This window comes from Juglans regia, chromosome 1 (genome assembly GCF_001411555.2).
Source record: "Juglans regia cultivar Chandler chromosome 1, Walnut 2.0, whole genome shotgun sequence".
Classification (NCBI taxonomy): Eukaryota; Viridiplantae; Streptophyta; class Magnoliopsida; order Fagales; family Juglandaceae; genus Juglans; species Juglans regia.
Window position 1 is genome coordinate 31515117 of NC_049901.1, and position 72089 is coordinate 31587205.

Consider the following 72089-nt stretch of genomic DNA (forward strand, 5'->3'; position numbering starts at 1 on the left):
ACTTGATCCTTTTCGGAGTTCCTTGGTTTCGAGAACTGTTGAAGCACTTATTTGTACTCAGAATTGGTTGCGATATCCGTCAACTCCAAATGATATTCGAGACTCCATAGATAATGTTGAGAGCTTTGTAGTAGAATCTGCTAATATGTTTTTCTCATTCAATTTTCATATTCATTTACTTTTATAATTTAATTTAATTTTTTTTCATTATCCTAATTTATTAATATTGATTATTTAATATTTTTCTTAATGTTTTGAATACCGTACTGGATGTCGTACCGGTCAAGGCACTGGAACGAAATATTTCGGTACTGGTACCGTTTCAGGATAGTCGATATATGAATAAATTATATATAAGTACATATATATATATAAATTATAAATAGACTAGTCTGAATTGGGGGTAAAAAAATAAGCTTGTAGTTTGAAAAAATGAAAAAAAAAAAAAATTGAAGGCCGAAATACAGGCCAGTACAGGCCGAAATATAGGTCGGTACGGCCGGTATTTGAGCTGGTACGAAATGTATATGATATCTCTACCGGGCTAGTGGCCCTGGACGGTATAGTATGAGATTAAAAACACTAGTTTTTCTATATAGAGTTAGGAGTATCATACATCACAACTATTGATGATTGAAGAGTCGAAGACTGCATTGGCCATTGGGAATCTATTTGGAATGTTGAAGAATGAAGATTTTTTGGGTTTTATTTAAGAACATTTGTTATTTATTGCTTACTTGCTTAAGACAATTTGGTTTTGTTTGTAATGTGTATTAAACATCTATTGGAGTTTTTATTTATTTATCTAGTAATTATTAATTTAGTATATAAGATAATAAGACTATAAAATATAAGTATGATATATATAGTAGTTATTAGTTACTAATAGTATATACATGGCATGATTAAAATTAAAAAGAAGTTGAATAAATAAAATTAATTTTAAAAATTCTGCGAAAAGAATCTAAATGTAGATGATCTTGAATAACAAATTGAGCTCAAAAAGAGGTTGAATTGGGTCTTAAAATGGCCCAAACGTAATGGCCCAAACAGGCCCAAAAACTGTGGCCCAAACCGATAAACCGACCGTGAACCAGCCAGTAACTGAACCGACCGGTTCCGCCCCCCCCCCCCTCCATACACGGTCGGTTTCGGTTTGGGCCCAAAACTGAACCGATAGGTCGGTTTTTCAGCCCTACCATCTGCCTTTAGAAACCCAATTCCAGCAGGCCACCCATTAAGTCGCAACAAGCTTTTCCCAACACGTGGCGAATTTTTCCGTCGCAATATGAGTTAAAATCGTTGCAAAAGGACAGTCTGGAAAGTTGATGTTAGAACTCCATGGCAACATATAAATCATTGGAATTAAAGACTTGTTGCAGCAATTTTATGTCCAGCAACAAAAGAATCACCACAATAGGCCTTATTTCTTATAGTGACTATGATCTATTGATGCCATATAAACTGCCTAACCACTTAACCCTATTTTACGAACGCTAAAAGATCCCATGCATCGTCATATATATATATATATATATATATATTTGTTTCTTCTACTGTTGTCTTGACTGCTAGCATGCAGCTAGCTTGTGGCTTCTCATCAAACAGGTACTACCGCATGCTGATACATGAATAAGAGTTTTGCTATGTACAAGCAAGTTTGCGTACCAATCTGCGTACTAATGCTATTGTCTTGATATTCTAAATTCAAATTAGCATTGTTTTCGATAAAATCTATTTTCTAACCAATCATATTGAATGCGTGCGCGTATTAGTACGCAGAATCGCTTACAATTAGATTTTTCCCATGAATAAATCATCATGTGGATGATGAGTTCGACAGAAAGATGGTGATTTGTCTATATATATATAAATATATATATATATATATATCTTAGAACTAAACCAAAACATACCTAACAGATAGATGAATGATTTATCATGATGAGTTTAAGATACATGTATGCATGATAAGGTTTTCCAAATTCTATAAGATCGAGCTGGGTATTTTTCAATTCAAATATATTTCTACCAAATTTGTTTCTTCTACTGTTGTATTCATGATTGCTTTCTAGTCTCAAAAGTAGTAATACAGATGATACAAAACAACCATAGTCTCAAAAGTAGATGATGCCTAGTCATGTAGCCATGATTCATATCAATCCCAAATCCTGCAGTATTGAATGTTATGATTTGAAACTACTTGCTTGATTTTTAACAGCTATTAATGCCCCTGATTGCCATGTTTCTAGTCCCATAAATTTGAGGACTAGAGAAATTTTTTCCCAGGTCACCACAATAAAGTGCATTATTTTCCAATTATTCTATATATGTATATGTTCTAATCTTTATAATTTTATATACATCATCAGTTTTGTATATATCTATATATATAAAGACAAACCTGAAATAAGACAATCAATCAACATGCCAATTTATACGTTCTATAATAATCTCAGGGTTCCTCACATCTGTTGCTAAACAAAATTACTTTCTTTTGTTCTCATGGACAGCCTAGAGATCTCAGGCTTTCCGTATATCTGATCATCTGAATCCCTAATAGGAACATGAAAATTTCTGAATCTTTAAGAGCTAGGCAGCAGTCCGAAAGCACTAAGTGGGAAGTAAATCTGCTTATTCTATTGATGAAACTTAATATTTGGAATTCAAAGGGAACCATATTTCCTCTAGTGTCCATGACATCATTGGTTAAAAACTTAGGTTAGTAACTTGAGTAAAATGTTAAAAATACATACACATTTCCACTTGACCTAAACAGTTTCATTAAGAAGGAAAAAAAAAAAAAAAAAACAGAGTACAAAACCAATCTTAATCGGTGACCTACGAGGGGAGGAGAGGATGGGGAGGTGACTCTTAGAAAACCCTTTGCCACCAAGAAAAGGGTCTTGGTTGATGTTGAAATAGTGGCCCATTTCATAAAAAAGTCCAAATTTTTTAACCAAAAATCGCAGAAGTTGGAGGCACAGATCACCGATGTTTACTACATTTGGAGGAGATCTAGGACACTAGCTTCCACAGAAGGAAAATCGATGGAGGCATCTAGAAGGGGTGGTTTTCGATGGTAGAGGACAACTGTGAGACAACGTAATGGCATGGGTTAATTTGCAGGTACAATGAAGATGGATTGGGGAAGAAAGATGGATTGAATAGGCCTTTTGGTGCATTTTGGCGCCCGAGTGACCTGCCGTTAAAACGTCAATTCCATTGGGCCACTTACCTCGCAACAAATTTTTAAATATTGCGACGGATTTTTCGGTTGAAATGAGGGAAAAAATTTCAGCTATAAAAGGTCAATTTCAAAACTTTATGTTAAAAATCCAAATCGCTGGAATTAACAGCTTTTGCGGCGATTCCATCTCCACACTTTTCTTATAGTGCAGAGAAGAAGCAATAAAGATGCTTGCAAGGGAAAATCCGAAGGTTGGAAAGGTTAATAGAGTGAAGGAAGGTGGTATTACTATATAGAAAAATTCTTTTTATCAGTCATTATTTATTTTCATACACTTCACACCTTATAAAAAATATCATCATATTCTATTAAAAAAAAACTATATATATATATATATAAATATATGTAAAAAGAGAAAATGAATAGCGCCTATACGGAACATTTCTCTATTATATATGATAGTGACCATGGATTTCGGCGCTAATAGGCTCAGAGTTTGGGTTGATATACAATAGCGGCCTCAAATTGGTCAGCACGTACGTACAAGGACTATACTTGATGAAGCAGCCGTAATTATGGGCGTGAGACCTTAAATATTACTGTGCAATACTGGTGTTCATGTACTGACTGTATATATAATAATATCATATCGCAAAGTACGGCTTCATGATGAATTTGTACCTTAATGTTAAATCATTTCTCTGAGTTTTTATGAAATGAAATTGACCCTCTCTTCCTCTCTCTCTAATATTAATGTTTCTAACCACGCATATCACAATATGCTACGATTTTTCTTTCGTACTCTTTCGACGTTAATTTACATAATTTCAAAGTTACATATGATCTATATAAAGATATTTGTATAATCGCAAAATTGGTCCATCAAAATTCATAGATAAAATGTAAAAATATTATAAATAATCTCTTTTGTGGTAGAGCTATATATAAATGGTTTATTGCAAGTACAAGAGCTTTTGCTTTAGCCTACATAAGCTCATTATACATATATACACACATGTGACAAATATGTATAAGATTTTAGATATGATATTTATTGCATTTTAGAAAATAATAAATTAATCAAGCAATTAATAAACAAGTTGGAACTCGATTATGAAATTAATAAACCGATTAGCATTGCCAAAAAAATATAGTTTGGAAATAAGTTCAAATTAATTAGGTCTCGTTTGTTTTCAGAAAATAACTCATTTCATCTCATTTTATCTCATCTAATTATTACAATTTTCTTAACTTCCAATACAAAATAAAATAAACAATTCAATTTATTTAAATTTCTAAACAAAATAACATTAAAAAATATATTCTAACAATACTTTATTCAACTTTTTAATTTTAATCTCAACTCATCTCATCTCATCTGCGAAAACAAACGAGCCCTAACTCTCGTTTGAGTGGATGAAAAGTAATCAACGTCTCAATTGTAATCCTATTTATATCTTTTATTTAAAAATATGTTTACAAAAATTATTAAGTTCAAAAGATATTATACACATATTTTTCATCTCTTTATTCAATTTTTATTTTTCGTTTCATATAATTCTCTTTCTTTCTCTAGAAACTAATTAAAGAAGCTTTTTCAAATATACAAATTGCTTTATATTTAAAAAAAAGTGATTTCTTTTTTTAAATTTTCAGTTTGCATAAAATAGTTTTTATGATCTCGCATAAAAATAGCTAATTTCTACTTTGAAATTGTTTACCGAACGGAGAGTCGACACCTCAAGATCCAGAGTTGAGGGTGAGAGAGACCATTCACGGTAAATATATCCGAAGTGGTCGGTGAAGTATTGCATTGCACTTTTGATTTTGTAAAACTCCAATGCAAAAAGATCGTCGTCCTCGATCCCCTTTGAAAAGGTGAAGAACCCAATGCATGAATCAAATCCCTTCTCTCCTTCTCGCGTATGGTTTGCGATTTGACTTATCTTGAAGATTTTCTTGATTGTCTAACTCCAATTTCATCCGTTTTCCCTTGCATCTTAAATGACGATCTAATACAATGTCGATATGATACAATCGAATTCAATTTGAATGACTCCGGTGAAACGATGTCATCGGCGATATGATACAAATTTTCAACATGTCGATTCTCTTGATCCTCTGCCAGCTAGCTTCAGCTTCTCAAATGGAATCAGTTGAACGTCGTCGTCTTTGCATCGTTTAAGTACCAAAGCAATACAGAACACTCTTCGGGAAGATTTTAAGGTATGGTGTTTAAGGATTTTGGATGAGGCCCAATTGGTTGTTGAGAAAATTAATATGGAAAAAGATGAATCAGAATTGTGATTCATGTGATTCTTAAATTCATTTTAACTAGGATTTAAGAAAACAATAATGGCTAAACTTCTATTGTCAATAAAATGCAGCCTACTATAGCTAGATATTGATTTCCTATTCGTTTCCTCAATTTTCTAGGGAACCAAACAAAGGGTCGTTTTTTTTTTTTTTCAAAATACATTGATAATAGAATAGTTCGGTAGGTAATCATTGTTTGTGAAGCTATAGTACTCCCCTTCGATGTCTCTTCAACCTTACAATTGCCCGTGTAGTCGAGGTAGCTAGGTGACGAACTCGATCAGGGTGGCCCATTGGGTGGATTTCATGTGGATCTGGAGGTGGCCGTTGTTGATGTAGGCGACGATGGCGGTAGCTCATATACTTTTTTTTTTTTTTTTGAGATCGCTTATATGCTTGTTATACTGACTGTTGTGGTGTTTTTATTAAATTCAAAGTGCCTCCGATAATTTTTCAATGTGCATGCATTTTACATGTGAGACTCAAAGTCTCGGTAATTGTTATATAGCAGCATTTTTATATTCCAAGTTTAGCAATGAAGCGGTGCTATAACTGTTATTTAACCGGTTTTTGAACAAATTTTGACACTTGTTAGAAAAATATTCTGACCACAAATCGATTACACAAAAGTAATATCACAAATTCATATAGTTTGATGTGATTCGTCAAATTATAAAGTTATTTTTATTGTAAAGTAAATATGACGGATCACATAAAACCACATCAATTTGTTGCATTACTTTTACGTAATCCATTTATGGTTGTGGCACTTCTCCAATTTTTAAGGTGGCATTCAACGATGCTTGCTCCTTTAAATGTTGCTAGTTTTAAACATGTTCTTTTAATCATTGTTATACTTTGGTTTGAGATCAGTAAGATCTTGTTTGAATGTTGAGATGAAATAAGAAATTTGTGAATAATAGTGAAATAGTTTATGAATATGAGTGAAATAGTTTGAGTTAAGATATTTTATAGAATTTTGAAAAAAGAGAAAAAAAATTGAATAAAAATATTATAAAGTTATAATATTATTAGAATATTATTTTTTAATATTATTTTTGTTTTGGTATTTGAAAAATTAGTTGAATTGTTTTTTGTGTTTTGTTTAAAATTTAAAAAATTTGTAATGATTAGATAATGATTAGATGAAAAAGTTCAAGATTTGAAATTGAAAAGTATTTATATTAATGCTATTTGGATATTGAGATGAGATTGGATGAGATGAGACCATTTTACAATACAAATGGGGGCTTAAAAGAAAGGGGATGAAATTGTAAAGGATGTCATACATGTTGTTTTGTGTTCTCTAATTAGATATGCATTGTTCAAGTTTTATATGTATTTGTAACGGTAGTTTAAGGCCTGATTTGTTTTCACAAACTATCTAATATTATCTAATCATTATAATTTTTCCAAACTTCCAAACGAAATACAAAAAATAATTTAACTTTTTCAAATCCTAAAAAAAATTATATTCTAATAATAATTTATTCAATTTTTAACTTTTATTTCATCTCATCTGTGTAACCAAATGAGACTTAAGTGTTGTTGGTGTATATTATCGGGCAGCTACAACTTTAAAAATAGAGAAAATAATGGGAAGGAGCAAAATATTGCAATGCTTTGAGTTTGTGATTTGTATATTTTGGAGAAATAGGGACTTTTTGCTAAAAGTTGCGGAATGTGTGGTTTGGTCTTTAGCATTTCTTTCTTAAACGGTGTTTTCACAGCTTGAAATTCCATATTTGATTTGGCAAACTCCACTTTTATATATTATATATGATACAATATAAGATTATGATTACTTATATATCCTAAACCAGTTTATCTATAGATGACACTTTAATTGAAACATCCCATCTGTAAGTTAGAAATGTTACAAACTTATATATATAACTTTTATGCTCAATAAAGAGATTCGAGATCATAAAAATTTGATATTTTATTGAATTATAAAATCAATTAAGATGAAAATCTCTCATAAAATTGAACATAATGACATAATAACATAAAAAATAATTAACTAGTCCAACGTTGCAATAACATTTATTTGTAATCTAAGAGTTTAGTAAAGTAAATTTACTTGCGACCGTTCTACTCAGTGTCTACATCATCATCACTTGAGACATTAATGGGGGTGTTTGGGAATGAGATGAGATAACACATTTTTAAATTTAGTAAAGTAAATTTACTTGCGGCCCTTCTACTATGTGTCTACATCATCATCACTTGAGACATTAAGGGAGTGTTTGGGAATGAGACGAAATAACAATTTTGTGAATAGTAATAAGATGGTTTGTGAATAGTAATGAGATAGTTTGATATAAGTATTATTTATTTGGTTTTGAGAAAGAAGAGAAAAAAAATTGAATAAAAAATATTATAAAATTAAAATATTGTTAAAATATAATTTTTTTTAATTTAAAAAAGTTGAATTATTTTTTGTTTTTTATTTGAAAAGCTGGGAAAGTTGTTATGATTAGTTTGAAAAAGTTGTAATGATTAATTTAAAAGTGTTTGTGTTTGAATGATATTTGTGAAGGAAATGAGATGTGACGAGATGAGATGAAAAATATTTCCAAACATCCCCTACATTAAAAAAAAAAAAAAAGTGAATCGAAGACTTAGCAAACAACATATCATACAATAAACTTAACCATAGGCTTTACCTTGGAAACCTTCATGCATATATAATTGTACTCATATATAGCATGTGGATCATTCAATAGTAACATATACAGTATTTAAGAAGTAATAATGTAAATTCATGTAGCAAGGATGAGTGAATGATTGACATCTAATATCTTCCATAGTTTTGTCTTTCACTTGCACAATGACCATCATAATATGTGTGTATCGGTCCAATTGTTGTTGACCCCATAAATCATAACATGAAAAATGGTGGATTAAAGATTAGGCCAAGCATTAAAGATTTTTTATTGTTTGTATGGCTACTTTCTTATATTCTTTTGTCATTGTGCTTGGGACCATAATGACTTCATGATGTTTATGGCATGGCATATTTATTGGTATATCATATTCATATGCATTGCATAGCACTAAACGTGGGCATATTAATATACCTAAGCATGGTTATCATGACATAGCATCCATTTATGACAATCAATAAGCATAAAATACATGAGTATATTCATGATATGACATTCCTTTAAATAACGAATTCATCATACCATATGTAATGTTGCATCCACAAGCACATTGTCATATTTCATCAAAGCTTCATGAAAAGGGCCTAACAATGAATATGGTTTTACATGCCAAAGGGAAAAAAGTATTTTTTGCACTCAAATCAATATAATGATAACACTCATTAAAAGTATGATCATGACACTTACCTTATCTCCTTAGCTTTGACAAACAACTAAGCATGTCAAATATGAACATATAATTCATAGAGTGCTTGTTGTCTTCCTAGTGGCAGTGAGCAAAACTGGCCTTGGATCATGCATATCTACTCTTATATTTCACTACTAATGTGTATGCACATGTAGACATGCTCTCATGATTTTTCACGAGTTAGAATACATGTAAATCACAAGCCATTTGGTTGTTTGGCCCACTTGGGGTTACCAACAACAACCCTTTTTGATGTATTATAAAGGATTCTTCAGCTTTTGGTATAACAAATAATAACATGCTCGAATTTGACTTCTAGAGCCATTTGGGATTGTTAACAAGAATCACATTTAAAAACTTGAGAGATTTTTGATAAATCTTTCAAATAACTATACATGCCATATTTTGGATATGCACACGATATATAGACATTTTCCTTTCTAGATACTAACTCATGCACTATGTATTTGTTACAAAATAGTGAACTAATCAATCCTTACAAATCAAATATGCAAGAAGTGATGGCTTGAGGAATGTTCGTTCATTCTTATACTCAATATATTGAAATTTCTACCTTCTAGGATATTTAGCTTGTCTGGATTGCGAAACTACACTTAAAAACATGGTACATGCTATTTGTAGGTCGTATGCATGTGATTTGGGAGTGTCCCTTATATCTAGATATGTCAAACATAAGAAATCGTGGCTTTTCTATGTTTGAAATTGTCATGTTGCATGACAGGCTCTTGATAGCATATGTTTTGTGTGTGTCATGCCTATGATGTCAAATTAGCATGTAAAGAAATCTGTTATGCCTGTTTCTAAGCCCTTTTTCATGCAATACTAGGTAATGGTAAGATTCTAAGGGTTGTCTGAGTTGTTGGCAGCAACCTTGATTCTTTGTGATTTTAGAAGTTGGGTATAACCTCACATTGTCCAACCCAAGGTGGTGTTGGAGGACATTTCTATGTGTTTAAACATCATCTATACCCTACAAAGTTGCTAATATACGAGTTTTATGTCGAAACATTCATAATATAACATAGGAGTTTTCGTAATGCTTAGGACATGCAAGTTTTATTGTATGAAAGTGAAGTCTTTACTTGAGCAGTTGTGATATGTGTTTTTCAGTTGATGAGGAATACAATTTTTAAGGTTTAAACTATTGAGTCTTTTATTGCGTATATTCAGACACACCACACATAAAATAGGTGTTTTTCCCTGAGTTATTCTTACCAGAGTTCTAGCAATGTCTATGGCTCAATTTCTGATTTGTGGTGAGGGACTTGAGAGTGTGAGGGCTATTGGAAGACAAATACTATGAGAGGCGGCATATGATTCGAATTACATAAAGAAAATAAGGAATACTCACTTTGGATTTGTTGTCAATATGACTATTTGATAGAACTTAGTGACGTATTTCTTGCTTCTGGCAGTCTGCAGTTTGATGCTTTAGAGGGATCAAACAAATACTCAAAGAAAGGCAAGACAATGCTTATGGAGGCTGAAACTTACCTAAGGTGCAGGGATTGTTTGGTGTCAAGAAATCTTTGCTAGGCAGAAGAGAGAGTGGTGGCACAAAGCACATATGGAGGCTATTGTGGCTTTTCTTTGAATTTCGAAACAATTAAAGCTACGTTTGAATGTTGGGATGAGTTGAGTTGTGAATAGTAGTATTTTGTAGGTCCCATTGAAATGAGTTTAACTTTTTAGGTTAAATGTGTGAAGTAGGTTGAGATGAGTTTAACTTTCTAATGAGAAGTTGAAAAAGTAGTGAGCCTCATCAATGATTGGCTTGAGATGAATTGAAATGAGTTGAATTTGGTTGAACAACCAAACACAACCTAAAATTAAGTTGGAGGTTGTGAGGTTTCTCAAACTCTTTTTATTTTATTTTATTAGAAACATAATAGCACAACTGATGGCCTTGATTTTTGGAAGTTTCCTAAAACATATATGGGAAGTCAGCAGTCTCATGGTCAATAACTTCTAGGATTTTTCTCGCAGACTAACAAAGCCGAACAACTTCTAAATTTTGTCATCAAAGAAAAATCTTTCTTGATTTAGCCCTAAGATCTCGGTAGCCTTTAAGAAATGGCTTGAAGGAGAAGGCTTGCGAAGGGATTTGAAGACATGAAGAAACCCTATTGCATGTGGGTGTTAAGTGTTAAGTGTGTTGAAGTGTCTGAAGTGTAGGTTGAGTCAGTATACTTGAGTGTTGGACTGGGCCGGGTCTAGGACCTTGCTTTGGTTACTCCGTTGGTCTGTACTGTGGGTCAGTTGTGGGCCATGTCCTTGGCCTGAGTCAGTTGGTTCAGTTCATGTTAATTGCAGTCCATCTTTATTTTAGTTGAGTCTAGTATTGGATCGGCCCATGGCCCGTTATGGTTTTAGGGCAAAATACTTTTTATTGTAAAACAAGTAATGAGAAAGGCATCGATCAAGTAATAGAACCTTATTTTTCTCTTCATCTCTCTACATTTCTCTCTCTAACTTTTTCCCTTTTCTGGAGGTGCTCCCCTCGAAGAGAACAATTTTCTGTGTGTTATCCTATTGATTTCGGGTGTGTTACAACTGGTATCAAGAGACACATTCTTGTGCATCAGATTTGAATCTATGGCAGAAGGTACTAGATTGAATCAGCTCAAGATGGGCTCACTACCTTAAAAAAGTCTACAGATTCTCAATACCAAGACCTCAAAAAATCTATTGAGAATCAACGTTTATAGACATAAATGACAGCTATCAAAACCCAAATGGGAGCTATAGTACAGTAGTTAGCCATCATTATAGGAGATTTGCATAAAAGAAATACTAATGAAAGCCCTACCGAGAATCAACGTTTACACTTTGAGACATAAATGACAACTATCAAAACCCAAATGGAAGCTATAGTACAGCAGTTAGCCATCATTATAGGAGAGTTGCAAAAAAGAAATACTAATGAAAGCCCCAGAGAGTCTTTCTCGGGTGCCCATGCATATGAGAACATGGGTCACCAATAGCTGCTGCCTGACCAGCAGTAGCAATAGCCGCCTCACCAACCCCATCACAACTTTCAACAGCACCCTATGGGTAAGCTTCAGACTAGTACAGTGCGCCTAGACTTCCTTGTTTTCATGGAAGAAGATCCTGCAAGGTGGATTTACAAGGTAAATAAGTTCTTTTCATTTCATAACACATTACCACAACACAAGATAAAATTGACATCATTCCATATTGAAGGAAAGGAATTAATCTGGTTCCAAAATATGGAAGAGACTCATCATATCACCATTAGGACTCTTTTGTTAACTCTTTGTTGGTGAGATTTGGGCCTAACGCCTATGACGATCCCATGGAAGCTATCACTAGGTGGAGGGCAGACCCACTCAGTGGACTAAGAGGATTGTCTAATACATACAAGCTTAGTTGCTTTTTAAGTGGACTAAGAGATGACATAAGACTCCCTTTAAGAATGTTCAATCCCACCAATTTAACCTCTGCATACAGCCTAGCTAAATTGCAAGAAGAAAATATAAACCTAACCAAGAAAGGAACCAGACCTGCCCAGGCTTACTCCCTTGACCTTGGCATCCTGAAAACACCAACCATCATTCCAACCACTCCACAGAAACTAGCAAAACCAAGCAACAACAAACTAATTTACCAATCCAGAAAATTAACCAAACACAAATGAAAGATGGGAGAGACAAGGGGTTATGCTATTATTGCAATGCTAAATGGAGTTCAAGACACAAATGCCAAAATCCAAAATTGTACCTTTTTGAGGATGTGCTGCTGGAACAGGAAGGTGTTGGACCTGAAGAGGAAACCTCAAGTGAGAAAACAAGAGAAACAACAACCCTCGACTTGTGTGCCACTCAAGTGGACCCTAAAATCTCTCTTCATGCCCTAACATGGTCTCATAATCTACGAACTATGAGGGTGAAAGGGAGGATTGGTAGCCAGTGGGTCACCATTTTTTTCACATGGGTTCAACTCACAATTTTCTAGACCCTGCCATTCTTCAACAAGCCAAGTTAGCTATGAATGAAAAGGAGACAGTTAAGGTTAGAGTAGCAAATGGGGAAATTATCCCAAGTGAAGGGAAGTGCAATGGAGTGAGGCAATGGGGTGAGGGTTCTCATTCAGGGAACCACTTTTATTGTGGAAGTGCAAGTGCTTGTGTTGGCTAGATGAGACATGGTCCTTGGTATTAAGTGGCTAAGGGAGCTGGGATTAGTGTTGTGGAACTTTGATAAACTCTCAATGCAATTATATTGTGAAGGAAAAGAGGTAAAAATGCAAGGCTTAGCTGCTGCCCTGATGATAGAAGATGGCTCTTTAAATAAGAATAATAAACTGGAGTCAAAAGGAGTTCTCTTACAGCTGACGGAGAGTCATGGCTGCCACAAACAAACCACACACAGTGAGGTGTCAGTGCACATAAAGGCCCTTTCAGAGTAGTTTACAGAAGCTTTTTCTGAACCCCAAAGGTTATCCCACCAAGAACCCATGTAACAACACCAAACCCATTTCTATATGACCCTATCGGTACTATCAAAAGGATGAGATTGAGAAAATCATGAAGGAACTGCTGGCTTCAGGGGTTATCCAACCCAGCCAAAGCCCTTACTCCTCTCAGGTGTTGTTGATTCATAAAGCAAATGGTACATGGAGCCTATGTGTGGACTATAGGGGCCTAAACAACGTTACCATCAAGGATAAATTCCCTATACTAGTGGTGAAGGAGCTGATGGATGAACTACTGGGGTCGGTCATTTTTTCTAAGCTGGACCTAAGGTCCGGCTACCACCAGATTTGGGTGAAGCCTGATGATGTACCCAAGATTTCGAACTCATGAGGGCCACTACGAGTTTCTAGTGATGCTGTTCAGACTCACCAACACCTCCTCAAACTTTCAAAACTTAATGAATGAGGCATTTTTGTGATACCCCATATGATAAGGATAAGAGTAGGTGATGTATGAGATCTCACATTGCTTGGGAATGAGAAGTTCTTGCTCTTTATAAGGTTCTAGTGGAACTCCAATTGTATCATTGACTAGTCATTTTGGAGTATAGGCCATGTGGTTTGGGCCTTCCATTGGGGCATTAAAATTTCGCCCTTACTTGAGAAAGTTTATTCTTGTTTTCTTCCATGACATTCTTGTGTACTGCAAGTCAAAGTGGAATCACCTCAAGCATCTCCAAATCACTTTGGAGACTCTTAGACAACACAAGTTGTATGCAAAAAAGTCCAAGTGCTCATTTTGGTGCAAGGAAATAGCTTATCTCTGCCACTTAATATCAGCTCAAGGTGTTAGAGCTAATCCTGATAAGCTCAAGGTCATGGTGGAGTGACCGCTTCCTAATTCTCTCAAGGCCTTTAGAGGATTTTTGGGCCTAATGGGTTATGACAACAAAATCATAACAGGTTACGAGGGACTCAATGCTCCTCTCACTCGGATGCTCAAAAAGGATGGTTTTCAATGGAGACAGGAGGCCAAAGTGGCCTTTCATAGGTTGAAGGAAGCTGTAACTCAGCCATCGATGTTAGCACTATCGGATTTCAACACACCCTTTACAATTGAGTGTGATGCATTCCGGGCAGCCGTAGGAGTAGTATTCATGCAGCAGGGCAGGCCCCTCGCTTTTTTTAGCCAAGCTTCAAAAGGTCATGCCCTTGGATTGTCAACTTACAAGAAGGAACTGCATACCCTAGTTTCAGCTGTCATTAAATGGCAACCCTACCTAGTGGGACAAACCTGTGTGGTGCTGACTGACCAACAAAGCCTCAAGCATTTGCTTGACCAGAAAATAGGCACCTCAATGTGGCAACGATAGATCACCAAGTTACTTGGCTACAATTTCATGGTGGAGTATAAAAAGGGTTCAGAAAATATGGTGGTAGATGCCCTTTCAATAAAATGACAGGAGCACGAAGGGACTCTAATGCTGATCTCTTTTCCAATTATAAATTGGATGGAGGATTTGAAGGTTGCCTATGATTCAAATGCACAGCTTAAGGAACTCTTACAGCGTTGTTCTGAAGGCAAACTGAGTTCTAAGTATACTTTGAGGGAGGGATTTCTAGAATAGGTTGTATATTCCCCACCATGAGGAATTCAAAAATAAATTGCTGGAGCTGACACACAGTGACCCTTGGGTGGGACACTCGAGGTATGACAAAACTATCCATAGGGTGAGGAGAGCCTTTTATTGGCCGGGGTTAAAGGCAGATTTGAAGAATTTCATTAGGACCTGCGATACATGTTAGAGAACCAAGGTGGATGATACCTTACCCAGTGGCATGTTGCAGCCACTTCCCATACCTACCCAACCTTGGACTCATATATCCATGGATTTCGTCGATGGGCTTCCCATCTCACAGGAGTTTGACAGTCTCTGTGTTTTTGTGGACAGATTAATGAAGTACAGTCATTTTATACCTCTAAAGCACCCATACACATCAAAGGTGGTGGCTGACCTATTCCTTAAGCACATATTTAAGCTGTATGGCCTGCCTCTATCAATAGTCTCTGATAGAGACAACACCTTTACTAGCCAATTTTGGCATGAATTAATTATTCTCTCTCTAGGGGGTACAAATGTCCCTAAGCACTGCTTATCAGCCCCAGACTAAGGTCAAACCAAGCAATGAACAAGACAATGGAGAACTACTTACATTTCTTTGCAGGTGACTGACCTAAGGATCGGTCCTTGTGGACTCCCTTGGCCGAATGGTGGTACAATTCCACCCAATACCATTCAACCAAGATTACGCCTTTGAGGCCCTCTATGGCTACCCCCCACGAGGCCTTCTATGGCTACCCCCCACCACGATTACTAGATTACACACCAGGGACAGCTCGGGTCAACATGGTGGACATCACTCTACACACAAGGGACCAAATCTCTAAAGTATTACAACACAATTTACACAGAGCCCAACAAAGCATCAAAAAATACTATGACTTGAGAAGGAAAGAACAAGAGTTTACCAAAGGAGAATGGGTATACTTGTGGCTCCAGACATATCGATAGCGTCCGTTGCACAATGACGGAACCTCAAGCTAGCCCCTTGTTTCTTTGGCCCCCTCCAAGTAACTCAAAAGGTTGGCAACGCTGCCTATAAGCTTGATTTGCCATCTTCCTCACGGATCCACCCCACCTTCCACGTATCTCAACTCAAACGAAAGCTTGGTGCCAAGGTATCGGCCATCCCAACTCTTCCCCCTATCGACGACCAAGGCGTGATCAGCCCTAAACTAGAAGAAATTTTGAACCAATGAATGGTAAAAGTGGAAAACAAGGCACTGGTTGAGTTTCTTGGACGCTGGTATGGACAAGGACCCGAGGACGCAACATGGGAAATTTATTCGCAGTTAAAGAGCAACTTACCACACCTTGTGGGCAAGGTGTTTTAATGGGGGAGGATTTGCTACACAACAATTGTGAGCCCGAAGAATAAGAGGAAGAAATGGCTTGAAGGAGAAGGCTTGTGAAGGGATCTAAAGATATAAAGAAACCCTAGTGCACGTGGGTGTTGAGTTATGTGTTAAGTGTGTTGAAGTGTCTGAAGTTTAGGTTGAGTTAGTGTACTTGCGTGTTGGATTGGACCGGGTCTAGGACCTTGCTTTGGTTACTCCATTGGTCTATAGTGTGGGTCAATTGTGGGCCACATCCTTGGCCTGAGTCAGTTGGTTAAGTTCATGTTAATTGTAATCCATCTTTATTTCAGTTGACTCTAGTATTGGGTTGGCCCATGGCTCATTATGGTTTTAGGGCAAAATACTTTATATTGTAAAACAAGTAATGAGAAAGGCATCGATTAAGTAATATAACCCTATTTTCCTCTTCATTTCTCCACCTTTGTCTCTCTAACTTTTTCCCCTTTCTAGAGGCGCTCCCCTCGAAGAGAGCAAGTTTCTATGTTATCCTATTGATTTCAGGTGTGTTACATTTTCCTAATTACTGCACCTCTGATTTTTGGTGATTTCTAGGTAACTCTAAATCAAACAAACTTCCCTCATTCTTTCTAAAGCCTTAAGAAGTCATAATCTTTCCTAATATTTTCAGGTAATTCAAAATTGCACGATAGATTGGGAGAACTCATAATCTATCCCAAGTCCTATATCCAACTATTAAACTTTCTAGTACCTTGTTTAATTAAGAAAATTTTGAATGAGAATATGCTCAAAAGCGCAAAGAAACATTCTATATTTATAAGGTCGTTCGTCCTAAACTAGTTAGACACCAAGCTTGCCTCAAAACTTGTCCAATGGATTGGATGACAAGTCTATTATTATTAAGACTATTCATCTGAACCAAATTTCTTTTGACCCAATCTTCCGGATAATCGGATTCCGATTATGATTTTCGACTCCCAAGCCGAAAACCGTATTATAAAATCCGAACCTACACAATCTGAATACGAGTTTGAAACTCGAGTTTCATGTTTTAAAACCGATAGTTGGTTTTCACCCCATTTATTATAATCCACTACCTACATGTAAAATTAAAGAAAAAAGCTAAAAATAAATAAATAAATCAAGAAAAATAAATAAAAATTAAATCATAGAATTTTAAATGATAGAGCAAATTTGGCCCACGGGCCTAGAGTCCAATCCAAATTTAGGACTTCGAGGTGACATTAACATTGACCACGATCATAGGCGAAAGCTGTAGGAAGCCAATCCATGGAGTCCGGAGAACTTGAGGGTGGCAGGGAGGTTCGAGAAGTCTTCGCAAATGGCATTTGCATGAAAACAGCCGAAGTTGAAGCGAAGCTTGATGAGGGAAATATTCAAGAGGCAGAATCTTCGTTACGGGAAGGCTTATCGCTCAATTATGAGGTTAGGATGTTTATGTTAACGAAGCTCTTATTAAGTGAACATGCATGCATTTTCATTTTGATGTTTGTTAGTGACAATCAATGCTATATCGTTCCCATATTCTTAAGCATCATGGATTTGCAGAGCTCTATATGTGAAGTGCACATTAGTGGCAGTTGGTGTCCTCGATCAGGGAACCATCTGTTTCATTGGAAAAAAAAAAAAAACTGTAAAGGGGGGTATCTAGATCTCTTAGCATTGTACTGCCGAAGCTTTTAAGTGAACTAATAGAGATCTTATTGATTAACCCAAAAATCCTTTATTAGCTGTCATGTGCTGTATACCCCGTTTGTACATACCCTAGATTTTTCACTTATATTCTTAGCTCAAAATGGTGTTAGGTAGAACGGCATCTTTCCGCAAGCAAAATCTTCGCCCAATATTTATTTTGATAGGTAAATACCAGCATGTGGATGAACCTGTGATTTCACCCTGCTCACTTTGCTTCTAGGAGGGGAGATGTCATTTGGTTTATGTTGGCTAATTTGTTTAGAAAATTCCTTGGAGCCTTGCTTGTTAGAGATTTTTAACGTTTCAGGCTGGTTCTTTTACAGTAATGGCCAATTGTCTTTGCAAAACAGTAAGGAACCAATTGGGCCTTTCATTTTTCTACCGTGCTCTCCATTTCTTCAAAGAATGTCTTCACGACCATGCTTCTCTGGCTGCATTCTATGTGCACCTCGTATGGCAACAGATGTTTGATTCTCACACATGATTGGAAAACCAAATAGGATGTTTTATGATATCAAACACAGGAAATTCTTGTTACCATAATCATTATGGTTGGAGAAAGATATAGAGAACTGTTGTTATTCATCATCATTTTAACCATCACTTTTCACCATTCTCTAGTGTGACATTAAATGATTGGAAAACCATTTATCTTTTCTTAATAGTTGGTCATTGATGCCACATCAGGAGATGATGGAACGAACAATGATGGTTGAAAGGATAATGAATAGCATTTTTCAAAGATGAGTCGGGCTACTCTACCGCCCAGAGTAGCCCGCTCAAGTTGACCGCTTGTTATTTTTTGGGTTTTTTTTTAAATTTTTTTTTCACTAAATATTTTAAAAAAATAAAAAAAAAAATACTCCAATACACTTAAAATCAATTCCTTAATCACTAAGTAAAAAAAAATAATAATAAGAAAAAAAAAAAATAACGGTCAAATTGAGCGGTACAACTTGAGAGGCAAAGTAGTTTTCTCCTTCAAAGATATATGATGTGAATGTGCTTTGTAATGTTAAAAACTGGGATTACACTCATTTAGTCTGGATTTAAGCTATAAGATTATATTAATAGAAAATAAAAGGGTATGATCTGAAATTAACTCAGTTTTTTGGTGGGTTTGATTGCTATGTTCTGATATTTTTGTTATCATCTTTATTCCCCTAAGATTTCCATCCAGTGTCGAAGAATATGGCATTTTGAATTTGTTTTGTTGTTATCCCAGGCATAGTTACCATCAGCAACATTTAAAAAAACCCTTTTACATTTTTAATCTGATTTTTTGTGATCTCTCTCTCTCTCTCTCTCTCTCTCCCCCTAGTTTGAGGCTGGCCGGATGGGGAGTAGTGGGATGTACGTTCCTTCTTTACATATGGAAATTTCCTGTTTTGTAATGATATGTAATTTTTAATCACTTACTGAGTCAGATTGCTAGTATATAAGCCATGCAGATGCTAGGGAAGACCATGAAGTTCCGTGCTTATAAATGTTTATTTATTGTATATTCAAATCTTATAGTTGCTGGTATGTAAGAGGCGATGCTTCATGTATAATTCTTATAATTTACAGGAAGCAAGAGCTCTTCTTGGGAAGTTGGAGTATCAAAGAGGTAATGTAGAAGGAGCTCTGCGTGTGTTTGAGGGCATTGATCTCCAAGCTGCCATACAGCGATTGCAACCTTCCATTGCTGAAAAAGTACCTTCCAGGAAGGGTCGATCTCGCACTGAATCAATGCATGCAGTCTCACAGCATGCTGCTAGTGTGGTGCTTGAAGCCATATACTTAAAAGCCAAGTCTCTTCAAAAGTTGGGGCATTTAAGTGGTATGATATACCTTCGGTTTTTATTCCTGTCCTTTTTTGGCTTTTGTCCATTTCAAATTCGAATTTCAGCAGACAGAAATGAGCCCGTGCTTCATGGGGATTTGCAGAGGCTGCTCATGAATGTAAAAGTGTGCTTGATGCTGTAGAGAGGATATTCTACCAAGGCATTCCTGATGCTCAAGTGGAGAGTAAATTGCAAGAGACAGTCAGCCAAGCTGTAGAGCTCCTTCCAGAACTCTGGAAGCAAGCTGGTTGCTATCATGAAGCAATTTCTGCTTATAGACGTGCCCTCCTTAGTCAATGGAACCTTGATAATGATTGCTGCACTAGAATTCAGAAAGGCTTTGCATTGTTTTTGCTGTACGGTGGAGTGGAGGCTGGTCCACCCAGTTTAGCTGTCCAGATTGATAGTTCGTACGTACCTAAAAATAATCTAGAGGAGGCAATCCTACTTTTGATGATTCTACTGAGGAAATTTATCCTTGGTAAGACTCAATGGGATCCATCTGTGATGGAGCACCTAACTTTTGCTCTATCTCTATGCTGCCAAACGCCTGTTTTGGCTAAGCAACTTGAAGAGATAATGCCTGGGGTATATCATCGGGTCGACCTTTGGAATTCGTTAGCTCTTTGCTACAGTGGTGCTGGACAAGACAAGGTTGCACTGAACTTACTGAGAAAATCTTTACATAAACATGAACGACCAGATGATCTCACTGCACTCTTATTGGCAGCCAAGATATGTAGTGAGGATTCAAGTTTAGCTGCTGAGGGAGTGGAATATGCACGGAGGACAATTAATAATGCTCAGGGAATTGATGAGCACATAAAGGGTGTGGGTCTTCGCATGTTGGGCCTTTGTTTGGGAAAGCAGGCTAAAGTATCTTCTTCTGACTTTGAGAGGTCTCGTCTTGAATCTGAAGCATTGAAGTCATTAGATGAGGCTATTGCTTTGGACCACAAGAATACGGACTTGATTTTTGAGTTGGGTGTTCAACGTGCAGAGCACCGAAATTTGGATGCTGCTTTACAATATGCGAAGAAGTTTCTTGATGAAACAGGCGGATCCATATTAAAAGGTTGGAGATTACTTGCTCTGGTTTTTTCTGCCCAACAGCAACTCACAGATGCTGAGGTTGTCACTGATGCTGCTTTAGATGAGACTACAAAATGGGAACAGGGACCACTTCTCAGGGTGAAAGCAAAGCTAAAGGTCTCCCAGTCACTACTCACAGATGCTATTGAGACTTATCGTTACATCCTTGCATTAGTTCAAGCCCAGAGGAAATCTTATGGGCCCCTTAGAAAGTTTACTCAGGTTAGATATTCTATTTGGTTTACGAGTAATGCTAGATATAAATTCCAAATAGACAAAATTTATACAAGTTTTTTGTAAAAAAAGTGGGTCACACTAATAAATAATGGTTTTTTTTTACACTTTTTTAAGGTGGGGTCCACTTTTTTACAAGGGCTTGCATGGAGCTTGTCTATTTGGGATTTGTACAAATCATTTCTCTTGCTTTACATGCTGTATTTGAATTTGAGAAAATAATTTTTTTTAATAATAATTTCAGCCAAATGCATTATTTATTGGAGAAAATATATTTACAACTTTGAATTGTACAACTATCGCGTAATCATTTTGAAAAAAGTGAATAAAACATCAGCCCCACATGAAAAGAATTAATTTTTTAATAGTGGATCTCATTCTTTTTCAAAGTGATTACGCGGTGTTTACGTACTTTACGGTTGTATATAGAATTATTCTATTTATTGGCATGAGGGGTGCATAAGTGATATTATTCTGTTATCTTACAATGTCTCTGAGGCACGCGTTGAAGCTTCGGCTTAAAGGGACATGCTGTAGGTTTAAATTTATTACATTATCTAGATGCAAATGATTGTAAAGTAACTAATGTTGAAATCGTTCTTGAGCTTGTATCAAGTTGTATCATTATAAAAAGGGAGTTTGCTTTACCTTAAGAGAATGTAAATAATGCCTTACCTTGGAATTAGTTGCTATGACTTTTTAATTTAATATGTTGTTAAATCCGAGGGTGCGGTGCACGGGATCAGAGTTTACTCTGTAGGGATGAGTCCGGAAGGGCCTGTCTCGTAGAGGTTTCCGACATTAAAAAAAAAAAATTAATATGTTCTTAAATGTTTTATATTCTTTCCTTCTAGAAATATAATTCATTGCAATTTTATATGTTCTTTTGAACTTATTTGGTTTTGGTTTTTTTCTTCACGAAAATATAACATTACGTGATACAAACAAACAATCAAGACTACCAAATTTATTGTTCTTAATTCATCTCTCTCTGTTTTCGTATATGATAGGTTGAGGATGATAAAGTCAATGAGTTTGAAGTTTGGCATGGTCTGGCAAATTTATACTCTAGTATTTCTCATTGGAAGGATGTGGAGATATGTTTGGGAAAAGCCAAAGAGCTGAAACGGTACTCTGTCGAAGCTCTGCACACTGAAGGTCAGAGCTAAATCTTTCTTTTTTTTTTACTAACTAGTGAATTCAGAACCAATTTTAGAACACGGAAAATACATGGCAATTGCCCAAGAGTAATGCTACGTATAGTCATGGAGTGCGTATGTACTGTGCAGTCGCTTTGAAAAAAAGTGGGGTCTACCATTAAAAAATTAATTTTTTTATTTGGATCCTGTATTTATTCACTTTTTTAAAGTGATTGTACGACGCTTGCACACTCATGACTGCAAGTATCATTTCTCGTTGTCCTAAGATGTCTTTTACATGTTGCTAGTAGTCGGCCTATTAGAAACACTGTACCCTGTAAACTAAGCCGGCTGCTTTTCAGCACTGACTCTGATCCAGATTAGATCAGCATTTAACTCAAAACAATATTAAAGTGCCATTTGCAAACAAGTGAGAGATTTAAGGATCATTGGACCCATAAACAAGCTTGACCAAAAACCATCATTTGCTGTAGAAGTGATCATTCTGCTAAGCGCCATTCAAGGATCCCTCTGAAGACAATCTCGATAGGTATTAACAATCCTTTGGAAGTATTTTGCTTTCTCCTAATAAAAGCATTATGAGACAGATAGGATTATTTCCAAATATGTTTAGACCCTATTCGCATAACATTTTGCAATGATCTTGTAAACTCCACTCACAAGGCTTATGGATTGTAAGTCCTTTCTAATTGAATACCCTGGATTTCTTGGAATGAGCATAATAAAAGTTGCATTGGGGCTTCTAGCAAACCTAATTTCAGTAGTAAGTCCAAAAAACACTTCCATAGCATGTAAGTCCAAGAGGCCAGTGAAAAATCATTAGGCCTGAGGGTCTTTTTTTTCCATTTAAAGCTCTCATCACCTGTAACAGCCCGTCCCTCTAGGTTTGGAATATTGCGTACGTTTGTACTTGTGCCCGTCAAAGAGACCCATCTTGATGTAACGCCTAATTTATTCCCCATTTTCTCCTCTTCTCATAAATCTCTCTCTTCTAATAAAGTATCCAAGTCTTTAACCTGGTTTAGAAGAACACTTTTCTACATATCTTTTTTCTTTTATTTGGTACTGGGTATCCAAGAATAAAGTCCCGACTAATCCTAGGGATACACAAGTTCTCGGCAAGGAGTTTCCTGCAAGTGCACATTAGGTAATTCTCAAGGAAACGTTTCCCCAGTCTGGTGGCCCCTAGAAATTGTTAGACCCAATAGGATTCAAACCTTAGACTTGGAGGGAGCATACCACCAACCCCAAGACATTTTCTATGTATCTACATTTTCAAATGCCTCATTCCACAACCTTAATTAGCTTTCAAAATAAAACTCTGGGAACCAAGAAAGCAATAAGAACCCAACCAGTGTTTTCTCCTTTCCATGAAACCTTCTGATTTTAGCTACATATTTTCAAATCTGAGATACCTTTTTCGCCTAGAAAATTCTTGCAATCAAGGAGAATTGGGACATGATCCTAACGGAGTCTTGGAAGATCAAACCTACCAGTTAAACCCACTTTTTTACAAAACGCTTGTACATTTGGGGCTTGTACCTAGCATAAGATCCCACCCGAGACTCTTGAGTTCAGACAACAACAATTTACATGTTTGACAACCCACAGACAGTATTATCCACATATTATGGAACAAATTTTGTCTTTTGAAGTCATTATAGTGGCCTTCCAATTTTTGAACAAATTTCTCACCCTTCACTCCTTCTCTTCCTCCGTCAATCTCCTGAGGTTCCAAGACAATACATCTTAGGCTCATATTAAACCATAAGGCCTCGTTCTGTTATGCAGTTCAGATGAGATAAAATGATATGAGATATTTTGAATAGTAATGAGATTTTTGAGTTAAGATGAGATGAGATGAGATGGTTTATAAAAAATGTGTTTGGATAATGAGATGAGATAAAATAATTTTTACTTTTTGGGATTTGATAAAAGGGTGGGCCCCACCAATAATTGAAAATCATTTAATCATTATTGAGTAATAGTTATGAATATATTAAAAAAAGTAATATTTATTATTAATTAAAAAATTAATAAACATATTTAAATCTTGTAAAATATATATTTGTAGTGGGTCCCACCAATTTTTGTTGTTGGCCAAAAATACGAAATGGGATGGGAAAGCAAAGGAGACTTTTTACTGTTCACTGGCAGAGAGATACATACTTTTGAAAAACTTTTCACTGTCAGTGTTTTACTGTTCACTGCAATTGTTTGAAAAACTTTTGAGATGAGATAAAACTGAGGATGGTCTTTTGGATACCTAGATGAAATGAGCTGTACAACACAGATGAGATAGTTTGTATGATCTCTGCATCAAACCAGACCTAAATACCTCCTCCCCTTGGAGTTTTTCCCCAACTAGATCTACTCACCTTTGAAACGTAATTTTTAGAGCACGACAAGCGCTCCATCTCTCTATTATTGCCTTTGCTACCATATTTGGGATTATGGCCGATTTCATTCAAATAAGGACCAGCTTCAATGGCTCTTAGCAAGATTTTTTAGTTGTAAAACTTGTTACAGGCTGCTTTAAATGAATCTTATACTGTGCTGAACCTAATATGGTGTGAGCATTCTTACTCTAGAATTCTCATTTTCTGTCTTAATTTCTACCAGGTATAATGTGGGAAGGTCGTGGGCAGATCGAAGAAGCTTCAGCTGCTTATATTAATGGCCTTTTACTAGAACCTTGTTATGTTCCTTGCAAAGTTTTGATTGGTGCTCTGATGTCAAAAATGGGCCCTATGGCATTGCCTGTGGGAAGAAGCTTGCTATCAGATGCATTGAGGATTGATCCTACTAACCATATGGCTTGGTATTACCTGGGGATGGTTTACAGGGATGATGGACGAATAGCTGATGCTGCAGATTGCTTCCAGGCAGCTTCCATGCTTGAAGAATCGAATCCCATTGAAAGCTTTGGCTCTATATTTTGACAGATCGAGCTCCCGTCTCTTAAAAGTTTAGATTTCTTTACTTGAAATTTTAAAATTTATTTGTTGGGAAATTCATTTTTATTTTACTTCGATTTTCTACAAAGAAATTGACAACCATGCTCGGGGATGGGATTGGTTTTGCTAATGTGTCACATTTTCTGTTTTGGATACTTTTTTTTGTTGTTGTTTTGACTCCATGACAAAGACACAAGGCAAAAGTTGAAGGAGAAACCATGTTGTTGTCAGTTCATCCAAATAAGATAAGGAAAGAAGTGACCCGGTTTGATAGTCGGATGAATGAATTGAAGGAGCTTCGAGTAGTGAAGATGGGTTACGAAGATGTATTTATTGATGCATTTGCAATTGTTTCTGAGCTGTGCAAATCTATCTTGTGTAAGTGAGCAGCTATATTAAAAGAAATTAATAGATTCATTTTTTTTTTTTAATTTTTGTGAGGTATCGCTGTATAAATTCTCTTTTATATTGCTTCTTTCTCTTTCTGTCTCTCTAGAATAACACCCTGGTGGTATAGTAGGTTTTAGAAGGCCAGGTACGCCTGCACTTGCCTTCATATTTCTTAGTTTGGTACACAAAAGTCTTGAGGGTTTTAATTCTTAGTTTGGTCTTATTTTTCAAAAGTATATATGTATGTATAAGCCTAATTTTTAACCCAATGTATGATGATAGATGCTTTAGGATGCTAGAGTAATTTTGCACGATTGACTGAAGAATACCATATTGCATGAATATTTATTTTAAAGAATGAAAGATAAGGTAAATGTTAATGTAAGGAAAAGATAAAGAAAGTTTGAATACTTGGGGTTAATGAACTAACCATATGAGGTTAAGGACGGTACCAAGAGGTTGGGACAGATGGTAACGCCGGAATGCATTATTGGCGGTGCACCTAATGATAATCCATTTTTGAGGTTTTGGTTCTTAAGCCGGTTACTTCAAGAAGAAACATTGATTGCGAGAGTCGCCAACCCTAAGACATGAGGGTTAACAGTGTGTAACGACCATAATGATGAGGTTAAGGTAACTAGTGATTAATGTTGTTAAGAACGATGAATGCTTATGCTTGAAGATTGGGTAAATGAATGTTTCTTAATGCTTTAAAGTTAATATTTTATGTATGTTGATGTTTTTTCTATGCATTAAATTGAGTTTGATGTTTTAAATGAAAATCTATATTTATGTTATGTTTACTGCATGATGTAGTTCTAAGTATTTAACTATTTTAGTTGTTTTTAAATGTTTTCCCACCCCCAAGTGAGGAAGAATTACAGGATGTTGCAGACGAGGATTCTGTCTAGGAGGTTGACATAAGCAATGAGGTTTAAGGCTTAAGAAAGAGGTTTTAGATTTTTGCTTTACAATTAAATAACTTATGTTTTTGCAATGCTTAGCACGAGTTAGACTATTATATTTAAACAAGTGCTATTGAACAAAATGTTTATTTTTTAGAGATTTCTTTTATTAATGTTTTTAGCGAAGACTTTATTTATGAGATTTTTTATGTCTGGTTCAAAGAATGAATGTTTTAATGTTAGTAACGTCCGATTCCTCTAGCTCAACGAAGCCTTAGAGGGATGGCTCCTAGAATAGGTTAAGTTCCTAGGTCACGTAATATCTAAAGATGGAGTTGCGATCCCTAGTAAGAACAAAGCATGGTAGAATGGCAACGCCCCATAACGGTTCATGAAGTTAGAGGTGTTATGGGACTTGTCAGGTACTATTGGAGATTTGTGGAAGGGTTTTACAAACTTTCAAGTCCACGCATGGCTTTGACAAGGAAGAATGCCAAGTTTGTATGGACTAAGAAGTGTGAGAGGAGTTTCAAAGAGCTGAAGAGGAGGTTCACCACGACTCATGTATTGGCCTTGTCGAAGCCTCATAGGCCAACAATGGTGTTTAGTGGTGCATCTATAAAGGACTTCAATGTGTTTTGATGTAAAAAGGGCGTGTAGTGGCGTATGTCTCATGACAATTAAAGGATCACAAAAAGAACTATCCTATCCATGATTTGTTATTGGCGATGGTGGTCTTCGCCATATTCGAACCACAAGAGCTTGAAACTTCTCTTCACCCAGAAGAACCTCAATATGAGACAAAGGAAGTGGCTATAAACAATAAGTGACTATCTGTGTGAAATCAAGTATAATTCGAGGAAAACCAACTTGGTCGTTGATGCACTAAGTCGAAAAGTCTCGAGTGGAGAATGTGGCAAGATCTTCAAAGATAGACTCTCTCCTTAGTGAAATGAGGAAGTTATTGTTGGGAAGCTCATAGCAAGAGGAAGTTCTCGCCTTGATACAAGAGGTGAAGTCAACAGACTATGGTGAGCTAAAGGTGCAACAAGGGGCCAATGTATTTCAGTCTTAGTAGGAATGGCACCCTACTATATAAGGGCAAAGAGTGATCCCAAAGAATTTGGAGATTAAGGAAAGGATGTCGCCAAGGCCCATTCAACGCCCTACTCAATACACTTGGGGAGCACAAAGATGTACCAGAACTTGAAGAAAAGTTTTTTGTGGGAATGAATGGGCAGGACATCGCCCATTTTTTTAAAAATATGTTCCACATGTAGACTAGTAAAAGCATAACATTAGAGACCTGTAGGGAATTTATAGCCCTTTCCAATCCCATTGTGGAAATGGGATGACATCGCCAAGGACTTTGTAGTCGGGCTACCAAGGACTCCAAGTGGGAAGAACTCAGTATGGGTGATTGTGGATAGGCTGACCAAAAGTGGTCATTTTCTTCCAATTACTAACACAGTTTCCCTAGGGAAGTTAACTTGACTTTATGTAAGGAAAATAGTTAGGCTACTTGGAGTGCCCAAAACTATAGTGGTGGATTGGGATCCAAGATTCACTTCCCATTTCTGGAAGAGTTTACAAGCGGCGATGGGCACCAAATTAAGGTTTAGTAGCGCTTATCACCCACAAACAGATGGTCAGTTGAAACGGTCCATCTAGACATTGGAGGATATGTTGAGGGCATGTACCTTAGAATTCAAGGGTAGTTGGGAGAACCATATACCCCTGATTGAATTCGCCTACAACAATAGCTATCAGTTGACTATTCAAATTATGCTTTATGAAGCCTTGTATAAGAAGAAGTGTGTATTGCCCTTATGTTGGGATGAAGTTGAAGAGGGCAGGCTCTTTAGGCCAAAACTAATCCAAGAGATGAAAGAACAAGTCAAAGTCATATGAGAAAAGATGGCGGTGGCACATAGTCAATAGAAGAGTTATGCCGACACTAGAAGAAATGACTTTAACTTCAAGGAAGGCAATTGGGTATTGTAAGAAAGGGGCACCCATAGTGGGCACCCCTTCACCTCCTTTTGGGGTTATGAAGTGGCTCTTAAGACACTTCATGAGACTTGATGGCTGGCCCTTAATAGCCAACCATGGGGTTACACTGGAGAGACTATTACTATTAGTCTCTCCCCTTCTTTGGATGATACACATGGAAAAACAATCTCTTTCTCTCAAATGGTTCTCTCTAGTCACGACATCTGGGCTATGGAACTAATGAGTGTTGCTCTGGTATTACCATGTAGCACATTCCACCATCAATGTGAAGATCGTGGATGAACAACGACGCTAGAGAATCCGTGGAACAACCGCACTAGATCCGAGATATTTCCTGTGAGGTGATATCACTTCCGCTGTACATTCTGATCTAGTATTTCTAACATTGGTATCTGAACGTGGATCGGTTGTTCTCGATTTATATTTGTCGTGCTCGTAGTGATTTCTTTTACAGAATATTTTTTCTGTGATGTGAATTTTTTATGCATGATGATATGTAACCATTGTTTCTGACGAGTTGGTCGTTACAGTGGTAGCATCGCTGCAAAGGTAGTGATTGCCACCCACGCAAAGCTGAGCGCATGACCTTGGTGCGGCTGTCCACATGCGGCATTATGACCACCCTTCGTGGTGCAGCACGCACCTAATGGTGTTCTACACCTCGGTGCTGCGCACATCAGAGGGTTGGTTGTACCCTAGTGTCTGAACACAAGGGATGCCGCATACGTGTACTGAAAGGTCATGAACGCAAGGTCACGGCAAGCTCCGCTGCATGCTACACCACATGCAATATGTTGATGCATCTCCACGACGTGTTATGGTGCAGCTAGGGTGTTGCTTGCAATGCAACGTGCACCGTGCAGCAAGCACTGCAAAGCGTATCGCAAGGGGACCGCTCGCAGTGCCATGTGCATCGCAGGGAAATGTAGCAACTAGGAATGCTGCCAATTACCTGGGCCAAGCACTGCACCGAGTGCAGGGAAAGAGCCTCACTATGGTGCAATGGCTCTGCCGTGCGCAGAGCCAAGCACCAGGCCATGCTTGCCGTGTGCAGAGCCTTGCACCATGGTGGTGCACTGCTGCGGGCAGATCCACTGCTGGGACGTGCGACGTGCTCTATTGCAAGTGGCGGCACCGCACAACTGATGGCAGCACACCATGCCAAGAAAGGCAGCACCACCAGGTGCTGCCCGCACCAGCAGTCGCACTCACGCACATGCTATTGCTCGCACCTGAGACCAGCGAAGGAAGGTAGCTTTGCCGTTGTCTCTAGGTGCTGCAACAGTGCCTTTCAGAGGGTGGGGCAGCGCTACCATGGATCAGCGCCCCTGCAAGGAGGTTCGAAGTCACCATTAATGGGCGCACACTGCAGTTGGCGGCGGTTACAATTTTTTTTCTGTTACTGCACTGTAACTGATGCATTGAAGAAGATGAACTATTTGTAACTTTGTGTTATATGTTTACAGGTTGTGAGATGAAAAAGGGCTTGACTTGGGCTTGTTTTAAGAAAAGATTTTGGGCTATTATATTTTATGTACTTGGGCTGAAATGTTTTTGGCTATAAACAAAATTATTTTTTTAAATCCGTCCCATCTATATGTTCTTGTATTTAAAATGCACCGGTCCATTTTTTTTTTTTGAAAAAACAAAGGGGGCTATTGAGCGATTTGGGCCAAGCTCAGAAGACCTCGGCCATCCCAATGGCTATCCAAAATTCAGTGGCACAAGTTTTTATTTTTTGTGCAAAATGCTTGGGTGGTGATTTAACCTCAAGCTCACACATAAGGACAATTAGCTCAAGCATTTGGGCTAGAGCTTATTACTGGTACGTTTGCTGATTTTATTTATTTATTCAGCATATAATTGTGGCATAAAATATTTATTTTTCTGAAATATATTTTTGCATGTGCTTATTGAATACATGCATGCCATGATATTATGATGTCATATTTTATAGCATTTATTAGGCATTTTATTTTATGTTATAAATTGCCTAGATGATTATTTTTTGGTGAATAATAATTATTTGAATAAAATGTGATGTGATTATTTTGTACATGTATTGTGATTACATGTAATTGTATAAACTTATTTGATCACTTGTATTGTTAGACTATTTTTTAAGAATTAGTCTTCAATTTTTTAAAAATGTGATAAACTAGATGATTAAGTAGCCCGAGTTTGATTAGTCCATACTTATGATTGGCTTAAATTGATTTCTTCAATCTAAGAAGAAATTATTTTTACATGTGACTAACTCGGTAGATTACTTATCCTAGTGGGAGTATGGTTGAGATTGATTTGGAATTAATCTCCTATACGATATAAATTTGCGTGAAAATTAAGTTAGAAATTAATAATTAAGCATAGAGGTGCAAGAGATGATTAGGAAGCATAGCGAATTTTCGATCTTGCGACATGTATTAATTATTTTTGTTCTGACTTAGATTAACGCGGCAAATTTCTTAGATGTGTGTGCAATTAGATGCGCATAGTTTAGTAACTTTGAGATAACCATGAAGAACACCTAGATATTATTTATACGATTTAATCGTCGCATTAATCTCCTCCATGAGCAGTAGTTGGAAACGAATAATGATTATTGTGAGTATCAGATAGTTTTAGACCATAATTATTGTGAAACCTCTGAAAGGTCTAGAATAAAATTGGAAGTGCGCGTGAGACGCATGCACTACAAATTTTATAGAAGTTGATGGGATCAACTGTCAAATAGAGCTAAACCACTATTTTGCCTTTGAATCTTGTGGGTAATAACAAAAGCTGCGCGTTGTTTTTATAATGCAAAGATTAAATTGCTTCTTTATTTGAGGTTGAGTATTACAATTTTGAAGCAACTTAGATTAACTCACAGATAAACATATACACTCTCTACTTGCTAGTATGTCTAGCAAGTAAGAACATTAAAATTTGAGTGTGCAAGATTGTTGAGGACATTCTTGATTAACACATTCATTTTTTAAAGGTTTTATCAGTGCACCTTTATATGGTATTAGCACTGGTAATTTTGCTCAAGTTTTATTTCTCTCTAACGAGAACAAATAGGTTCTTGCAGATATATAAACATTGGAGCACCCCTTGAGAGTAATATAATACCAAACACCTTAGAGTTGCATGGTAACTATGGCAAAAATATGAATAATTAGGAACAACTTAATTCAGCCTAAAAATCTTGCTTGTAATTGCACTGATGCAAGATAAGTTTTAGGCTAAGATAATTTCTCGCAAATTTTTTCTTTTCTCTCCTATAGTGGATTGAAGAATATGAAAAATATTGAGTATGCAAGAAATAAGGATATATCGCTAGTTAGCAGCGCAGACGTCACATACTGCATTTGTTGCACAAAACAATGTTTTTATTAGCGCTTTTAATGCGATATTTGTGAAGTCTATACCTAATTTGATTTAAGACTTATTGAAAGTAGTGGTGTTAGTGAGAATTCCTAGAGGTTTGGAAGTTGGATGGTCACTCGTTGACTCAGTGGTATTATTTCTCGGGTGGGGAAATGATATACTAAAATATACCATGGAGGCATAGGATGATGGGTGTGAAACTTCAGAAATTGAAGATTTTCTTGCTAATGAGATCCCTCTCCTTGGTTTAGAAGAGTCAAAGAGAAAAGGCAATATGAGCATTTTCTATATGAAAGTTCATATACATGAACACTAAGGACTTCGATAATAAAATATTGTTTCATCATATAAGTACGATTCCAAATTTTTTAAGGAAAATATATATTTTTTCAAAATCACAATCGTATGAGTTATATGATGAGAATAATTATCTCACAATTTATTGACTTGCTGAGAATGGTTTTATAAATAAATTATGGCGCAAAGCAGTTGTTACATCACACTTGGGTTGATGTAATGGGGTTGCAGCCTTAATTCTGATTTTTTTATCCTTAGATCGAGTTCATTCGCTTTTAAGAAAGGCTGAGTGACTATTTTGTACAAACGTGAATTCTATTGAGAGGATCTAAGCTTGGTCATTTTTTGGTTGAGTCAAGAAAATTACTCGTATTTTCGGCGAGGGTGGGGAATTGTGGATTTTTGTAACATTTATTTTTGAAAAGAATGTTTTCATCATGTTTCATTTCACGTTGCATTCCATATTTCCTTAACCTTAATATTTTCAAATTTTTTTTAAAGATCACCAAAAATAGTAGGAGTAATTCAACAACTAGTGTGAGTATACATTTAAGTGATGGTGTACCACTAGTGATAGTGACTCCCAAAAGTTATAGATTATAAGGATCCTCATAAATAGCGTGGTAGCTTTATATCAGTATTCTCTTGTCGTTTAGAGACTAAAAGAGAATATTTCTAATATGGCTGTGCTAAAGGTATTGACTTCACATAGTAGGAATCCCAATATAGAATCTTAGATTCACTTCACTTATATGATCCAACCTGAGTTTGTTGATCTAATTGACAAAGGAAAAGTGGAGTTAATAAAGGTATAGACCCATCTCTTGGCACTAATTGTGTTGCATTTAGATAGCTATTGATCGCATATTTATTGGAACTTCTCTTAAAAGAGTTAAATAACTAATTCTCATAGGAGAATTAGATGGTTAGCTTTTGTGATGTTTAGGCATGAAGTACTTTGAGCGCATGATTGTTGCTAGTACTATTTTGGTACATAAAGCGAATGAATGTTGTTAGTGTGTTTACATGCGGCCTAAACAAACCATCTATTCAAATATACCCAATGTACCTAGTCGTTTTTTTTTATTAAACGACCTGTTGAATAAAATGTGGTTCTTTGAACACTGTTGACAATATTAGAAAAGTGTCATCATAAGAGATATTGCAAACTAGTTGTCTTAAATAATTAATTATCGCCTAATAAGAGGTTTTCCATACTACGAGGTGATGGACATGGGTTGGTAAAAAGTAGCTCAGGCTTCATATCTTGTGAGACTGTGTATAAGAAAATCAGTTTCTAGGAGCACTTGTTCAAAATCCATAGACAATAATGAGATGAAAAATACTAAAGAATCTAGTTTTGACTATACTATTTGGTGTTTCCATTATGGTTTGCTGATGGGAGTTAGAGGTTAAAATTTTGTTAGAGGGTAAATATGGCTTACTTGATTAAGTGAGGTTTAGATATGATTGTCGTTAATAGTACTAACTAGATTATTATGATTGTCTTTGGGGGCAAAGGCCCTAATCGCTTTACCCTTAATGAAAAATAAATAATGGTTATCTCACATGCTTTTGTTGAGTGCAAAAGATTTATATGAAATCTTGAAGTGGCAAATTAAGTTCGTTAAATAACATTTGTGGTCACCTTGTAAATCCTTAAAAATCGTAGTTAGACTTGCTGACTAGAATCCACTGCTTATATTGTGAGTCTGACCTAAATGAGATTCGCAATGAGTCATCACTGACTTCATGGTTGTGCAAAGGACTTTTACATGTAAAAGTTGAGTCTCTTGGTAGGAGCATGTTTTGAAAAGTTACTACACATTAGAATGCGCATGGAAATAAATGATCATTAAACACCACTTGAGAGTTGTGGTTTAATAATTTGTTGTTGACCATGTGATTTCTCTGTACCTCAAGGTATTGCTCGTCGTGCACATGATACTAATGTGTTCTATGATCATATGGCATGATTGGAAGCATTTTTTTGGTAAGCACACACTTCACCATAAATTTAGGAGTTATGGTAAAAAAAGTATATCGACAGGCTTAGATTGGCTCACTCACACTAGCGATCGCATTTGGCGCTACAAAGAGGTAGTGAGCAAAAAGGAGACAATGTGTCACTCGGTACTTGTCCAGAGAGGGATAAGTTGTAAGACACAAAAGATATATCGCCTTAGTAGGAGCTGATGAGGTCCATCATATTTAAAAGGACCGTGCATGGTTGCCCACAATCCATGTAGCTTGTGGTTTAGCCAGATGCAAGATCCTCTTTGGCACTTTGGATAGTGAGCAAATGGAGGGACTCGGGTTAGGCGCTGAGATAGCGACCTACTTCCGTATTGTGTTGTTCATTGCTTGCCTGGAACTACTTCTACATTACAGATTGCTTGCTTGACTGCCTTTGTTTCCTTCTGTATTTGCCCACCTTATGTATTGCTAGCATGCCTCTTGTTCACTTGATATAAAATGTGTATCCCTTTGGTCGCCTTGATCGTTGTTCACCCAAGGTGATGTTCGACTTGCTTGCTTGTGCTTCTCATCCCGTTCCTTTGCTCCCTACAACGTATTGCTAGCCCGACTGACTTCTTCCTAGTTGTGTTCGTCCATGTCATTGTTACTCCATTACCTGCCTCCCATACCACTCATGCCTCCCTTTGATTATGCGAGGTTGTCACATCCTCCCCTCAACAAAAAATTCCATCTTTGAGATTTGGGGATGACTATCATATGTCACAGAAATGCAAGGGATGCTTATGGGATAGAACCTTAGTTGTTCTCTCCATCATCGTTGATGGGTTCCCTAGTTGACAACGGGGGTATGTTCAACTCCTTGAACACCTCCAGATTTGACCCTTCCATCACTGGATCAAGGGTTTCTTCCCCTTGTGTTGTCCATCAGCTTCTTTTGCACCATTGGCTTCTTCTTCTGCGTCGTATTCTAACTCCTCCACTAGATTATGAGACGTCAATTTCCAATGTAATCCCTTCTTAGTGTTCTCCCTAGAACTCTTGTTCCTGACCAGATCATCTCACTTTGTGTGGTCTCACCGATCGGGTGAACACGACACTATTGCGATAGTCCAAGACCTATCTGCTTTATGCCTTTCCTCCATGAATCTTTTGATCACTTCTTGTAGTAGAACAACCCTCTACGCTATTCTCTTTGCCCTAACCATGGTGATATCTTTCCAAAATCTCAAAGGGTGGTGCAACTGAATCAAATGGGCTTGGTAGATACTTATAGCCGCTCACCATCCAGTCAAATGCCCTTAATGCCCTCAATGTGCATGTCTACCAAGAATGACATAAATGCCCTCATTAAAGCATCTAACTGCCCAGTCGTTGGAACCCCAATAAGGAAATTGTTCCCTCATGACTTTTCCACTTTCCTACGTGACCTCTTGGGCTTCTGGGCTTTCCCATAATACATTTTCAATGGTTATTGTTTTGGACCATAACTTTGTTCATTCCATTCGAAAATTTGTACCGGCATTTCCTTGTAGGTATGATTCGATTGTAATTGAATCTCACCTAGGTTAATTACTCGGGGTGTCTAATTCCCTAAACTTTTTCTCAAGGAAGAGACAAGAAACACATCATGCACCTCTCCATACTCGATCGGCAGTGCAACCCTATAGGGCACTAGGCCCACCCTTTCCATTACTAGATAAGGCCAAACATACATCGAACTCGACTTTCCCTTCTTCCTGAATCACTTCACGCCCTTCATGGGTGACACCTTAATATATACCTGTTAGAAATACTAGATCAGGTCTATACCCCAAAGATAGCATAAGAGTGCTCAAATGGTAGCAGGTGATGTACAGAGGTCTATACCCCAAAGATTACGTTTCAACAGGAGCCTGCATGGGAAAAGAGAAATACAAATTCACAGATCATACGTCTGACAACGCAAGTAAGGCTCAATGCCATGTGGGCAATTTTCATGAGGGGTAGACTGCGCGTTTGTTTTCGAGGCAAGCTACAAGGACAGGCGAGTATTGTCCCATCAATCTACTTAATCTCTACCATTCTTCAATCCAGCGTATGTAAGGAAGACCAAGATTCACAATTTTCCCTTTGACCGTTCGGAAACAAGAACTATCAAAACCATGACTGGCAGCACGACACGTATAAGAGATATTTTGCTATCAGTCTTCATCTCACTTTCGAGATATCTAAGTATTTCAATACACTCTCTTTCTCTCTTTCTTCGATTCAAGACTTCGAGTAGGAAGCTAAGCTCGAGGTCATAATCAACAAGGAAGCCAACAATCTCCACGCAACTCTCAGTGTACACTCACTATTTAGGTAGGTTCACTCCTGTAATGATGCTAGTAATGTGGGGTAAATGCTATGGGTATGTTTAGGGTATTCACCTTCTACTTCTTAGTCTCTTTCTCACATGAAGTGCATGTTTTCTCATTACAATTACAGGCTATTTTGATGATATGATTTTAAAGTAATTAATTTATTGGTTTCAAGAGGAGTTCTTGGTGCATGTGTATCACGAACCCCAAGTTGAGATGGAGCATTCTCTCAGTAGAGCTTCTTTGGTTACTTGTGAGCGCTTAAGAATTGAGTAACAACCCCTAAGTTATCGTCGGGTGACATAATAATGCTCTTAGATCAATGTTGTTGCCTCCATGCTGGCAGAGGCTAAAGGATGCTTGTTACAAAGTTATTTGCATGGTCTTTACCCACGGTCTGGCAAAGGGAGTCAGGGTGTATGCATGACCCATGATGGGTAGTTGTAGTTATGATACCCCAATGGAAATAGAAGATTCAAGAGTGTCTTGATCACAAATCTTAGACTAAGTGACAAAGATCATATGGATTAAGCAAATTGTGAAGGTTTATGATCCTTAAGAGAACAAAGCTTTTTTTAATTTTATTGAGTCATTTAGGATCATAATTTGACAAAATGACTTCCGCCATTGCTCTAGTTAGAGTTTTTGGAAATTTATAGAGAAATAAAAAATTTTGTGAACTTGTGATGCCAAGTGACCCAATTGGAGGATGACACGTGGCATGAAAAGGATTTGCCACCCCATGAAAAGGGTGACCAGCACTCAATATCTTTTGAAGCTTAGATTAGTAAGATTCGGCCCAAGATCTAGTAAGACCTAGAGGCCCGAGGTGAGGCCCAACTAAGTGGAACTTGAGCCCCAAATTGAGGCCAAAGCTTAGAGAGACTTTGGGGACCAAGCTTGACCCTATGCTCATCACAATAACCTATATCGAAGATTGTCAAGAGAACACACCTTGGAAGCACATGGAGTTGTTGAGTCCATCAAGTCATGCATCCCTTTAAACATTTTCTGCCAAGACCAGTCCCTCCACCCTTCATTAAGTTAGAACATAATTCCCAGCCCTAAAGTATCCCAAGTTCAGCAAATTATGCCATGAACTTAGACCTTACTTTTGTCACATTAAATTCACTCCAAGAAAGGGACATATTGTAACACCCCCAGATTTTCGCTTGTGATCGGACGAACTTTGAATCGTTGGGACATGAAACACAAGGTTACTTGCCCCCGTTCATGACAATTAAAGATGTAATACACCTAGCATGTATCTAAACAATATGCAATATTTGCAGCAGATAATTTATTTTCTTTGACCAATATATAAAGTACCCGGATGCTATATCCCAAAATATTAAAACATATTTAATAAACTGAAGATAATAGATGTTTAGGTTACAGTGTAAGTCCAAAAGGTCTTCAACCATAAGAGTACTGGAAAAAGAGCTCCCTAAGCACATGCAAAACTAAGGTAGCTACTAGGCTAATACATAGAGTAGCTCACACAACTCGGTCAAGGACGTCGTAATACTATCGATGAAACAGAGCATCCAAGAGATGAGCTCCGTGTCATGCAGTTGCTATCTAGTCAACCGCCCCTAGTCAATCGTATGTCGTGTGTCTCCTTATCCTGGCACATGATCTACCATTATGAAGGGAATGGTAGTTGGAATTACCACGGTAAGATTTGAGTACAAATCTTGACAAATTAACAAAGAACTTAATTAACAATTTAAAGATACATGCATGACAGTAAAAGCATGAATGCATAACATAATCATCAATAAGCTTGACTTGACAAATAGCATGACATGTGCTAACATGACTTGAACTAACATGAGAAGAACTTGAACATGGACATAATTGAACATGAACTAAACTTTAAACTAAACGTGAACTTGAACTGAAACTGAACATAAACTTGAACGTAAAATAACATGAGCTTGAACTGAAACTAAACATTAACTTAAACGTAAAATAACATGAACTTGAGCTGTATTCTTGTCTAGTGGGATTACCACAATGTCCTTGTCTTATGAGGTTACCATAATGATACTCTTGTCTCATGGGGTTACCATGATGATGTTGGCTTGTCTTATGCGATTTCTATAATAGTGTAGTCTTGTCTCATGGGTTTGTCACGATTTTTAAGAATAATAATGACTTGAACAATAACTTGATTGTATGTGGTTGTAACATGACTAGACTTGGGAAACACTGTTTTGGTGACATACTCCAAACTCGAGACATAATGTGACGTGAAATGGAATGACAGATGACATGACATAACGTAACGTGAATGTACATGAAATGAATGACATGACGTAACGTTACATGACATGTATGTGAGATGAATGACATGACATGACACAACATGAAATAGACAAACACTTTGTAACGTGACATAACATGAAACAGACAAACGTTTCTAACATGAAATAGGTAAAAGTTTTGTGACATGGCATAACGTGAAATAGATAACCTTTAGTGACAGAATATAATGTGTAACAAATAAACATTGCATGACAGAATATAATGTATAACAGACATACATGTAGTGACATGGCATAACATGGCATATATAATAATGTAAGAACATAGACAAATGTTCCCTTACCAATACACATACACAGTAATCTGACAATAAGTTAGAAGCTAACTTACAATTATTATTTACATGACGAATCAAAAAGTGCGAAAATGAGAAACTGTACACAGAGATTTCTAAACGTCAAAAACTCTTCACTAACAGTTTAGAAACATAAAAATACTATCTTAGAGTAAAATTACCATTTTACCCCTCTACATATGAGAAAATAACAATTTTACCTCTAACTTAAAGATTTTGCATCCTAACTCGAAAACTCACCCAAATTTACATTTCTCATGTAAAATTTGTTCTGGATCCAAATATCTAATTAGAAAATTTTAAAAGACATTACAACAATAAACAACATGCCAAAGCCAAAACACACATAGGTCAAGTCTCTTAATTTTTGTTGCAATTCTATCAAATCTCATTTCTCATGCTTAAACCGAAATATTGCAACATAGCAAATCATATCCTATGTTCAAATAGCCTACTAAAACAACCAACAAAAACTCACATAACAAAAACATAAATCTTTTCAATACAAAGTTCTAAACTTTTTAACTATAAACACAACCCTTAATTCTCAAAATTTTATCTCTTTTTAAAACAACTCCAAGAATTTCAAAAGTTCAAAAATATACTTCCAATATATTCATAACATACTATTAAGAAATATCATGTTTTGAATCATCAAGCAAAAACCACAAAAATTACAAAGATCCATCGCAAAGCTTTCGGCTTTAACACTTTCACCAAAACCAATTCCTTTATGGTTTGGTTTTGATCAAACCCATTGATCCGAAACATAGAATGAAACAACTCACAAATTAACAACATCAAATGCTTAAAAATCATGTCCTAGAATAGATAAAAAATAAATAAATAAATAAAAGTCCTAGAATAGATCTAAGAATTAAACTCAAGATCACATGGTCATATTTGCATCAAAACATCAATCTATCCGAAAACCTCAAATGCATGACCTAACCGAACCTCTTCATGTATAAAAAATTATATCTTTGAAAATAACACAAAAAATCCTTAAAATAACATCATAACATGTAAATACAATTCTTAGGATCATCATATGAAAGTATCAAAGCCATTGGAGAATGCTTTCTCATCAAACGATTCAAGCTTACAAAAAATAGAAATTGTTTTCAACCTTCCAGTTTTCAACTTTCTAGATCTAAGTAAACATTCCATCAAAAGCTTATAACATTCAACGAATGTTTATGAAAATTATGTATTAGCATGTTAAATATACTCCATAAAAAAATCAGACCAAGATCCTACCAATAACTTGGTCAGAATCAACAAAATAGCATACACTGTCCAGTTTATCACCCAAAATGACCTCTTCGTGTATAAACTAAATGTTGACATATCAAATGACCACTAAAATCAACATAAAATATACCAATAGAAACTAGATTCGAAGAAGAACAGCTTTTATGAAGGATACTTTATGACAAAATAGTTACAACTACTTCAAAAAGTCAAGCAAAGTAAGTCAAAAAATATTCTCGAGAGCTTTTCTAGTTTTCTCTCCAAGAAAAGAGTTGGAAAAGGACCTGGATGCCTCTTACACATCTGGAGGGTGATAAGAGGGATGTGAATTACACTTAAGCTTGGTTTGGTTTGGTAGCTGAGATGATCTCATATAATCATTACAACTTTTTCAAACTCCCACACAAAATATAATAAACAATTTAACCTTTTCAAATCCCAAAATGAAAATTATATTCTAACAATATTTTATTCACTTTTAAATTTTTATCTTATATCATCTCATCTCATCTGTGTAACCAAACGAGGCATTAGAGTGAGGGTTGTGTCAGCCAAAACAAGGGAAAAAACCATGGGCAATAGTGAATGGTTTTCAGTCAATGAAGCTTCCTTGTGAAGGGCGGTGGTGAGGTGGCTCTTGGCCTTCACATCGTGCAATGTTTGGGGTTGCTTTGGCAGTGTTTGGACTGCTATGGCAGGGGGAAACTTCCCCCACAAGCCTTGCTTTGGTGGCTCAATTTTGTGGGCCTTAATGGGCCTTAACCGAATGAGCTTCCATTTAGGGTTTCAATAGGGTTTAGTTGGGGTTTGAATTGCTTTCAAGTCCAAGTCTAATTTTTCTTGATCCAATAAAATTATCAAGGTTTAAAATAATAAATAATGATGTCATAAGATGAATTTAAGTGGTTAATAGAATGTGAAAGTGATTTAATTAAGTGATTAAACACTAAGCTAGAATCGGGTTCATTTAGGGTTTGGAGGCAAACTTTGTTTGGGGAAACTATTTGGGGTTTCGGTTTCAACCAAGGTTTTGGAGTTTCAATTGAATTCCAAGTGTTTAAGGTTTCTCTAGGGTTGAAACCCTCTTTGATTTGGCACAAATTGGATGCTTGGATGGAATAGAGTTCTTCTTAGGTGGTATGATGACAAAGCTTGATTTCCTTCATCTTTTTTCTATCTTATGGTTTCTCTTAGTGCCAAGTGTCGAATAATATTCACCAAGTGTGGCTAAGATCTTATCAAGTGTCCAAATAAAACTTCTCTAACCTAATTTGGACATTCCACACTATGATTTTGAAAATATTGCTCTAGGTGCTACTATAGAGGTTACTATTCACTCTAAAAAAGTGAAAAATAAACTTTATACTGTAAAATCCTAAATAGTCATATTAACCTTAGAGTGCAAATTGTTTATCAAAATTCGACTTCGAAGTGCCTCAAAATAATCAAAACGCATTTTTGAACAAGTATTTCGTCTAGAAATCAAAAATAGTTTTATTGCGCCATAAAGTCCTAAGTATTCCTCTGAGTCTAATGGTATAGACCATATATTATTCTGATACTTCTAGGTACCTCAAATAAATAAAATTACATTTCTGACACAACACTAACTATGCTGACAGACCAAAACCTACGCAATTGGTTAATTCGTAAAAACCTTCAGGGCTTTTGCAAAGTCCCTAAAGCCTAAAGAAATTCCTCCGTTGAATTTCTGGTGGCTGTTACACATATGTAGCTTAGCACCTCAAGCGATCCCATTAGAGATTTTTTTGCAAACTCAACCCCTCCCACATCAACCTAGATCAGTAATTTTTAGACTTGAAGATAGGATTAAGTTTAGCTCATGACATGAGATCAATGGCCATACACTTGTCAAACAAAAGCACTCAATGAAGGAGCCATGTGTAGCTGAGCATATCAACTTGTTTTCAATTCTTTTTCTACAAAATTCAGCCCCTTCTCCACTCATCTTGAGATACACCTTAGGTTTGGAAAGGAATCCAAGATCCGCACATCTTGAGATACAACTTCTGGTTTTCTTTAGGGAACCGAAAGCTTTAGGTCTTCTCATGTGAAGACTAAATCCTCTGCACCATTTCCACTAACTTGATCTTTGATCTTTGATCTTTGGGTCATAATGGACTGCACTTATAGCTGTTCACACTTACATATAGTGATGTCAATGAGCACTTCACTTCACAGAGAATCCCTTCAAGTTTATCCTTATATCTCTTCTGCAAACCAAACCATAAAGCCTCACCCTCTCTTCCTCTTTTCATCTCACCCCTACTCCTATATTATTAGAAATTCTCTTACTCTAAGTTTCCTAAGAACCTCTAAGAGATAGTGTACCCGAGAGCTAGTGTGAGCATTCTTGGAGAGTTAATTCTTGTGAGCTCCAAGGCTTTGGTTTTGTGAGTAGATCATCCATGTTCTTTCTATTTTGAGTAGATTAATGTGTTAGGTTTTCATTTGAATCATGAAACTTGAATTAAGTTGAGTTTGTGATGTATATTCATGGATGCAAGATTTCGGTACAAGTTTTAAGGGTTCTAGCTTTTTGCTTAAGTTAATCTTGAAATATGATAATAACATGATGAGTGTACGAAAGTTCACTCTAAATACCTTATTATTGGACTAAAATGCTAAAATATGAATATAAATAATAGGAATTAATGTGTATTCTTGAAATGAGTTTCTATTTACTTTGGAATACTCTTGAGTAGATTTTTATATTTAATTTCAGAATCTATAAAAGAGCAAGTCCAAATCCAGTCAAATTCAAAGGACCTTCAAGTGGACAAGACGTTGGAACAATCTAAGAACTTTTAACGAGTGTAAGACTCTTAAATAAGGATGACGATGGGGTTTGAGAGTAATTCGGATCAAGAAAAAAAGTCAGTCTGAAATTCGCTAGAAGAAAATCTGTACGTACTTTAGTATTTTAATCATAACTTTCCATTCAAATATTGGTTTGATGCAATTCTTGAGGCGTTAGAAATATATCTTAAAGGGCTACAAAGTTTCTCTAATAAGAATTTCTAAATTCGAACTCCTGAAGCACGTACGTGGCTACCAAGATGAGTCCTAAAATTTAGACGATTTTGTATGCGAGAATATGAAGACATTAGAGTTTCTTTCCTACCCTATATAAGCATTTCATTAGCACAAAATTTGGAGTTTTGGAGAGAAGGGAGACGGCTCAGTACTGAAGATCAAAGAGACAAAATTAATTTCCATGGTCGTCGTTTGCTTTATTTTTCTCTTGAAATTTTTATTGTCCATTATATTTATAGGTAACTAAATTCTCAAGCAGGGTTATGGATGAACTTGCACATTATATGGTATTCTTAATTTATTTTTAATTTATGTATTTGATTTTCAATTACTAAAACTCTTTTGTTTTATCATTCGCAATTCATTGTTTATGTTTTCTTCTCCGAATAATCATAGAATTATTCTGTTTATGGATTTAGTCATGATTTTTCTATTGAATGGATTAGGTCATTGATTATGTTTGGATCAATTATTTATCTATATTGATTTATTTATTTGCTACAATATCGCTCCCTGAGTATATTGTCGTCGTTGAAGTTTCTCAATAGTGATAATAATTTACGTATTTTAAAAGTGGTGAATTATTTTTCAATGGGTTACATTTGGTTTAATTTTGGTTTATAAATCTATACATTCTGATTGAGAATTTTGGGAATTGAGTTCCCAATTGAGTTATTCAATGAATTAAGAATAATTAAAATATCGGATTTGTGCAAGGGATTCCTGAGGCTTTACTATTAGTCAAATTTGAGTACTTTTTTCATTAGTCACTTTGCTTCACTTAAGTTTGCATTTAAAATTAATCTTTGTTTTCCATTAATCATTAATCATTAATTATTATTTTTTAGTTTCTTTGTTCTTTTTGCTATCCTTTTAATTTGTTTCTCTATGGAATCAACACCCCAAAGATGTACTACGACTACCGCATTATTCTTTGGGCGTAATCAAATTTTAGCGCCGTTGTCGGGGAGACGGTAGAAGAATTGCTAGATAGATTTTATTTTCAGCAGTTTGTAAAGGCGGTAATTTCGTTCCTTCTTTTAGCTTACTACATTATTTTTTTTCTTCTTTATTTTTATAGTATTTTTATTTTTGTTAGTATTTTGTTACCTTGCATGCACATATATAGAGACACATTGGGTAGATTTGCAAGTAGGCCTGTGCTAGAGTCAAAATCAAATTTTTTAAATCCTTTATTTGACAATCCATCTAATCCCGAAGAAATGATTGAATATGAAGATCAACCCACTAGAACTCTTCAGGATTACCTCCACCCTACATGTAACAGCTCGCTAGAAATTCACTGGTAGAATTTCTATTGACTTTAGGAACCTCGTGAAAACCCCATAAGTTTTTACAAATCGATCAATCGCACAGGTGTTAGTCTATCAACATAGTTAGTGTTATCACTCACTATGATGCTAGAAATATGAGTTTAATTATTTGAGGTAGTTAGAAGTGTCAGAATGTATTTTGGTCTACGCCATTAGACTCAGTTGATTATTTAGGATTTTATGGGGCAATAGCCAATTTTCATAATTCTGGATAAAACATCTGTTCGAAATTGTGAAATTATTTTTAGGGGCACTTCGAGGTTGAATTTCGGTAAACGATTTTCACTATAGGTTAATATGATTATTTAGAATTTTTTAATACTAAGTTTATTATGCTTTTTTTGGGAGTGAATAGTAACCTCGATAAGCACACCCAGTGCAATGTTTTCAAAATCACAGTATAGAATGTCCAAATTAGGTTAGAGAAGTTTTATTTGGACACCTGGAAAGATCGTAGCCACACATAGTTAATAGTATTAAACACTTGGCAACATGAGAAACCATTAGATGGATTTGTGAAAGAAATCAAAGTGTGAGATCATGTCATCCAAGCAAAACTTTGTTTCATCTGATCAACTAAATTGTACCACACCAAATAGGGTTTCAATCCTAGCAAAACCCTAAATGGTTGGAATCCAATTGAAACTCCAAAAACTTGGTTGAAATCGAAAACCTAAACGGTTTCCCAAATCCTAAAGTTGGCCTCCAAACCCTTTCTAACCCGATTTCTGGCATTGTGTTTAATCACTTGACCTAATCACTTCCACATGCTATTAATTAATCAAATCCTTGTTATGACATCATTATCCAACCTTTTAAATCTTAGAAATTTGATTAGGCCAAGAAATGATTTTGGGTTTGATAGCATCTCAAACCCTAACCAAACCCCCTTTAAACCCCAAATTGAAGCCCACTTGGTTGGGGCCCACCAAGGCCCACGAATTTGGCCACCTTGGCAAAGCTTCTTGAAAAAGTTTCCTCCCCCACATGGTAGACCATCCACTGCCATTGACTGCACCCAATAGTGCCTTGATGTGAAGGAGAAATCCACTCCATCAACCTCCATCTCTCAAGCTGCTTCAGGTAGTCCTTGCCCCTCACTATTCTCCACTTTATGTCACATAGCCAACTCCAATCAAGGGTCATTCAAGCCCATAACTTCCCCCTCTAAGAGTCTAAAGTCGTGCAAGGCACATTTCACTCCATTTTATCACTTCTTTACCCAGTTCTTAGAGAGAAACTCAAAAGAGCTCTGTCGGGCAGATTTTTTGGTCTTTTTGCGTGGAGCTTTTGAACCCTCTATGTATTTTTGCACAATTCCTCCTTCATACAAGTTGTTCATCCTTGAGTTTAGCTTCGTGGATATCTTATTTGTCTCATTCCACGCTCATTTGGTTGGTCAAAGTTATTTCAACCATGGAAAGGTCATTCTGGGCATGAAACTGGAGAGTATGTTATGTTTTGGAATTTTTTACCAAACTAATGGACATATCTTGGTCCAAACATTTTAAGGAGTGTTGTTAGAGTGTGTTTATGAATGTTCATTGAAGTTTTGTTGCATGGATAAAACTTTTGATGATAGATTTCCTTAGATTTAGAAACTTGAAAACTGGAAGTGGAAACACAGTTTTTGTTTTGGGAAAGTTTGAATATTTCATGGTTGATCTTATTACAAAGGCTTTGATATTTTTATATGATGATCCTAAACCTCTTATATACATGTTAGGATGTTATTTTGAACATATTTTGTATTAGTTTTAAGATATAATTTTTCTATACAAGAGGATTTCGGTTAGGCCTAAGATTTGATGTTTTTGGGTTAGATCCATGTTTTATTGAGTTGTAGCCATGTGATTTTAATTTTGATGGTTGGATCTTCTTTTGGACACATTTTTAAACCATGAGATATTTTAGTTTGAAGATCACATATTTTTAAGCCATGGATCAAGAGATTAATCAAAGTTAGTTGAGAGAAAAGTTTCTATTTTTGGACTAAGTGTAAAACCAAAAACTCCAAGTGTTGTTTTGTGATTTTGGTGACTTTTGATTGATCATTTAAATCATGTTTGATCTTAGGATGATGTTATGAATATGTTAGAAGTAAAATTTTATTTTTTGGAATTCTTGGAGATGTTTTTATTAAGGTCAAGTCTTGTGATTTAAGGGTTTACATTTTGTTAAAAAATTTGGGTCTTTTTACAAAAAATTTGATTTTGATGATAAGCTTTTTCTTAATGGATATTTTAAGTGTATTTTTAAACTTAGGATAGGAAGATCCTAGTTACAAAATTTTGGTTTAATCATGAGTTTTGAAGATGGAAGAAATTGCAACCAAAATCAAGAGAAATGACCTATGAATGTTTCGGCCATTGTGAATTTTTCATAGTTGTGAATAGTTTTAAATTTTTTTGAGTTGATATTTGAGTTTAGGACAAAATTTACATGATGAATGTAAAGTTTGGTAATTTTTGGAGTTAGGATGTGAAATCCTTAAGTTAGAGATAAAATGGTCATTTCCCCACATATAGAAGGTAAAATGATAATTTTACTCTAAATTGTCTCTTTTCACATTTCTAATTGTTAGTAATTAAATTTCTAACTTTTAGAATACCCTCTTACAGTTCTTCGTATTTTGCGCTTTATTCTCGTAAAACGCGATGATCGAAGTAAGTTAGCTCTTAACTTACTATCAGTTTACTGCGATGGATAAGGAAACTACAATTTATGTTCGTATGTTATTATATATGCCATGTCATCACATGTTTATCTATTACATGAATTATTCTATTATGAAAATCTCATCTGTTACATAATATATTTTGTCTTATGTTACTATCTGTTACAAGTATGTCACATTACCTATGCCATATGTTACATGTATGTCATGTCACGTAATATTCATTGTCACATGTTATGCCATGTTACGAAATGTTGTATGTTACATGTTATGTCATGTTACGAAATATTGTCTGTTACATGTATGTCATGTTATGGAATGTTGTCTGTTATATTTATGTCTCAAAGTATGTCATGTCTGTCATCTTATGTTCATGTCACGTTACGCTACGTCAGGATTTTTATCTTTTATGTCACGTTACATGATGAAATGTCATATATGCCAGTTAAGTTATTAATGTCAATCACGACCTTAAGTGCTAGGATAAGGTAATATCCTAGTGAAACTCCTTTGTTCACGTTGGAGTGTCTAAATAAGTTTGAGATTCCCTAGGTTGACAAAGTACAGTCAATAGGTTGCGAATAGGGCCTAACTAGCTAGTCACCAGAGCGCGCCAGACACTAATGCCGATGGAACCACACTTTATGTTACATGTGTCCAAAGCAAGTGTGGCATAAACAATTCATGGGGCCACAACAATTGTGGAGCATACACTACGTGAGACACAACAATTGTGACATGTAGAATATGTGGGGCCATAGCAACTGTGGAGTATGTATTAACGCACTCATAGCTGCTATAGACACCTGTGTTGTGATGCTGTAATCGACAGGGACACATGGCTCAAGGGGACCCGTGTAGCACCCGCATGTTCACTTTTATTAATTAAGTCTATGGAATAAAATTCCAAGTTCATGTATTTCACGCTCAAGTCATGTTTCATGTTATGTTATGTTCGTTTACGTTCATGTCAAGTTTCAAGTTCATGTCAATCATGGTAACCCCATGAGATAAGTATACACAATCATGGTAACCCCATGAGATAAGAATACGCAATCATGGTAACCTCATGAGATAAGATTACTCAATCATGGTGACCCTATGAGACAAGAATATTTTCAAGTTCATGTTTATGTCGCGCTATGTTCATGTTCATGTTCATGTTATGTCATGTTCTCGTTCACATTATGCTGCAAGTTCACATTTATGTTATGTTGTGCTCAGATTCATGTTATGTTTATGTTTATGTTATGTTCAAGTTCACGTCCACATTATGTTTCAAGTTCACGTTTTGTTATCTTGTGCTCAGGTTCATGTTATGTTCATGTTCATGTTCAAATTATGTATGTTCACGTTCATGCTATGTTTCAAGTCCATGTTATGTTTCAAGTTCACGTTCATGCTATGTTGCTAGTCCATGTTATGTTTTAAGTTCACGTACATACCATGTCACGTCAAGCTAAGTTTTAGTTTTAGTTCAAGTTATATCATTTATGACATGCTATATGTCATGTTATGCTATGCTTACTTATGACTTTGATTATGCATTCATGTTTTTACTACCATGCATGCATCATTAACCTGTGTGGAAGTTTCTTGTTAACTTGTTTAGATTTGTAATCAAATCTCACCGGGTAATCCCAACTACCATTCCCCCCAAATGGTAGGCGATGTATCAGGATCAGAGCAGGGAGCAAACACTGGCAAACTGGAGGAGGTTAACTAGATGTTGTAGACGCAACATGGAGCTTGCAGCCTCCATAGTTAGGTCTTTGAATAGTATTTCGGCATCGTTAGTCGAGTTACACAAGTTACTCAATGAACTAGCCCAATAGTGTATTTGGTAGTGTAATTATGGAGCCAGGTCTCCATTGTTTTGAGATTACAGTCTTCTAAGACCGGTGTTGTAATCATAGATGTTTTAAGTATGTATGGTTTATGTTTTAACTATTTGGGATATTATAAGTTTGATGCATAGTATTGCTCAAAAAGAATTATCCGCTATGAATATTGCATAATACTATATGCATGTTAGGAACATTGCATCTTATATGTCATGAACGGGGGCAGGTAACCTTGTGTTGCATGTCCCAACGCTTCGGATGTCCTTTAGATCCCAAGCAGAATCTGGGGGCTTCACACTACACGCATAGCCACACCATCATGCATCATGTTTCCAGCTAATACTCGCCAACTGGATTTTAAAACAGGGATGATATAGTTACTCTCTACATTTCATGGCTTGAAAAATGAAAATCCATATGTGCACATTAGAGAGTTTGTGGAAGTAGTTTCGACTTTTCATAGTCAAAATACACTAATGACATTGTGAGACTTAAGTTCTTTCCTTTCTCTTAAAAGGATAGAGCTAAGTGTTGACTATACTCACTGAGACCTCAATCTATTGGGTCATTAAATGAGATGACTCAGGTCTTCTTTAATATATATTTTCCCCAACATAAGACCAACACTTTAAAAAGGTAAATTTTCACCTTTGCACAAAAGGACAGTGAGACTTTGTATCAGTCTTGGGAGAGATTTAAGAAGTTGTTGAGTATGTGTCATCACCATGGATATGAGAATTGGCACTTAGTGAGCTATTTTTATGAGAGACTTACAACTAGTGAGCACCAATTTGTAGAAATGATGTGTAATGGTGAGTTCTTACAGAAAGATCCTGATGAGGCCATAGAATACCTCAATAAGCTTACTGAAAAAGCTCACACTTGGACTGGACTTAGTGCTACTGAGAGCACAAATGGGTCACGACCTACAGGAAACCCAAATGGTGGTGGAATTTACCATCTCAGGGAAGATGATAACTTAAAGGCTAAGGTTGAAATGCTCACTAGGGAGCTAGATGTGTTAAAGACTAAGGAGTTAAAGCTAACACACGTGGCAAATCATGCAAAGTCTTTTGGACCATGTTTTGTGTGTGGTGGGGTAAATCACCTCACCCAAGAGTATCCCACATTTGCTGAGATGAGAGAGATGTATGAGGAACAATGTAATGCCTTAGGTATGTACAAGAAGACTTTTACACCTTTCTATGATACCTATAATCCGGAGTGGCGCAATCACCTCAATTTTAGCTAGAAATCTAAAAACCCACAGCCTGTACAACCACCTAGAGCTTATCCTAGACCGTATCATGCATCATCTTCTTCTAAGAACCTCTTAGAATATACTTTACATGCTTTTATTGAGGCACAGAGTAAAAATAATCAAAAGTTTGAATATTTGATTATGCATGTTATTGAAGAAAATAAGGAGATAAAAAGCCATGTATCGATTTTGATGAGCTTTTTGAGTGTGAATAAGCATGGCAAGTTCCCTTCTCAAACTCAATCCACACCCCAAGGTCAACATATGACTCAAGGAAATTTGAAGGAGGTGAATGCCATTGTGACACGAAGTGATAAGTCATTACACATCCCAACAACGAACAAATCAGAGGATGTTGAAGAGGAACAAAGCAATGATAGTGCCGAGTTGCCCAAGAAAGCCAAGGTAATTAAGAGCCCAGTTAAGGTACCATTTGCTCAAGCTTTAAAATCTAATATGCGAACTTTGGATTCTAGTAATGAAATCTTGGAGAACCTCAGGCAGGTAAAGATCAATCTTCTTTTTTTGCATATTATTAAACAAGTTCCTACTTATGCAAAAGTTCTCAAATATTTGTATATAATTAAGAGGAAGCATCATGTTAAGAAGACAACATTCCTGACAGATCAAGTTAGTACTCTAATTGAGCAACACATTCCTCCTAAGTACAAGGATCCTGGTTGTCCAATCATTGCATGTAATATTGGGAATCATGAGTTTGGACAAGTGTTTCTAGATTTAGGAGCTAGGGTAAACTTGATGCCTTATTCCATTTATTTGCAGCTTGGTTTGGGTGAAATTAAGCCTACTTCTGTTGTGCTTCAATTGGCTAACCGTTTAGTTAAGAAATCTAGAGGAATAGTTGAGGATGTTTTTATTCAAATTGACAAGTTTTACTACCCTGTTGATTTCTTAATCATTGATACTAGTTCTGTTGTTGACTCTAATTTTAAAATCCCCTTAATTTAAGGTAGACCTTTCCTCACTACTGCTAATTAAGCTCTCTTTTGAAGCTCTCTTTTGAGAAAATGACTCTTGAGGTGAATATTTTCTATATTGAAAAACAACCAATAGAGGATAACAAGTGCCACCAAACGTACATGATTGACACATTCATAGACAATGGAGTTCATACAACTCATGATTCTGATTCCCTTGAATATTTTCTTGTTAATTATGAGTTTGATACTATGAATGATTCATCTGATGTTATTGATATTTGTGTTATTTTTTATGAATCTCAGGATTATTGCCCACATATTTGGCAACCGAAATTTGAGGAGCTATTTAAGAAAAATGAAGAGCAGATTCCTTCAAACGTGGATAGTCCCAAATTGGAATTGAAACCACTGCCCTCAGGTTTTAAGCATGCATTTCTCAGCCGAGGTGACACTTTTCCTGTTAGTATTTCTTCGAAATTGAATGCTGGTAAGCTTAGGAAATTTTAGTTGACTAAGTTGGAGGAGTTGAGAAATGATGCTTATGAGAACTCTAAAATCTATAAGACCAAAACGAAAGCATTTCCAGATGGTTTTGGAGCGGGTTTCTTTAAAAGTGTTTGGGATATTATAAAGATAGAAAGCATGGCTGCTGTAGAAGAAGTTTTTAGAGGTGGAAAATGGCCTAGATTTTATACTTCTTCTTATGTGGTATTGATACCAAAAATGGACATACCATCTGGGTTTGATAAATTTAGACCCATAAGCCTTTGTTCGGTATTTTACAAAATTTGTTCCAAGGTGATTGTAAATCGTTTGACATCTATTTTTCCAAAAATGATATCTCTTGAGCAAGGTGCTTTTATTCCTAGCAGAAGTATCTTTGAAAATATCAGTCTTACCCAAGAAATGGTGCACTCGATTAATAATAAGATTCATGGTGGGAATGTGGTTTTAAAACTGGATATGGCCAAAGCTTATGATCGCGTTGATTGGGATTTTCCTCTGAGGGTGCTTCTTGCCTTTGGTTTCTCCAATTCAGTTTGTAGTTTGATTGGGGAGTGTATTTCCATGCCTTGGTATTCCATACTGATGAATGGTACTACGAAAGGTTTTTTCCAGGGAGGTCGAGGGCTGAGGCAAGGGGATCCGTTGTCCCCTTATTTGTTCATTATTTTGCAGGAAATTCTTTTTTGTCTTATAAAACAAAGTGTGGAAGAGAAGGGGTTTGGTCAGTTTTCTCAAGCCCGTGGTACTAGTTTGATATCACACCTAATGTATGCAGATGATGTTGTCATCTTTACGAATAGTGGTCGCACTTCTATCCGTAATATTCTAAGAATTCTGGATACATATGAGAGCTGGACAGGTCAACTGATTAACAAAGAAAAAACTGCTATATTTTTTTCTAATAAAATTTCCATAGCAAGGAAAAGGAACCTCAAAAGATTGACTGGTTTTTTGGAAGGAAAATGTCCGTTTAAATATTTGGGGACTCCCATTGTTTCCGAAAAACTGAAAATTGCGGATTTGGAGGAATTGGTGAGAAAGGTTCAGACCAAAATCAGTGGGTGGAAAATGAGGCTTTTATCTGTGGGGGGAAGAGTGATCCTACTAAGACATGTCTTAGCAAGCATGGTTGTGCACTTTCTTGAGGTCTTAAAAGTTCCTAAACAGATTATTTATGTTTTAAATCGTCTTATGAGCTCATTCTTTTGGGGAGAAAGGGATGGAAGAGGCAAGAGAAAATGGGTGGCTTGGAGGAAAATATGTAGGCCAAGTGCAGAAGGAGGATTGGGAATTCGACCTCTTGAAGAAATGCAAAAAGCTCTGCAGTTAAGAGTTGCATGGAAGCTTATGCATGAAGACTCTCTTTGGGCAAATTTTTTTCGAAAAAAGTATGTAGGCAATAAACCTTTCATGTTACTTGGTCCTCCAAAGGGTACAAGGTTTTGGTGTATGATTGCAAAAAATATTCCTACTGTTTTGAATTATACTAAATGGAAAATCAAAGATGGAAATGTATTCTTTTGGTATGATAAGTGGTTGGCACAGGAGTCATTTGCTGAAGCTTTGCCAGTGGTTGAGCAGCCTCTTTTAAAAATCAAAGACTGCAAGCTTGAAAATGGTTGGGATGTGGATCTTTTAGAAAGATTAATGGGCACGGAACTTGCTGAAAATGTCAATAATGTGTTGGCAAGGACTAAAGAGGGAGAAGATTTACTTATATGGACCAAAACTGAGAGTGGGAATTTTACTACAAAGTCTGCTTGGGATTGTATTAGAGTGAGAAGTCCTATTCTTGAGGGACATAATTGGATATAGAATAGCATTCTCCCCAAGAAGTTCTTTGTTTTCATGTGGAAGGCGTGGCATGGTGCTCTAGCAGTGGATGATAAAATTAGGCGGATTGGAATTCCACTAGCGTCGAAATGTAATTGTTGCAAGCAAGGGAAGTATGAAGATATTAATCATGTTTTATTTGAAGGGGAGGTTGCAGCTGGGATTTGGAAGAAATGTGGTGCTTTACTTGGGATACGGGTTGGAAGATTATGGCATGAAACTTGTCTTAGCTGGTTTCAGAGAGCTTCAAATTCCTCTCAAACAGGAGTAATACTTGGTTTATTGCCTATTATAATTTCTTGGAGATTATGGGGAAGAAGGTGCTCTGCTTGAATGGAGAACAAAGTTGAAACAAGTCAGGCGGTCTGGCTTTCTATCAAACACTGGGTAGGTGTGCTTGGACAAGGTCTTGCTAAGTTTAAAAAGTTTAACCAGAACGATTCTTACATTCTCTGGAGTCTGAATGTTTCTCCTATTCCTATTCAAGAACATCCCATTCAGCTCATTTCTTGGTCAAAACCTTTACATGGTAGAGTCAAGCTAAACACGAACGGGAGTTGTCTGGGTAACCCAGGAATTTCGGGGGCTGGAGGGGTAATTCGGGATATACAGGGGTCTGTTTTGTTGGCATTTTCTAGAAATTTAGGCTATGGAGATAGTACACAAGCAGAACTACGGGCATTATTGAAGGGAATTAAACGTTGTAAACAATTAAACTTGAATGATATTGATATTGAATTGGATTCAAAGGTTGTCCTGTCGTGGCTGCAGAAGAATCGGTGTGGCATCTGGTATTTGGAGGACTATTGGGAGGAGATTCAGGAGCTGATAAAGAACATGGATTACAAATACTCCCATATCTTTAGGGAAGGGAATGTTGTCGCGGATTGGCTTGCTCGGTGGGGTGCAAGAGTGGGAGATGCGGAATGGAGAAACACATTAGACTCACCTGCTATGCTGCGAGGTTTGATAAGAATCAATAAATGGGGTCTTGCATCCATTCGGTGTAAATCGCATGAGGCAAGGTTTTAATGCACAACTGAGGGTTAGTGTAGAGCTTTTGTAGTGAGGATTGATACGACTCGATTAATGGGGTCTTGCATCCATTCGGTGTAAATCGATTGAGGCAAGGTTTTAATGCACAAGGGGTTTGCTGAGGGTTAGTGCAGAGCTTTTGTTGCTCGTTAGGCTTGTTTTAGAGAGTTTTTTATGTCAGTTCTTTTCTATTTTGGTTGGTTTGGTTATTTGTTTGAAATTCGTTGGGCAGGTTTTGGGAGATGTTTTGATAATCTTCCAAGTACCTTGTTTGTAAACTCAATATTCCTCCACCAAAAGTGAGGGGCTATTAATAAACTTGGGACGGGGCTGCTATGTGGGTGGCTACTGGCTCTTTCATAAAAAAAATATTGGTAGGAAGGCGTTTAAGCCTAATGACCTAGTATATTTATATGATTCTAGACTTCACAAGCACCCAAAAAAACTTTGGTCTAGGTGGACCGGCCCTTTTGTAGTAAAGAATATTTTTACAAATGGGGGGGTAGAAATAGAAGATCTTAAGGATGGTCGAATCTTTAAAGTAAATAGTCAACGCCTTAAAGTATTATTTGATAGGCAAGTTTTGAAAGTGGAAGACATTCCACTTGTAGATCAGGTCTATCAACCTTGACCACACCACATATGTATGTTTTTCTTTATTTGTTTTGTTTGTTTTGTTTTCTCTTATTTTCTTTCTTTTCCTTTTTGTTTTCTTAGTTTTTTTTTTTTTGCAAGTTAGTTTCATTTTGTCACTTCAGATTACCATCTTTGGTGCTTAGCGAGCTACCCAAGTCACTCATCAGGTGTATTCTACCATTTTTAGTTACTCCCCATTCAAATTTGATTCTTAAACATTGAGAACAATGTTTCATTTAAGTTGGGGGGTGGTGGTGCAAATTCAGTATTTAAAATATTCATTGGGACTCTGTGGCATATTTTCATGTGTCAAATTTTTTTAATTTTGCATCACACGTGCATCATTTTCACATGTGTACTCATTATCATCCATAGCCATCTTCGTGAATGCACCAAACTCACCATAATCACTTTTTGTTGAAGCATTCACAGAACCCCTAATGCACTCATCCAAATTTTGTAGTAAGATAGTGGTTTGATGTAGGTAGAGAATTCTTTTGCTTAAGTATTCATGTGAGTTTTGGACAAGATTGAGAGCCTACAAATGCAGTAAATTGAGATAAGCGTTTATTGATCTATTGAATTGGACACTTCTTTTGAGAATATCATTACATGGTTTGTGGTAAGATGGTGGATATACTCGGGATATGACGAAGGTTAACTTAAGATCAACGTTTGAGCTTGTCAAGCTAACCATTTCCATCTAGACCCCTAGTAGCCAACTTTGAGCCAATAAATACATGTAGTGTTTTCTTTTCATATGCCCACATTATCCATACCTCTCCACATTTGAGTATAATCTATACACTGATTTTCTCTACCCTTGTTACTTCCAAGTGTGTACTAGATGTAAAATTCTTCTTTTTTGCACGAAATTAGAGAGAGAGAGAGAGAGAGAGAGAGAGAGAGAGAGGAAAGGGAAGAACATGTGTTACAAAGTGTTCAAGTGAATGAGCTTCAAATGCAAAAATATCAAGGCTGGGTAGAAATAGCAAAATACCATGGTGACATAATTGTTCACCAAATTATATAAAAAATGAAACAAAAAGAACAAAAAAAAAAGAAAAAGAAAAAAAGACATTATTCGATGATTTGAAAGGTTGAAGAGTACATCAAATGAGAAATGTGGTTTATTGATAGATTTAATAAGATTTTCTTTGTATGTACTTGAAAGTTTTTGAATCATTTTCATCCTTTATTTTCATATAGCCCCGAACCTAAAACACGTTACAACCTTTTGTATTGACCGTTCTAATCCTAAATAAGCTTTTGGAAATAGTGGTGGAAGTCTCATTTGTTAGTGTTCTTATCATAAGATCAATGTTTGCTTGTTGCTTATACATAATTGTCTAACTCCCCATGAGAGTGTGTACACCCATGGACAACTCCATAGAGAGAATCCTCACACGAAACACTTTTATACTCGCGAGTTGTGGAGTTGAACCTTTCACATGAGATGTTCTTGATGTTGCATATGTCAGAGCTTCTGGTTAGATGGATATAGTTTGGAACACACACACACTCTGTGGAATGCTATAGGTGGATTGTTATAGGTGGATTGCATGTGATAGGGTTATTGAATTCCTAAGATTGCTTTGATATGTGAATCTGAAAAGTGTGCCTTGGTGGCCTTTGTGTGTGATTTTCTTTGGTCTCCTCCGTTGTTTTGGCATGAAAATTGCTAGGGACTAGCAATAAGCAAGTTGAAGGTGTGATGAGTGTACAAAAGTGCACTCTAAATACCCTATTATTGGACTAAAATGCTAAAATGTGAATAGAAGTAATAGGAATTAATGTGTATTCTTGAACTGAATTTCTATTTACTTTGGAATACTCCTGAGCAGATTTTTATGTTTAATTTCAGAGTTTATAAAAGAGCAAGTCCAAAATCAGTCAAATTCAAAGGACTTTCAAGTGGGCAAGATGTTGGAACAACCTAAGAACTTTCAATAAGTGTAGGACTCTTCAAAGAAGGACAATGATGGGGTTTGAGAGTAATTTGGATCAAGAGAAAAAAATCAATCCGAAATTTGCTAGAAGACAGCCTGTACATACTTTAGTATTTTGATCATAACTTTCCACTCAAATATTGGATTGATGCGATTCTTACTACATTGGAAATCTATTTTAAAGGGTTACAAAGTTGTCTCTCTAAATTCGAACACCTGAAGCATGTACGTGGTTGTCAAGATGAGCCCTAAAATTTAGGCGATTTTATATTCGGGAATATGAAGACATTAGGGTTTCTTTCATACCCTATATAAGCATTTCATTAGCACGAAATTGGAAGTTTTGGAAAGAAGGGAGATGGCCCAGTACTAAGAACAAAGAAACGAAATTAATTTTCATGGCCGCCGTTTGCTTTATTTTTCTCTTGAGATTTTTGTTGTCCATTATATTTATGAGTAATTAACTTCTCAAGTAGGGCTAGGGATGAACTTGCACATTAGATGGTATTTTTAATTTATTTTTAATTTATGTATTTAATTTTTAATTACTAAAACTCTTTTGTTTTATCATTCTCAATTCATTGTTGATGTTTTCTTCTTCGAATAATCATAGAATTTACTATGTTTATGGATTCAGTCATGCTTTTTCTATTGAATTGATTAGGTCTTTGATTATGTTTGGATCAATTATTTATCTACATTGATTTAATGTTTTTCTGCAATATCGCTCTCTGAGTATATTGTCGTCGTCGAATTTTCTCAATAGTGATAATAATTTAAAGCGTTACATTTGGTTTAATTTTGGTTTATAAATCTATGCATTCCGATTGAGAATTTTGGGAATTAAGTTCCCAATTGAGTTATTCAATGAATTACGAATAATTAAAATACTGGATTTGTGCAAGGGATTCCCAACGCTTTACCATTTGTCAAATTTGAGTACTTTTTCCGTTAGTCACTTTGCTTCACTTTAATTTGCATTTAAAGTTAATCTTTGTTCTCCATTAATCATTTAATATTTTTCTTTAGTTTCTTTGTTCTTTCTGCTATTCTTTTCGACACCCCAGAGTTGTGCTATGACTGTCGCATTATTCAGGTGTAATCAAACATGGTCTAATATTGTGTTGAGATCTAGCTATAAGTTTGATTATGATGATCATGGGTGAGTTATTTATAAAAAAATCAGCATGCCACATAAGGTTTTAGTCAAATACTTAAGATTGAATGAAATGCATGATTCGATTTTAGGGTTATATTATGATTTGAAGCTTTAACTCTTAGATATCATGAATTATTTGCTTAGTTATATGTAATACCATCTAGAAATAAGTATGTAGCATGTTAAAGATTAGAATTTGTGTTTCATTAAGTTCTTAGTGTTCGTATGCAGGAAAAAAAAGAGGTTGGGAACATCATGCTAAGTCTCGATTTGTGATGTTTAGTATTGTGATCATGTTGGTTATTTTATATGCTAAAGATCTAGTCGTATATGATATGAATCTAGTGAATTAACATGTTATTAAGCTCTGATTTAGGTTGTGCTTAAGTGTTAACTTTTGGTTAAGTGATTATTAATGTGCAATATAGCTTAAATCATACTTAGTTATTTATGTTACTTGTTTCAGTTTTGGAGAGTTTCTCATAGTTGTTGAATGATTCATAGAATTCTAAGATCATAAATGGATTTAGAATAGAAATACATGGGGTTTGTTAAGTTTTGTGAAATTTGAGGCTGGAAAACCATTAGTAAAAGTTAAGAGGTACATTTGCAATTAACGAAGAGTTTAGGAGTATATTTGCAAATATTATTCTAAGTATGTCAGATTCTATAATTTTCTTAGTTTGTGAATCCTAAGCTTAGTATGTCTCTTATTTCATGATGACTTCTAGAAGCACAAGGAGTTAGTAAGTTAGCTACTAACTCACTATTAGAGACATCTACATGACTTTGTATAAACTTCGCATTCATGTCATAAATGTTATCTTTTATCACGAGATTTCATATGCTATGTCATAAGTAATTTGTCACTTACATGATTTGCAAGCATGATTTGATAGTATGTCATTTAGCATGATGTATGAAAATATGTCATTGAGCATCATGCATGAAAATATGTCATTTAGCATAAAGCATGATTACATGTTACGAAATATGAACACATGAAATATGTTTTTTTCATGAAAAATGATTGATGTCATGATGCATAAGCATAGCATGAAAATGTTTTAACACGACCCAATGCTAAGATGGAGATTATCTTAGTGGAACTCCTTTGTCAACTCTAGAGTGATTAATAATGGACTGGAGTCTCCTGTGTTGACAAAAAACATTCAACGAGCTTCGAATGGGATTAAAAGATTTCCACAGCGAAGTTGAAAGCATCTAATGCAGGTGGGTGCACAATATGAACACTCTTGTAATGGTTAATTCAAACTACATGAGTATCTCTGATGACATAGTCACATCTAGGCAAAACCTTTGATGTGATACGGTAACTAGTAGGTTCAATGGTCTAATGGGGAACCGTGAGGTGTCATACAGATGATGATCGGTTCTATAAAGATACCACATGAAAGATGAAGCACTAAATGTCTTCAAGGACTAGTAAATGTGGCCTTAATCGTAGAGCGTGAGCATCGTAGTCTAATGGTCGTACTAAAAGGCCAGAAAGGGAGGACCTTTACAGGAGAAGGAAGTAGTTTTGGGTCACCCCAAAAGTTTGTGTCAAGGTTGGGGGTGCGCCCATAAGTTACTCCCAAGATGTGCATGGGAGGCAAAAAACCAATGTTCGGCCACTTTAGTAGGTCCCATGAGGGGGAACCAAGCATTGCTCTCACGCTATAAATGTGGCCATGTCGAACATTAGGCCAAGGAGTGCCCGAGAGTAGTCCATGGAAGATCGACGAAGACTCTCCAGAGACCTAGAATGGGGGTCTGTGACGACCAAGACATTTTAGGCTTTTTGTGTAAATATTTTTTTTTAACCCATGAGAGTTTCGGCCTTCATAGGAAATTAGGGTTTGAAGCCTAGTGGAACTAGGACTCACGTCCAACTCAAGTTCTTGCATGCCACTGGTCATCCAATAGAGCTTATGTTTAGGACTTGATGAATCTAGATGGAAATGAGGGAAGAGAAGTGAGAAGGATCTAGGGTTTGGCCTTACACGCCTACCATAGGAGATCAACCATCTTCTTACCATGTGTCATGCATGCAAGGAGGTTTGCTTGTGGGAACAAGTTTCGTGACACTTGTCACTATGGAAGGGAGAGTTTCTAGAAGGAGAATGATGAGGTTATGGAAAAGTAGAGCCTATGGAAAGCCAAGAGGCCTTTCATGGCAACCATAGGAAAAAGGGAAGAGAACATTCTTGCTTTTTGCCATGTGTCATGCAAGCAAAGAAGGTAAGAGAAGATGTTGCCTTGGGAAGGGGCGAAGTCCAATTGGGAAGGAAGGAGCCACACACCTAGGGTTTCTAGAAGGAAATCTTGGTGGAAATCCTTGAGATGGACAGCTATGGCAAGGGAGTTTGTGCATGCTTTTGACCAATCACATGCTTGTCCAAACGTTTGGTGAAAAATGATCTTCTTAGGAAGAGAGGGAAGTTTCAGCAGCCACCATACACACACTCCTCACATGCCACTTGGCACACATACACACATGTAAGAGATTAAGGAAGATTTGTAGCTTGACAAAGATCATTTAGCCAATAGATTCATTAAACCAAGACATGAAGTGATGGGGCAAAATAGGATAGAGGTTTCGGTTTGAGGAAAGAGACGTCACTTGTCCAAAAGATCATATTGTGTTTCCAACACAATCAAATAATGAGAAAGAGAAAGAGGCCTTAGAGTGGGATGCCACTTGGTATCCATGCAATGAGCTTGGCTCATGCAAGAAGCTTTTGTGTCTATAAAAGGGAGAGGAGCCGAAAACCCCAAGTCCTTTAGTCATTTTGTGATTTTCTCTTAAGGTGTCCAGCCACCACTTTTTCTCTCCAACTTTTTATCACTTTCTCGCCATCCAAACACTCTCCATAATATTCTCTTCTCACCCAAACATCATTTTGAGAATAAGCAAAGCTAGAAGATATTTCCAAAGGGAGAGTCATAGAAGGTATGAAGCCAACATCACCTTTCCAACACACACACACGGTTTTAAAGGGGTGAAGTTTCAATTCTAGCAAGTTCATCTAGCACTCATGCTCACACACACATTTGAGCTAGAAGGAGTTAGCTCATGTTTTGAGAGGTTTTTTCCACATGAACCTACATTTTTTTGCACATGGTTAGATTAGAGTTTTTCCTCAAGAAAGATGGATTCAACCTTACTTGCTTTAAGCTCATAAGCATGTTATTTTGATGAAAGAGGGTCACGGCCTTAGTCCCATGGATGAAGAGCACAATACTTAATCCCATGGTTTAGGGTTTTTCTTGAATAATGAACCTGACGATTACTATATGTATTTTCAACTTGCTTGCTATCTATTATGGATTTTTTTGTGAGTAAACTTCTAATTTGTACTCTAATATTTTATGTATATGTCATGTGAACTTGTTGGTTGCTTTGTTTTATGTCAATGTTTGTGATATTGATGTTGCTTCCATGTAATATAATCTTTTCTTAGCATGACTATCTGATGTATGAATAGAATGGCCTATGGAATGTATTCATGTTATGAAAATGGAATAAGAAGCCATCTTAGGGTTCGGATTGCACAATGTTTGTTTTCTATATGAATGTTTGTTACTTGACCGAATCTAGTATGGGACTAAGTTCAAAAAAATGTTTATCTATTATCACTGAAGTGTTTCTTCCACCCATGAGTATTCATTGTTAAAGGTTTTGCTTAACACATTGGAAGATTCTAAGTTCATGAAATTTAATTGGAATACATGTTTTCAAACTTAAGGGTATCAACTATTGCTATGGATGAGGTATAATCATTTGGTGATTAGGGTTTAATGGGCTAAGGCCGATTCTTGAATGTGCAAGGGTTTACATATTTCGGCCTCTACATGGTAATTATTGAATGTTTGATTCTTGATTGATGTTCAATGCCTTAGAAATTTGTATAAAGGAAAATATTCGCATCTTCTAATATTTTCAAGCCGTAATGCGAAATGTATTGGATTTGCATGTTGAATGTCATATGGTTATGATGAAGTATTCGGCATTGCATGTGTCTCATGAAATTTCTAAGTGTCATTGTCATGTCACATGCATTGGAATTGTGAAAATCTTTTGAAAAGAAAAAGAGTTTGTTTAAAGCTTTTATCACGACCCCAAGGGCTAGGACAGGGAAATGCCTTAGTGGAACTCTTCTGTCCACTCAGCAGTGTTTAAAATGGAGTGGAACCCCTGGGTCGATGAAGTACAATCGATGAATCTTGAATGGTTCCTAAAAGAAAAGGATGCCAAAGCGGAATCGCACCTAAAGCTAGTGGGTGCACCATGGTGAAGGCGAAGCGAACTGCCTAATATAAAAGATTAAAAGTAAGACGTAGTCACCTTGGTCAAAGTGGCCAATTGTTGATGCAGTACCTAACGGGGAACACACTGTGCATAGGGGAGCCATGAGGTATCCATTTATATGTTAAAAGTCAAGAAAGGCCTCGAGCTCAAAGTTATGTTATATGATCAAGAACCAAGCTCACAAGTATGTTAAATGAACAAGTATGAAATGAAGAAATAATGTTTTATGAAAGAAAAGGTTATGAAAGTCATGATTTATATGATATCTTTTGAAAAGTCAAATGCATAAGTAAAGTCTTATGTCCATGCATTCATTGTTAACTTTGCTTACATAGGCTTACGATAATTGTTATATGTTATTTGTTTATTTACTGAGATTTCTCGAAATCTCACCATTGTAATTTTCACTATCATTCCCCTGCTCTGAATGGTAGAAGTCATGACAGGAACCCAAGAGGATACTAATGGGGAAATGCAAGAGACCAATCCCCCAGGAGCCTAAGGAACTTACGGAGAGACGTGAGGTCCCTCATGAGTTATCGCTTTTAGAAAGGTTGGTGCTTGTCGACCAATTCATCAAGGAGGTGCTTCAGCATTTTGAGCATTTAAGAAGGATTATGAACCAGGACAAGGCCAAGTAGGATCGGCCTTATGAAAAGACCTCCCAATTGGGGCTGGGGGCGCCACAGAGCATGGTATCATAGCAATTACGTCTTTGGGTAAAACCACAAGTTGTCCTAGGAATACATGGTACCTAATGTTAGGATTGGAATCAAATAGTTATACACTTGAACTCTAGTTATTATGGGGGAAGTAGTGAAATCAGTTCCGTCAACCTTAACAGTTGGACCAGTGAAGAAGGCCATGAAGGAAGGAGCTAATGCATACCTAGTGATTATGACTAATGTAACAGAGGAACCTAAAGGAGTCGAAGGGATTCCTTTGATAGAAGAATTTCCTAAAGTTTTTGCCGATGATCTGCCTGGACTACCCCCAAATCGAGAAATGGAGTTTGTAATTGAGTTGAAGGAGCTGAAGGTGCAAATCGAGGAACTTCTTGAAAAGGGATTTATTCACCCCGAGTTCGTCCTCATGGGGTGCACCAGTTCTTTTTTTGAAAAAGAAGGATGGTACTATGAGGATATGCATTGACTATCGGGATTTGAATAAAGTGACTATTAAGAATAAGTACCCATTACCATGGATTGACGATTTGTTAGATTAGTTGCAAGGAGCATCAGTATTTTCTAAGATAGACCTACGGTCAAGATATCATCAGTTGAAGATTAAAGATCAAGATGTACCTAAGACAGCTTTTCGGACTCGTTATGGACACTTTGAATTTTTGGTAATGCCTTTTGGACTGAAAAATGCCCCAGCAGCATTCATGGATTTGATGAATCAGATTTTTAGGTAGTTTTTAGATAGTTTTGTAGTAGTTTTCATTGACGACATCTTGATTTATTCCCGAAGCGATGAAGAGCATAAGGAGCACTTGAAGATTGTATTGAAGACCTTGCACAACGGCTTTACGCTAAACTCAGTAAGTGTGAGTTTTGGCTTAAAGAGGTGAAATTTTTGGGACATGTCATTTCCAGTGAAGGTGTGGCAGTTGATCCTGCTAAGATAGTGATGGAATGGCAGAAACTGACCAACGCCCTCGAGATACGGAGTTTTCTAAGTTTGGCAAGATATCATAGAAGATTCATCAATGGATTTTCTAAACTGTCTGGTCCCTTAACGGCATTGATAGATAAGAATGTCAAGTACGTATAGAGTGAGAATTGTGAAAGGAGTTTTCAAGAACTCAAGAAGATTGACCACAACACCTGTGTTGGCTTTGCTTGAGCCTCATAAGCCGTATGTGGTTTATAGTGATACCTTTAAGATGGGATTAGGGTGTGCTTTTATGCAAGAAGAGCGAGTCGTCGTTTATGCTTCGTGACAACTTAAGGATCACGATTAGAATCCTACTCATGATTTGGAACTTGCCGCCCTAGTTTTTGTGCTGAAGATTTGGAGACTTTATCTTTATGGAGAAAGGTGTGAGGTATACACTAACCATAAAAAGTCTCAAGTATCTATTTAGTCAGAAGAACCTGAACATGAGACAGAGGAGATGGGTTGAAATGATTAGCAATTACCAGTGTGAGATCAAGTATCACTCCGGAAAGGCCAATGTGGTACCAAATGCCCTTAGTCGTAAGACCCAGGCCGACATGCAATCACTTCTGGCTGAAATAAGGGAATTGCTAATAGGAAAGCCGCCAAGATATGTCAAATTAACAGTGGTGCAGGAGACCATGTCATTGACTGATGAAGAAATCATTGAAGGACAGAATAAGGATGATAAACTAGAGAAATTGTGGAAGAAAACTCTGAAATTCAAAGGACCGCAACACTTCTCGATTGGCAAGGATGGGATATTACGTTATAAGGAGAGGAAAGTGAATCCTAATGTTCCTAAATTAAATGAAAGGATTATGAAGGAAGCCCATTATACACCTTATATTGCTCATTCTAGTAGCACCAAAATGTATCGAGACTTGAAGGGACAATTTTGGTGTGATGGAACATAAAGAGATGTGGTTGATTTTGTTGCAAAATGTTCAATTTGCCAGTTGGTAAAGGTTGAGCACCAAAGGCCAACAGAAGAGTTACAACCATTACCGTTCCCAGAGTGGAAGTGGGAGGATGTGTCTATGGATTTCGTGATAGGTTTGCCAAGGACATCAACAAGAAAGAATTCGATTTGGATCATAGTTGACCGATTAACCAAAAGTGCACATTTCCAACCAATTGCTAACATAGATTCGTTGGACAAGCTCTCGCAAGTCTATATTAAGGAAATAGTCAGACTTCATGGAGTGCCTAAGTCTATAGTATCTGATAGAGACACGCAGTTCACTTCGCATTTTTGGCGAAGTTTACAGAAAATGTTGGGCACGAATCTAAGGTTTAGTAGTGCTTACCATCCATAGACAGACGGACAGACAAAGTGAACTATTCAAACATTGGAAGATATGCTACGTGCTTGCGTAATGGAGTTAAGTGGCAACTAGGAAAGCCATTTTCCATTGATAGAATTTGTTTATAATAATAGCTTTTAGGCTACAATACAAATGGCACCTTACGAAGCATTGTATGGGAGAAAGTGCAGATCTCCGTTGTATTGGGATGAAGTAGGTGAAAGGAAGTTGCTAGGACCTGAGTACTTGTAGGATGTAAGAAAGCAAGTGGAATTGATCTGGGAAAGGATGAAGGCTGCTCAAAGTCGTCAAAAGAGTTATGCTAACAAACGACGAAGAAACTTAGAGTTTAATGTGGGAGATTGGGTGTATGTCAAGGTATCACCTATGAAAGGAGTCACACGGTTCAAAAAGAAAGGGAAATTGAGTCCCAGGTATTTAAGACCATTCGAAGTTATGGAAACTATCCGTGTAGTCGCATATTGATTGGATCTACTAGTTGAGATGCAAGGAGTGCACAATGTTTTTCATGTATCATCATTGAAGAAGATCTTTGGTGAAAGACAACCTATATTGATGGAAGCCGGTAGCATACGACTTCAGCCAAATTTGTCTTATGAAGAATGGCCTATACAGATCATAGATAGCAAAGAACAAGAACTAAGGAACTTAAAGGTGTCGTTAGTAAAGGTTCTTTGGAATAATCCAGATTTTCAAGAAGCAACGTGAGAAAGAGAGGATTCAATGAGGACTAAATATCCTCATTTGATTGTAACTTAGAATTGTTTATGTCTTGTTTTCTTGTGTGTGACTATCTTTGTGTTATCTGTGAATTTAGTAACGACATGTGTACCTACCATACCCATGAACAAGGCATGGCCCTTAATAGGAATACCCCTCGCATGTCTATATCTTTGGTAGCGCAAATTAGAGCAAGATGTGAACGTAGTCGCCGGAATCGACAAATAAGGATGGATCAAATGATGAGGGCTCATTGGCAGCAAATGGAAAGACTCGAACATCATCGCACTCATGTATTAGACATGGAATTTTGGAATAATATTGTTCTAATGAGAGCTCTACCACATGAGGAGTGTCAACCCCCACACGACCCGCTGGTATATAGAGATGCCAATAGGTTACGTTTACTGGGACTTAACCCTGAACCAGAATCCAGTCATGTCGCAGTAGCTTGCACTTCAAGATATGAGCCTTTTGAGACTTCATATACGTCTATTGACCATATCCATTATCATGAAGAGGGACAACCTATTGAAGATAGTGAGCTCGAGATTGAGTAAAGATTAAATGAAATGCGAGTGAACATGTATTACGATTATGACTTGGATGTGATATTCTATTTCTCACAAGATTCAGTGACAAACAAAGAAGGTGAAGTGCCACAACCATCATCATTTGAGGAATCTAGAGCCGTCAGTATAAGAGGTACTAAAAAGGATTGGTTAACTTCCCCTAGTAAAATCTTAGTGAGAGTATGGTACCGATTTCGAGGACGGAATCTTTTTCTAAGGAGGGCAGGAATTGACGACCAAAACTTTCTAGGCTTTTTGTATAAATATTTCTTTTTAACAACCCATGAGAGTTTCGGCCTTCATAGGAAATTAGGGTTTGAAGCCCAATGGAACTAGAGCTCATGCCCAACTCAAGTTCTTGCATGCCACTTGTCATCCCATAGAGCTTATGTCTAGGACTTAATGAATCTAGATGGAAATGAGGGAAGAGAGGTGAGAAAGATCTAGGGTTTGGCCTTACACACCTACCATAGACGATCAACCATCATCTTCTTGCCATGTGTCACGCATGCAAGGAGGTTTGCTTGTGGGAAGAAGTTTTATGACACTTGTCACTATGGGAGAGTTTCTAGAAGGAGAATGATGAGGTTATGGAAAAGTGGAGCCTAGGGAAAGCCAAAAGGCCTTGCACAGCAACCACTGGAAAAAGGGAAGAAAACATTCTTGCTTTTTGCCATGTGTCAAGCATGCAAAGAAGGTAAGAGAAGATGTTGCCTTGGGAAGGGGCGAAATCTAATTGGGAAGGAAGGAGCCACACGCCTAGGACTTTTAGAAGGAAATCCTGGTGGAAATCCTTGAGATGGACAGCTAGGGCAAGGGAGTTTGTGCATGCTTTTGACCAATCACATGCTTGTCCAAACATTTGGTGAAAGAAGATCTTTTTGGGAAGAGAGGGAAGTTCTAGCAGCCACCATACACACACACTAGTCACATGCCACTTGGCACATAAGCACACATATAAGAGATTGAAGAAGATTTGTAGTTTGACAAAGACCATTTAGCCACATAATTCATTGAACCAAGACATGAAGTGAATGGGCAAAATAGGAAGGAGGTTTCAGTTTGAGGAAATAGGCGCCACTTGTCCAAAAGATCATATTTTGTTTCCAACACAATCAAATGATGAGAAAGAGGAAGAGGCCTTAGAGTGGGACGCCACTTGGTATCCATGCAATGAGCTTGGCTCATGCAAGAAGCTTTTGTGTCTATAAAAGGGAGAGGAGCCGAAAACCCCAAGTCCTTTAGTCATTCTGTGATTTGCTCTTGAGATGTTCGACCACCACTTTTCTCTCCAACTTTCTATCACTTTCTCGCCATCCAAACACTCTCCACAATATTCTCTTCGCACCCAAACATCATTTTGAGGATAAGCAAAGCTAGAAGATATTTCCAAAAGAAGATTCATAGAAGGTATGAAGCCAACATCACCCTTCCAACATATACACACGCACGGTTTTAAAGGGTTGAAGTTTTGGTTCTAGCAAGTTCATCTAGAACTCATGCTCAAACACACATTTGAGCTAGAAGGAGTTAGCTCATGTTTTGAGAGGTTTTTCCCATATGAACCTACGTTTTTATGCACAAGGTTAGATTAGGGCTTTTCTTCAAGAAAGATGGATTCAACCCTACTTGCTTTAAGCTCATAAGTATGTTATTTTGATGAAAGAAGGTCACGGCCTTAGTGGTATTTTGAGTTAGGGTTTAGTTGTATAAGATTCGAACTTGAGGGAATGGAGGTCCGAATGTTTGTGAGTCTTTTCTTGGAAGAAGATGTCAAGAGCATAACACTTAATCCCATGGTTTCAGATTTTTCTTGAATAATGAACCTGACGATTACTATATGTATTTTCAAATTACTTGCTATCTATTATGGATTTTTTTTTTGTAAGTAAACTTCTTCTAACTTGTACTCGAATATTTTATGTATATGTCATGTGAACTTGTTGGTTGCTTAGTTTTATGTCAATGTTTGTGATATTGATGTTTATCCTTGTGATATAATTTCTTCTTAGCATGACTATCTAAGCTATGAATAGAATGGCCTATGAAATGTATTCATGTTATGAAAATGGAATAAAAAGCCATATTACGGTTTAGATTGCACAATGTATATTTTGTAGATGAATGTTTGTTACTTAACCGAATCTAGCATGGTACTAAGTTCAAGAAAATGTTTGTCTATGATCACTAAAGTGTTTCGGCCACCCATGAGTATTCATTGTTAAAGGTTTTGCTTCACACATTAGAAGGTTCTAAGTGCATGAAAATTGATTGGACTGCATGTTTTCAAACTTAAGGGTCTCGGCTATTACTATGGATGAGGAGGTTTGGTCATTTGGTGATTAAGGTTTAATGGGCTAAGACCGATTCTTGAATGTGCTAGGGTTTACATGTTTCGGCCTCTACATGGTAAATACTGAATGTTTGATTCTTCATTGATGTTCAATGCCTTAGAAATCTTTATAAAGGAACATATTTGCTTGTTCTAATATTTTCAAGCTGTAACGTGAAATGTATTGGATTTGCATGCTGAATGTCATATGGTTATGGTGAAGTATTCGGCATTGCCTGTGTCTCATGAAAGTTTTAAGTGTCATTGTCATGTCACATGCATTGGGATTGTGAAAATCTTTTGAAAAGAAAAAGAGTTTTTTTAAAGCTTTTATCACGACCCCAAGGGCCAAGATGGGGAAATGTCCTAGTGGAACTCATCTGTCCACTCAGGAGTGTTTAAAATGGAGTAGTAACCCCTGGGTCGACGAAGTATGATCGACGGATCTTAACTGGTTCCTAAAAGAAAAAGATACTAGAGCGGGATCGCATCTAAAGTTAGTGAGTGCACCATGGTGAAGGCCGAAGCAAACTGTCGTAATATGAAAGGTTAAAAGTAAGACGTAGTTACCTTGGTCAAAGTGGCCAATGGTTGATGCGGTAACTAGCAGGGAATACACGGTGCAACGGGGAGCTATGAGGTATCCATTTATATGTTAAAAGTCAAGAATGACCTCGAGCTCAAAGTTATGTTATATGATCAAGAATCGAGCTCACAAGTATCTTAAATGAACAAGTATGAAATGAAGAAAGAATATTTTATGAAAGAACAGGTTATGAAAGTCATGACTTATACGATGTCTTTTGAAAAGTCAAATGCATAAGTAAAGTCTCATGTCTATGCATTCAATGTTAAGTTTGCTTGCATATGCTTACAATATATGTTACATGTTATTTGTTTACTTACTGAGATTTCTCGAAATCTCACTGTTATAATTTTCACTATCATTCCCCTACTCAAAATGGTAGAAGTCATGGCAGGAACCCAAAAGGATACAAATGGGGAAACACAAGAGACCAGTCCCCCAGGAGCCTAAGGAATCTCTGGAGAGACGTGAGGTCCCTCAGGAGTTATCACTTTTGGAAAGGTTGGTGCTTGCCGACCAATTCATCACGAAGGTGCTTCAGCTTTTTGAGCATTTAAGAAGGATTCTGAACCAAGAAAAGGTCAAGTAGGATCAGCCTTATGAAAAGACCTATGTTATGGGACCACTTTTGGGAAATGACTCTTTTAATAATTGGATGTATTGGTCCTGTGTTTTCGAAGTTCTTTTGGAAACTCTTAACTACTTTTGATGACTCTTATGGAATATGAAGTATTGGGATTTTATGTTCTTCGGTACCATTACTATTGTTCTATTATTTAACCTAAGTTGACTTTTCGTTGAGATATACTACATACTGCTAGTTATCATTAGGTGCATTTCATCTTATCTGTCATGTACGAGAGGTACGTAACCTTGTGTTGCATGTCCCTGCATTTCAGTTTTCGCCAAATCCCAAGCGGGGGCTGGGGGACAAGGTTTCATTACAAGTATGAACCCTTAGACTTAGAATCAACAAGTATCGATTGCTAGAAATCTAGTTATAAAAACTGGACGGTTTGGTTGTTATAGGGCGAGTTCAATTAATTGTAGTGGTCATCAATCTGGCGCCCCGTTCCTCAATAAAGGATTTGGCAAGGATCTGTGGTGTCAAGGGTGTCGGCCAGTCGACAATACCCAAGGTTTAAATTGGGATTAAACATGCAATGTTTATAAGGTAGTGGATGTGTCAGTAACTATTTAATTATACCACAGCGAAATAAGTAAGGATTTAGTCAAAGACTAAAATACTATTCATACCAGAGGTCTAAACCATAAATAGGTTCATTCATTAACACAAAAATTCATATCTCACTGTCATGACAGTTAATATGCAATGCAACCTAGAATGCAACTAGCAGTATGCAATAATCGCAGGGAAATAAAGGTGACTAAATATAACTTATGCCAAAATTAACTAAAACATCCCAATAGCATTAATAATCATCATGAGTTCAAACGATAAGGTAGCATATCCTCAATACAAAATAGTTCAAATAATAAGTCTCCATGATTAGATCAACTCCTTTATACGTTCTAAGGTACAAAGGGTTAGAGCTATGAACATCAAAATAAGATCTAATCTTCGATCGAGGTCTGACTCCTCGTCAATCAATTGGATCCACTGGTCGTCTAGTCCTGATACAATTTCTATCATCCCAAGTAGAATGATAGTGGGTCCACAAGGGGTGAGATTTACTTGAAATTTCAGTAAGTTATTCAATCAACGTACACAAAGATAAATTATGTATGATAAATTATAAATATGAAATGCATGATATGCAAAAAATTAGTATTTGTCTCCCATCCAGATTCTTCAACTTTTTCATAAAAACTTTGATGCACATTTTCTTATAGAGAACATTTCTCAATTCAATTTTCAAAAATATAACATTTCATCATCGTTAAGCATCATTAACAATCATAT

General features: G+C 36.5%; 2 protein-coding genes across 3 annotated transcripts; both read left to right on the plus strand.

The window, feature by feature from the left end:
• Positions 1 to 4966: 4966 nt before the first annotated feature.
• LOC108993587 (protein NPG1-like) lies at positions 4967 to 25669 on the plus strand. Of its 2 annotated transcripts, XM_018968573.2 has the most exons (7): positions 4967 to 5068; positions 5319 to 5416; positions 17523 to 17702; positions 19542 to 19794; positions 19902 to 21112; positions 22135 to 22282; positions 24907 to 25669. In XM_018968573.2, the coding sequence occupies exons 3-7, from the start codon at positions 17547 to 17549 to the stop codon at positions 25224 to 25226; spliced, it is 2088 nt and encodes a 695-aa protein (XP_018824118.1). In that variant the 5' UTR covers positions 4967 to 5068; positions 5319 to 5416; positions 17523 to 17546; the 3' UTR covers positions 25227 to 25669. The 2 variants fall into 2 exon arrangements, with proteins under 2 accessions (XP_018824118.1, XP_018824117.1); XM_018968572.2 differs by having other exon boundaries at positions 5008 to 5416.
• Positions 25670 to 50128: 24459 nt separating this feature from the next.
• LOC118348687 lies at positions 50129 to 53853 on the plus strand. Its single transcript, XM_035690798.1, has 5 exons — positions 50129 to 50428; positions 50807 to 51094; positions 51374 to 51523; positions 51835 to 51990; positions 53584 to 53853. Exons 1-5 carry the CDS (start codon positions 50129 to 50131, stop codon positions 53851 to 53853), a joined length of 1164 nt encoding a protein of 387 aa, XP_035546691.1.
• The last annotated feature ends 18236 nt before the right edge of the window (positions 53854 to 72089 follow it).

Coding starts and splice junctions, on each gene's coding strand:
- LOC108993587 (XM_018968573.2), top strand. CDS start 17,547: ATGGAGTCCGGAGAACTTGAGGGTGGCAGGGAGGTTCGAGAAGTCTTC. Junction 21,113..22,134: donor CCCTTAGAAAGTTTACTCAG/GTTAGATATTCT, acceptor CGTATATGATAG/GTTGAGGATGATAAAGTCAA. Junction 22,283..24,906: donor CGAAGCTCTGCACACTGAAG/GTCAGAGCTAAA, acceptor AATTTCTACCAG/GTATAATGTGGGAAGGTCGT.
- LOC118348687 (XM_035690798.1), top strand. CDS start 50,129: ATGATGTGTAATGGTGAGTTCTTACAGAAAGATCCTGATGAGGCCATA. Junction 51,095..51,373: donor TCTTGGAGAACCTCAGGCAG/GTAAAGATCAAT, acceptor ATTTATTTGCAG/CTTGGTTTGGGTGAAATTAA. Junction 51,524..51,834: donor TAATCATTGATACTAGTTCT/GTTGTTGACTCT, acceptor TATGAATCTCAG/GATTATTGCCCACATATTTG.